Genomic DNA, 72,089 nt, shown 5'->3' on the forward strand with positions numbered 1-72,089 from the left:
TTAATAAGAAAATATTTTCTCTACATTTAGTATGAGCTCATAGATGATTTATAACCTGTTTGGCCAAGCTACAAAAATCAGCTTATTTTGAGATTTTTTTTTTTCAAAAGTACTTTTGGCGAGAAGCAGTTTGTGTTAGGCTAATTAATTTGAATAGCACTTCTGAGCAGCAATTAGTGTTTGGCCAAACTTTTAAAAAGTATTTTTAAGTATATTTTTCTCAAAAGTACTTTTCAAAAAAGTATTTCTCGGGAGAAACTATATTTTTCTGTTTCCACTTAAAAGCGCTTTTTTTCTTCTAAAAGCATAGCCAAACACTTCAACTTTGGAAATAAGTACTTTTAAAAAAAACGTTTTTGGCTTTGAAAAAATTTGACCAAATACGCTATTAGTTCAAAAGGCCTACCTCTTTTTTTTCTCAATGAGCTACTTGTTCATCCTTATCTCCTTATACCCGGCTCTTTTATGAACTCGTTTTATCAGTACACTAAAATTTTTAATTTTTTTTCTTATTTCTTGGCCAAGTTTTCATATATAAAATATAATATTAGAGAGGATTAGGGTATTTTTTAAAAATATTAGTAAGTGGATAATCACCTCATAAACGACCTCCTATTTCCAGCATTAACAATATTTTAATTAGTAATTCATTCACAATATTTTTAGGCAAAATACGTAAGTCCGAAAAATTAGATTTCATACTTTAACTTTATGGCCATTTAACTTCCCCCTAAACAATTTTAGGTCAATTATTTTTTCCTTACATGGACCTGAGGCATTTCAATACTAATCGGTGTATACTATGCACCATCTGATTAAGTCACGTCATTATAGAAGACTTGCCATTAAATAACAGGACCCATTTCCAAATAAATCCAACCTAAGAAAAGACCCGACACTGTCCCAAATATTTTCCCCAAAATTTCACTCGATCCCATTAGTTACCAACCCACACTAAAATTAGACTCCGCAAAAGGGTCTGATCCACCCAAAACCCTAGGATCGATACAACCAAAAACCTCAAATTATAACTGGATCTCTCGTCGTTTTCACTGTATGTTGTGTAGAGTTTGCCTAATTTAAACATAAAACTGAAGGACTATTGGCATTTCTCAAAAAAGTGTGACATTTTTTCAAAACTGATCGTTACCTTGGAAGCTTAGTTCTTTTTCATCACATTTTGAATTAGATACTGAAGTTGCTATCCCAAATTATACTTCATTGTTAAAAGGTTACCCTTCTTCATCATCGTTTTCTGTTTTGATTCTAGGGTTTTTTTTTTTGTTCTTAATTCCTTGTGAAATTTCAATGTAAATATTAGGGTAAGTGTTGTATTTTTAAGAAAAGACTCCTTACTGTTGTTGCATGTGTTATTATTTGCATGCTTTTATATCTGAAGCTTGTTTTTTACTGACTTCAGTTTGAAAAATATCGTTTGAACTCGTTACTCTAAGGTTATTCCATAAAGGGAAATTACATCAGCACACTATTAAGTATAAAGGTTGTATTATAACTGACTATTTTGATGTGGATATTGATAGATTTTCATATTTTGAATTTATGGATTATTGTAAAGAAATTGGTTATAACTGTAAGTCTTGTTCCATTTATGCGCGATCACCTAAATCTCAGAGGCGGATCCAAGATTTTAAAAGGATGGATGCATTACTACCTTTTGATCTTCTTTTTTGGTTTCTTACCCAACGTTTGTATCCCTTTTAGGCCCAACCAATTTGAATTCGTCTTTTGCTTGGATACATTCTACTGTCAAGACAATAACTTGACGAGTAAGCTATAGTCAGTACTAATATCACAAATAAACATCATTTCATTTATCATTATCCTTGAATAGTTTTCTTACATTGTAAAATGGTCAATAATAGCATCATAATATGTAGTTATAAATACCTTAACTCTATTTATTAAAACAAATAAACATTCAAATGGATGTTAAGACCCGAAATCCCAACCACAAGGTCGTGATGACGCCTAACATCCACTTGCTAGGCAAGCCGACGTCAACAATAAAATTAACCAATTTTAGCAATTTAAAACAGAATAATAATAATAATAATTAACGATCGGTAAAATCTAAAATACATAGGATAAATCCATAAATAACGCGGTCTATACTAATCCCAGAAATTCAGAGCCACAAGTACATGAGCGACTAGAATACTACAAATATGATTAGAAATGAAATACAATTGTCTGAAACTAGATAAACAGTAAAAGCATGATAGAAGGGGGACTTCAGGGACTACAAACGCCGAGTAGCTCTACCTCAAGTCTCCTGTAGAAGTGGTATCCAAGCGAACTCCTCTACGCACCACTAGGACCAACACCAGGATCTGCACAAGAAGTATAGAAATGTAGTATGAGTATAACCAGCCTCATGTACTCTATAAGTATCAAGCCTAACCTCGACGAAGTAGTGACGAGGCTATGACAAGACACTTACAATAAACTTGTATGGACAAAAAATAAAAGATGACAGAATATAAAAAAATTTGATAAACTCATAAGTACGGTACCCGAAGGTCAACTAACAGAGGGCCCTAGTGTCACGACCCAAATTATACTATAGGCTGTGATGGCGCCCAACGCCGTTGTTAGGCAAGACAACAATTAAATCAATATGTCAATAGTAAATCCAAAATGCATTTCAAAGCAATTAAAGAAATAGGGAGTGAAAATTCGTTCGTTTTCATAAAAAGTATAGATGTTATTATTTTAAATATTCGAATGTGGCCAAAATATAAACTAGAAAAATCATAGCGGAGTACAACCAAGAGCAAGATCTAAATACCCAAAACTCGGTGTCACAAGTACATGAGTATCTACTAGGAAGTACAATACAAATATAACATCTTTCTAGAATATAAAATAGACGAAATATAGTGAATGAACAAGATGGGGACTCCGTATGCGCCAAGATGACCACCAAATGTACATGTTTCAGTACCTACACAATTAGTGCAGAAGTATAGTATGAGTGCGTAAATCAACGCGTACTCAGTAAGCATCTAGCCTAACCTTGAAGAAGTAGTGATGAGGGGTCGACATCGACACTTACTAGTGGTCCAATAAATCAAGAATAATAAAAGTAAACAAGTAAGAAGCATGGCGAATAAACAGTGAAAACAGATATAGGTACATAATACGATCCTCAGCTGTAGAGTAAACACGAAGTCCTCAAATACCGGATACTGCCTAAAATGGAAGACATAATAGTCAACACTAAATAAAATATCACATCTCGAGTCAGGAAAACTTATAGGTAAACTGACTTCTTATTAAATATTACGCACGATTCTGCCGAGGCGAACGCCCCGATCCCTTAATAATCGAGTACATTGTCGAGGGTCAACCGGCTCGAACCATAGATGCGTCTCATAGTGCTATCAAGGTCGTACGACACGATCCATAATAGTACTACAGAGGTGTTAGCCCGATCCTATACGAATAGCGAAACTTGACAGGTCACTGGCCCCACTCACAAATATATATGTGAGTTATGAAATTTAAGAAACTTTTTGGATAATTTTGTACAACACGGGATAAATCCATTAATGAAAGTTTAAGTTCCACAACTAACCAAGTAGCTTGTCTAGTATTGAAGATAGCAAGGTTCGATACTCTATATGTCACGACCCCAATCTCCCACCGCATGATGTCGTTATGGTACCTAGTCTCTACGACTAGGTAAGCCTAACATGCATGGAGAACTAGCAGATATACTACTAATACTTCAAATTAAACCTTTACACTATTATAACAAACGCAACACTATAATAGCCAACACTTTTCCATTAACCCATATCCTTATACTGCCGCATGCGCATCATTATCACATCAGAATAACAACTCACAGCATAAGTTCCCATATGTTACAACTTGCCAATAATCAACAATATTGATATTTACACAACAATAGTCCATGGCTCAACTACAATGTGTACAAGAATATCAACAATAACAATGAATGTAATTTCTCAACAAGAAAGATATCTCAGCAATTAACACTTCGCCTCAATGTGATAACGGCTTTCACAACTTCAACATCAATAACTCAACAATGAGAAAGATAATGTGTAACCACGATACTAAATAAGAATAACTTACAATGGAATAGATAATATGTAATAATGACTTCAAATAAGGATAATCAACAATGAAAGAGATAACATGTAACAATGACTTCAAATAATGATAATCAGCCATGAAAGAGATAATATGTAACATAACTTCAAATAATGATAAATCAACAATGGAAGAGACAACATGTAACGACGACTTCAAATAAAGGTAAATCAACAATAGAAGAGATAACATATTACAATTAAGAGGCAACAAGTTCAACTAAAGCATAAGAGCAAACTATCAAGTAAGATGTAGAACAAGTATTAACAAAGTCATTTAAGGCATGTAAGAATAGACTAACACAAGTAAGAGTAGATTGACAATGAGAATTTAGAGCATGATATGACAATTCACTTAAAGCATGAAAGAGTTTAAGTAGCCTAAACCAATCAAATACCACATATAACCCGTGTACTCACTCGTCACCTTGTGTTCACGGATTTCCCATACTACAAATGACACAATCAATCCCAAATCCTAAGGTGTAGTTGCCCCACACAAAGTTCGGCAAGATACTTACCTCAACTTGGCCAACTCAACCCTCAGAAATAGCTTTTCCCCTAAAATTCGCCTCCACATGGCTCAAATCTAACCAAAATTGACTTAATATCATCAAACTATGCAAGGAAAAACAATTACAATAGATAAAGCTATGATCTTTACACTTTTTCCAAAAAGTCAACAAAAGTCAACATGCGGTCAAACATTTCATCTTCAAATTACTAAATTTCGGCAAAACAACAAAAATTAACCTACGGACGTACGAATTCAATTCTGGGAATACGCTCAAGTTCAAAATCACGATACGAGGCTATCGTAGCCATCAGAATACAGTTCCGGGATCGTTTTCACAAAAGTAAAAGTTTGGTCAACATTTCTAACTTAAGCTTCTAAGTCAAGAATCAAAGGGTCCAAATCAACCCGAAATCTTCCCGGAATGAAACTAATCAACCTCGTAAGTCATAAAACCATAAACACACATGTGTGAGACAACAAAAGCGGAAATGGGGTGCAATTACACAAAATAATCAGCCGGGTCGTTACATTTTTCCCCCTCTTAAAACAAATGTTTGTCATCGAACGTGCATAAGTACATACAATAAGTGATGAATAGATGAGGATAACGACTCCGCATGTCGTGCTCAGTCTCCTAGGTTGACTCCTCGACTGGATGATCCCTCCATTGAACCTTCACTGAAGCAATGTTCTTTGATCTCAACGTTCGGACCTTCCTGTCCAAGATAGCCATCGACTCCTCAATATAAGTGAAAGCCTTGTCCAATTGGGCTGAGCTGAAGTATAAAACATGAGATGGATCACCATAATACTTCTGAAGCATAGAAACATGGAACACTAGATGAACTGCAGATAAGCTAGGTGTCAATGCAAGCTTGTAGGCTACCTCACACATCCTCTCAAGGATCTCAAAGGGCCCGATATACCTAGGGCTCAACTTGCCCTTCTTTCGGAACCTCATCATTCCCTTCATGGGTGAAACCCTGAGCAAAACCCGCTCTACAACTATAAATTCTACATCACGAACATTCCAATCAGCATAACTCTTCTGTCTAGACTGATATATACGAAGCCGATCCTGAATCAACTTGACCTTCTCCAAGGCATCTCGAACCAAATTTGTGCCCAATAACTTAGCCTCTCCCGAATCAAACCAACCAACTGGGGAACGACATCATCTCCCATATAGGGCCTCATAAGGAGCCATCTGAATACTCGATTGGTAGTTATTTTTGTAGGCAAATTCCACAAACTGCAAGAACTTATCCCAAGAACCCCCCAAAATTCATAACACAGGCACGAATCATATCCTCTGATATTTGAATGGTGCACGCGGACTGTCCGTCCATCTGGGTGCAATGTTGTACTCAACTCAACATGTTTTCCTAACTCACGCTACATAGCTCTCCAAAAATGTGTTGTAAGCGGTGTACCTCGATCAGAGATAATGGATACCGGCACATCGTAGAGATAAACAATCTCGCGAATATAGATCTGAGCTTTCTGCTCTGAAGATTAAGTAGCCACCACCGGAATGAAATGAGCCGACTTGGTCAACCTATCTACAACACCCATACAGCGTCAAATTTCTATTGAGTCAGTAGGAGCCCAACAATGAAATCCACGGTGACAGGCTCCTACTTCCACTAGGGAATCTCAAGTCTCTGAAGCAAACTGCCTAGTCTCTGATGGTCGTACTTCACTTGCTAACAATTTATGTATCGAGCTACATACTCTACTATGTATTTCTTCATTCTCCTCCATCAATAGCCAGCCTAAAATCCTGATACATCTTAGCGGAACCCGGATAAATGGAGTACCGCGAACTGTAAGTCTCCTCAAGAATCAACTCACGCAACCCATCCACATTGGGAACATATAATTGGCCATGCATCCGCAACACCCTGTCATCTCCAATAGAAACCTCATTGGCATCGTCGTGCTGTACCGTGTCCTTAAGGACAAGCAAATGGGGTTCGTCATATTGACGCTCTCTGATGCAATCATATAAAGAAGATCGAGAAATCACGCAAGCAAGAACTGGGCTTCGAAACATCCAATCTAACAAACTGGTTGGCCAAGGCCTGAACATCCATGGCTAGTGGTCGCTCTGCTGCCGATAAATATGCTAAACTACACAAGCTCTCCACTTTTCGACTCAAGGAATCGACCACCACATTGTCCTTCCCAAGATGATATAGAATAGTGATATCATAGTATTTTAGTAATTCTAACCATTTTTGCTGCCGCAAATTAAGATCCTTCTGTTTGAATAGATGTTGAAGACTCTGGTGGTCGGTAGATACCTCACAAGGGACACCGTACAAATAGTGTCGCCAAATCTTCAATGCATGAATAATAGCTGCCAATTCCATGTCGTGGACAAGTTAATTCTTCTCATGGGTCTTCAGCTGCTGTGATGCGTAGGCAATCACCCTACCGTCTTGCATCAACATCGTGCCAATGCCAACACACGATGCATCATAGTACACAGCGTAAGACCCCGAACCCGTAGGCAACACCAACACCAGGGTTGTAGTCAAAGAAGTCTTGAGCTTTTGGAAGCTCACCTCATACTCCTCCGACCATCTGAAAAGAGCACCCTTTTATGTCAATCTAGTCATATGTGCAGCAATGGATGAGAAACCTTCCACGAAACGGCGATAATACCAAGCCAAACCAAGGAAACTCCAAATCTCAATAGTTGAAGACGGTCTGGGCTAACTCTGAATTGCCTCAATCTTTTTAGGATCTACCTTGATCCCCTCACTCGACACCACATGACCCAAAACATTCCACTGAATTAAGCCAAAATTTAGAGTTTGAGAATTTTGGATACAACTTCTTCTCTCTCAAGGTCTGAAGCACGATCCTCAAGTGTTGCTCATGATCTTCCCAGCGCGGGAGTACACCAAGATGTTGTCAATAAACACAATGATGAATGAATCAAGATATGGATGGAATACACTATTCATCAGGTGCATAAATGTCGTTGGGGCATTAGTCAGCCCAAAAGACATCACAAGGAACTCGTAGTGACCACACCGAGTCTGAAAGGCAGTTTTTGGAATATCCAGATCCCGAATCTTCAGTTGATGATAACCTGACCGCAAATCAATATTTGAGAACACTCTGGCACCCTATAGCTGATCAAATAAGTCATCAATGCGCGGCAATGGATACCGATTATTCACTATAACCTTGCTCAGCTGCCAATAATCAATACACATGCGCATAGAATGATCCTTTTTCTTCACAAACAAAACTGGAGCACCCCAAGGTGACACACTTGGCTGAATGAAACCCTTATTAAGCAACTTTTGCAACTGCTCTTTTAACTCCTTCTAATCCGCGAGGGCCATACGATATGGTGGAATAGAAATGGGTTGAGTGCTCGAAAATAAGTCAATACCAAAATTGATATCTCCATCAGGCGGCATGCCCGAAAGATCTACTGGAAATACATCTAGGAAGTCTCTCACTACCGGACCTGACTCAACGGTAGGAGTATCAACACCGGAACAAAATACATCTCTCTCTAAATCAAGAATCAAAGGGTCCAAATCAACCCAAAATCTTTCCGGAACAAAACTAATCAACCTCGTAAGTCATAAAACCATAAACACACATGTGTGAGGCATCAAAAGGGGAAATGGGGCGCAATTACACAAAGCAGACGGTCGGTTCGTTACATTCCCCCCCTCTTAAAACAAATGTTCATCCTCGAACATGCATATGGACTTACCTGAAGTGATGAATAGATGAGGATAACGACTCCGCATGTCGTGCTCGGTCTCCCAAATTGCCTCCTTGACCAGATGACCCATCCATTAAACCTTTACTGAAGTAATATTCTTTGATCTCAACTTCTGGATTTGCCTGTCCAAGATAGCCACCGGCTCCTTAATATAAGTCAAATCCTTGTCCAATTGGACTGATCTGAAGTCTAAAACATGAGACGGATCACTACAAAAATATCTTTCTACAAAAATCCTTGTCCATTCAAGGAGCATTTGCTCCAAGCTGGAAGAAGAAAAGTTACTACAAAAATATCTTTATCCTACCAGCCTGAAGCCTGACATTATAAGCCAAGAAAAAGTCCTAAATAGATTTCAAAAATCAGTGTTGAATCTATATTAGTGGAGATTAATATGAAGAGCAAGCCTATGGATGAAGAATTGTGATATTCAAGATGTGTGATAATAAAGTTATCAATTCCGAAAGTTATCTTTCCATATACCTCCGCGTGAGCCTTACATTTAAATAGTTTTGAAAAAAAAAATTCCTGAAATAGCAACACGCACTTTAGCCCACCTTATGACGCTATGTGGCTTCAAGTAATTCTCTTGCAAGAAACACGCACATAAGTCCCACCTTATGTCGCTGCATGCATATTAACCCCTATCCTTATACTGCCGCATGCGCATCATTATCACATCACAATAACAATTCATACCCCAAGTGCCCATATGTCACAACTTGGCAATAATCAACATTATCGATGTTTCTACAACAATAACCCATGGCTCAACCACAATGTGTACAAGAATATCAACAATAACAATGAATGTAATTTCTCAACAAGAAAGATATCTCAACAATTAACACTTCGCCTTAATGTGATAACGGCTTTCACAACTTCAACACCAATAACTCAACAATGAGAAAGATAATGTGTAATCACGATACTAAATAAGAATAACTCGCAATGGAATATATCACATGTAACAATGACTTCAAATAAGGACAATCAACAATGGAAGAGATAACATGTTACAATGAATTCAAATAATGTTAATCAACCATGAAAGAGATAACATGTAACAATAACTTCAAATAATGATAAATCAAAAATGGAAGAGACAACATATAACGATGACTTCAAATAATGGTAAATCAACAATGGAAGAATATGATATGACAATTCAATTAAAGCATGGAAAGAGTCTAAGTAGCCTAAACCGGTCAAATACCACATATAACCTGTGTACCCACTCGTCACCTTGCGTACACGGCTTTCACATAGCACAAATGACATAATCAATACCAAATCCTAAGGGTAGTTCCCCCACACAAAGCTAGGCAAGATACTTACGTCAACTAGGCCAACTCAACCCCCGAAAATAGCTTTCCCTTAAAATTCGCCTCCACACGGCTCAAATCTAACCAAAATTGACTTAATATCATCAAACAATGCAAGGGAAAACAATTACAATAGATAAATCTATGATCTTTACACTTTTCCCACAAAGTCAATCTACGGTCAAACTTTTCAACTTCAAATTGCCAAATTTCGGTGAAACAACACAAATAAACCTACGGACTTCCGAATTCAATTCGAGGCATATGGACAATTCTAAAATCACTATACGAAGCTATCGTAGCCATCAAAATATAGTTCCGATGTCGTTTTCACAAAATTCAAAGTTTGGTCAATATTTCTAATGTAAGCTTCTAAGTCAAGAATCAAGCCCAAATCAACGTGAAATCTTTCATGAACGAAACTAATCAACCTCGTAAGTCATAAAATCGTAAACACACATGTGTAAAGTATCAAAAGGGGAAACTGGGCGCAATTACATAAAATGACTGGCTGGGCCGTTACATTATATAAGTCCAGCCTCAGGCTAAATATGATAATTAAGGCATGTAAACATAGAAGGATAATTCAAATAATACAATTAAAGCATGGCGTGAGTCTAAATGATGGATATAATTTATTTATATATTTTTATATGTAAATATTAAATATTTTAAATAAAACATGAATAAATATACCATGTTCTCCCATATTTTCTAACATACTTTGCAGGAGGAAGAGCATATGAAAATTGAAGAAAATAAGCAAAAAAAGAGTGGGAATTGAGTAGTCAACCGGGAATGAAGAAGCAAATATAACACCCTAGTTGAAACAATGGAAATTGAAAATCATGGAGCAAATTACATAGTTGCAACTAGCAAACAATAGTTTAAACTATGGTTCTTCCTCTGCAGAATGAAACTCAATTGGCAAGGTCATAGTTGCACCTACAATTTTCATAGTTGCAACTATGGAGAACCTTAGGCAAGAAAACTCTATAAATAGAGTGTGAATTTTGAAGAGAAGACATTGAGTCTTACGGGAGAAAACTACTTTTTGGTCTCTCTATGTCTTTAGTATTTCCTACTAGTTGTCTTTCTTTTAGAAGAATAATATTTCTTCATAAGTTCTTTGTTCCTAAATTAGTATTTCTTACTTAGTAATGGAGTAACTTCTTTTGTTGGGATAGTTCATGAAGCTTGATATATATATTTATAATATTATCTCAGTTTAATACATCCTTGGCTTGAAACTTTCTTTTTATACTTTGTACTGTGCCGTAATAATAGTTTTAATTAATCATTATTATCACTTCTACAAAGTGTATCTCTAAGTTATTCTTATATTAATTTTGTAATTCTCACGAAGCAAAATTGATATATAATAACCAATGAATAATTAGTAGAGTGAGAGTAATTTTTAGTAATCTATTATTCCAACTTCGTAATCTTGCTTGCCTCAGTTTTAATTCTCACGTAGGAATTGTTGTAGGCAAGATTATTAATTTTTTTTTTAGTAAAAATATTCTCACGAAGTTTTTACTACCTCTTAGCACAATTCAAGCAAGAAAAATATTTTGGTTTAATCGTCACTAGTTTTAACTCAATTAATCACATAACCTCATAGAGTGCTATTAATTGACTACTTCTTAGTGAGTTAAATATAATTGTATTAGCAATAAGAAATTATTCCTAAGAGAAATACATGTAAAAATTGAGATTTTATTGTAATATATTATCAAGTGAATTCAATGATTCCCAACTCTTTTAAATTATAAATCTTCCGAAAGTTCTTGGTTTTTGTTTAAGTAATTAACAAGCTTTAAACCTCACTCACTTTTCATCAAACCGATTCTCTCAAATAGTAGTTGAAATATTAAAAGTCTGTAGCATAGATGTTCCAATCTCTGTGGGACGATATCATAAACTATACTAGAATTTGACAAAGCACGAGCAGGAAAATCCTATACACATTGGCCTCGTCACTAAATCTACCCGGTCCTAATCAGGAATTCTAGCATACGCACGGACACTCGTCACTTCATATGTGCGTAGCTCCTACATGTAGCACATAGCTAATATAATACCTATAGGGTAAATTCTCCCTCACAAGGTTAGGCGAGAGACTTACCTAGCTCTGAAATTCGATAATTGGCTCCAAAGCCTCTCTAACACCTCAAACCAATACCAAACGACCTGAAACTAGCCAAAGAACGTGCAAACCAATCAGAATGTACTCACACTCGTAATTTAATCAATTAGAAATAATTTTCATCTCTGTACGAAAAGTCAACCCCTGAGCCCACGTGCCCGGATTCCGAATTTTTTCGAAGATAAATATTACCCATAGCACCACGAACCCAAATATATAACTTATTCCCAATACCATGTCCAATTTCGTGGTCAATACTCAAAAATACTATTTCTCGGTTTTCTTCCAAAATTATAAAAATTCCACCAATTTTCATATTCAAATCCATATATAATCAATGCATTTAACTCACAATAGGTAGGAATCACTTACCTTGTAAAATATGATAACAATTCCCCTTCTGAACCGCCCCAAAATCGTCTCCAAATGAGATGAAAATGAGCAAGAACCTGATTTGTTAATTTATACACTGCCCAGGTGATGCCCATCGCAATCACGACCAAAGCCTCGCAATCACTAAGCAAAAATTTCCTGCTGACCAAAAATAGCCGTCACGATCGTTCCTGCCCCTCCGCGATCGCAAACCACGAACAACCCCTTCATCGCAAACACGGGACATCTTCGTGTTCGCGAAGACCAACTCACCCATCATGGCTTCAGCTGTTGCGCGAACGCGGGGCTCCACTCGCAAATGTGAAGAACAACTTCCCCTGCTTCAGATTACCCTTCGTGATCGCGAACCTTCGTCCGTAGTCACGATGCCTACCATCGGCCGTAAAACAAGGGAAAACTAGAAACCATCTGCTGTAAAATAAGGGAAATGGTCAGAAACACACCCGAGGCCCCCGGGACCCCGTCCAATCATTCCAAATAGTCCTAATACCTTATCAAAACTTATCCAAAGGCTCGAAACACGGCGAATAACCTCAAAATCACGAATCGTCGATCAAAATCCTTCTTTTAACTTTCAAATCTTCAAATTTCACCGAACACGTCCGGTTCACACTTGGACATACACGATCTTGAACAAACTTCACACATAAGTTCCAATCAATAAAATGAACCTATCCAAGGTGCCAGAGCACCGCCCGAAGTCCGATAACACCAAAGTCCACTCTAAGTCAAACTTAGCAAATTTTAAAACCTTCAAAATGCAAACATTTTATATTAAGCGTCATATCACTCCCGAAACATCCGATACTCAACCCGAACATATGCCCAAGTCCAAAATCACCTTACAAACCTAAGGAACCTTTAAATCTTGATTCTGATGTCGTTTACTCAAAAATCAAACCTTGGTCAATTCTTCCAACTTAAAGCTTCTGAATTGAGAATTATTCTTCCAAATCAACTCCGAACTTCCTGAAAATCAAAGCCCACTACATGCACAAGTCATAATACATAAAGTGAGACTACTCAATGTCTCAAACCACCGTATGACATGCTAGATCTCGAAACGACCGATCGGGTCATTATACCCAAAATAACATCATCGCATAATACTCATGTCATGTTACCACAATAGAACATTATAGCTATAAACATTACAACATATCATACTCCGTTGCGGCACGCAACCCGATCCTACATTAACATAATATCTGTTGCGGCATGCAAGCCGATCCCACATTAACGTAATATATGTTACAGCGTGCAACCCGATCCCAATATCATATCAATATATGTTGTGGCACGCAACCCGTTTTCAATATTAATTTATTTCAATACTATTGTGGGGCGCAACCCGTTCCCAATATCAACTCATTGATATGAACAACTCAACACAACCAAATTCCGTAATCTCGGCACAAAAAAGAAATAAAGAGTATAGAACATCAAGGAACTACTAGTTCAAATAGAGAATAACCAACACCTTATTTTTGCAAACCTCGACAATTTATTAATACCTGAATAGATAAAGGTCTCACACAATCGGATATAACATGATAAGGTGCACAAGTAATGTAAAGACAAATAATGAAAGTAAAGACATGAGGCAACAATTAATTACAGAAAGAAATATATAGCATGTAAGCATATATTTAGCGAGAAATGAATAAATCGAAACACGTAACAACTAAATGATAGGTAACAAATAAGTCATGAACAACAAGTAAGGACATGTAGCAATCAAATCATTTAATGAGATATAACATAAAATAAATGATGACATAAAAGTAAATAGCCCAATCTGCATGCTTGAACCCATAACAATGCATATGCACTCGTCACCCCGCATATATGCCATCCCCATACATAGTTCATGTAACAATTAGACCAAACAAGTCATAATTCCCTTAAGTCAAAGTTAACACGACACTTACCTTATTCTGCAATCAAATCAATAATCAACAACGGCTTTTCCTTCAGAACAAGCCTCCAAACCAACCGAATCTAGCCAAATATCATTCAAATAATCCAAAATAAGCTCTAGAAACTACCCATAAATAAAAAAGGTTCAATCTTTAGCTAAATTGAAAAAGTCAACAAAAGTCAACCTCGGGCTTGCTTGGTGACCAAATCCTGATTACTCATTCACCTCCGAGCCCGGTTGTGTGATTTGTTTCGAAATTCAAACTCAATTTGAGGTCTAAATCTCGATTTTACAAAATTCCTAGATTCTACCAAAAAACCCTAATTTCAACCATGCAATTCCTAGATTGGATGTTAAAAATTCATGAAAAGTAATGGGAATTGATTGGAAACTAGTTAAAGTTGCTTACCAATAATTTTGGGAAAGAAAGCTCTCAAGAAAATCGCCTCTAGAGTGTTTGGGGTTGAAAGATTGCGTAAAATGAGCTAGGCCCCGATTTCCCCTCTTTTACCCAGCTACAGATGTCACATTTGCGAACACTTGTTTCCAAATGTGATACCCGGTAAAGTCGCAAATGCGACATTTGGTTATCAAAAGCAAAGTGCCCTCCATCGCAAATGCGCCCCAATGCTTCGCAAATGAGAAGCTGACTTCCAGGATACTGCGTCGCAAATGCGTTCTCAGCTCAGTTTGCAAAAGAAAACTATTCATCGCAAAAGCGAAGTACCAGCCCCCAGCCCATTTTCGCGAATGCAATCATTTGACCGCAATGAGAGATCTACAGACTACACCAGCAACAGGTCTTGCACCGGCAATTCCAATTTCAACCGAAACTCGTCTGAAGCTCACCCTCCCCCTCCCCCTCCCCTAACCCACCCACCTCTGCTCCAAACCAAACATGCACATAAGTGAAATTACATCATAAAAACTTGCTCGCTACCTCAAATCATCAAATAACAAAAACCGATCATCAAAACTCAAGAATTTCAACTTAAAACTCAATTTTCACAATCTTTCACATAATGCGCCGATATGAATTAGGTCACCCAGGACCCCAACCAAACATGTGTACAATTCCAAAAATATCATACAAACTTATCGAAATCGTCAAAACATCGATTTGAGGTTGTTTACCAAAAATGTTGACAGTGGTCAACTCTGGCCTCATTTTGAAGTCAAAAATCATATTTTCTTCAAACGTTTACGTAAAAGCTTTCCAAAAAATGAAACGGACCATGAACACAAATTAATTAACATCAAATGAAGCTATGGGAGGTCTCAAAATATTGAAATTAAGGCTAGTACTCAAACCGACATATCGGGTCGTCACATTCTCAACCTCTAAAAGGAATATTTGTCCTCGAAAGGACATAGACAATTACCTGGACTGGTAAAAAGGTGGGGGTATCTACTCCGCATATCGGACTCGGACTCCCACGTAGTCTTCTTAATTGACTGGCATTTCTATTGCACTTTCACAGAAGAAAAACTCTTAGATCTCAACTTATGAACCTACCGATCTAGAATAGCCACCGGCTCTTCCTCATAAGTCATATTTTCATCAAGCTACACCGTGCTGAAGTCCAAAACTTTTGATCTATCCTCATGGTACTTCCGAAGCATGGAAATGTGAAATACCGGATGTAGACCTGCTAGTCTATGAGGCAATGCAATCCTATAAGCAACCTCCCTAACTCTCTCCAAGATCTCAAATGGGCCAATAAACCTCGGGCTCAACTTGCCCTTCTTCCCAAAACATATCACGCCCTTCATAGGCGACACCCAAAGAAGAACCTTCTCGCCCACCATGTAAGCCACATCTTGAACCTTCCGGTTCGCATAACTCTTCTGCCTGGACTGAGATGTACGAAGTCACTCCTGAATCACATTAACCTTTTCTAAAGCATTACTGACCAAATTAGTGCCCAATAATCTAGCCTCACCAGGCTCAAACCAACCAACCGGTGAACGACATCGTCTCCCATATAAGGCCTCGTACGGGGCCATTTGTATGCTCTATTGATAGCTGTTGTTGTACGCAAACTCTGCTAGAGGTAAAAATTGGTCCCACTGACTCCCACCCCACCCCACCCCCCAAAATCTATAGAGCATTCCCGAAACATATCCCCCCCAATATTTGAATAGTGCGCTCGGACTGTCCGTCCATCTGAGGATGAAATGCGGTACTCAGCTCAACCCACATTCCCCACTCATGATGCACTGCTCTCCAAAAATGCTATGTGAACTATGTGCCTCGGTCAAAAATGATGGAAATGGGCACGTCGTGCAGGCGGATAATCTTCCGGATGTAAATCTGAGCCAACCGCTCTGAAGAATATGAAGTCATCACTGGTATGAAGTGTGCAGACTTAGTCAACCGGTCCATAATAACCCAGACTGCATCATATTTCCTTAAGGTCTGCTGTAAGCCTACCACAAAATCTATAGTGATGCACTCCCACTTCCACTCTAGTATCTCCAATCTCTGAGTCAACCTACCCAGTTTTTTATGCTCATACTTCACCTGTTGACAATTCAAACACCGAGAGACATAAGCAACAATGTCTTTCTTCATTCTCCACCACCAATAGTGTTGTTTTAAGTAATGGTACATCTTCGTGACACATGGATGAATGGAATAGCGTGAATTGTGAGCCTCCTCAAGGATGAACTCTCTCAACCCATCAATATTTGGGACACAAATCCGTCATTCGAGTCGCATAACACTATCATCTCCAATCATAACCTCCTTAGCACTACCCCGCTGCACCATATCCTTTACCACCAATAATAGAGGATCATAAAACTGGTGAGCCCTAATACGCTCCAACAATGATGACTGTGCCATAACACAAGAAAGAACCCAGCTAGGCTCCGAAACATCTAACCTCACAAATTGATTGGCCAAGGCCGGAACATCCATATCTAGTGGCCTCTCCACTACCGGTAAAAATGCCAAACTGCCCATGCTCTCATCCTTCATACTCAATGCATCAACCACTATATTGGCCCTCTTCGGATGATATAATATGGTGATATCATAGTCTTTCAATAACTCCAACCATCTTCGCTGCCGCAAATTAAGGTCCTTCTTCTTGAATATGTGTTGGAGACTCTGATGGTCAGTATAAAACTCACATGGAATGCCGTATAGATAGTGCCTCCAAATTATGTACATGGTAATTCTTCTCATGAACCTTTAACTGCCGAGACGCTTAAGCAATCACCCAATTGTCTTGTATCAACACCTCACCAAGCCCATTACGTAATGCATCACAATACAGGGTATAAGATCCCAACTTGTAGGCAACATCAACACTAGGGTTGTAGTTAGTGCAGTCTTGAGCTTCTGAAAGCTCAACTCACACTCGTCAGTCTATCTGAAAATAGCACTCTTCTGGGTCAACTTGGTCAATGGGGCTGAAATAGATGAAAACCCCTCTATAAACCGACGATAATAGCCCACCAAACCTTTAAATCTCCAAATCTCTGTAGATGATGAAGGTCTATGCAAGTTCTGAACTGCCTCGATCTTCTTAGGATCCTTCTTAATGCCTTCGGCTGATACTACATGGCCCAAGAAGGCAACCGAGTCAATCAAGAACTCACACTTAGAAAAGTTGGCATATAACCGTCGATCCCTTAAAGTCTAAAGTACGATGCGGGGATGTTGCTCATACTCTTCTCGACTATGGGAGTAAACAAAAATATCATTAATGAAGACAATCATAGAGGAATCCAGATAGGGCTTGAACACCCGGTTCATCAAATCCTTAAAGGTTATTGGGGTATTAGTCAAGCCAAATAACATCACCAAGAACTCATAGTGACCATACCAACTCCAAAAAGTTGTCATAGATACATCTGATGCCCTAATCTTCACCTGATGGTATCCAGATCTCGAATTAATCTTGGAATACACCTTGGCACCCTGAAGTTGATCAAATAAGTCATCAATCCTCGATAGCGGATACTGTTCTTGATAGTGACTTTTCTTAGTTGCATGTAGTCAATACACATCCTCAGTGAGTCGTCCTTCTTCTTCACAAACAACACCAGTGCACCCCAAGGCGAGACACTCAATCTAATGAATCCCTTATCAAGCAAATCCTATAGTTGTTCCTTCAATTCCTTCAACTCAACTGGGGTTATACAGTATGGTGGAATAGAAATGGGCTGAGTGCACGAAACCGAGTCAATGCAAAAGTCAATATGTCTATCGGGTGGCATCCTCGGCAAATCTGTAGGAAACACCTCCGGGAATTCACACACAACCGAAATTGAATCCATGGAAGAAAACTCTACACTATAATCATGAATATAGGCCAAATATGCCAAATAACTCTTCTCCACCATATGCCAAGCCTTCACATATAAAATGACCCTGCTAGTAGAATGACCGGGAGTCCCTCTACACTCCAATAAAGGCAACCCCAATATGGATAATGTCACAGCCTTGGCATGACTATCTAAGATAACATGATAAGGTAATAACAAATTCATGCCCAAAATTACATCAAAATCTACCATATCAAGTAAATGAAGTTCAACCCTTGTCTCATAGCTCCTAGTGACCAAACAAGCACGATATATCCGATCTACTATAATAGAATCCCCAACAAGCGTAGACACATAAACATGAGCACTCAAATAATCACGAAACATATCCAAATATGAAGCAAAATAGGATGACGTATACGAATAAGTGGAACCCAGATCAAATAAAACTTATACATCTCTATGGAAAACTAGAACAATACTTGTGATGACCGCATTCGACGACTTCACCTCAGGTCTAGTTGGGAATGCATAGAAATGGGGCTGATCCCCACCACTCTGACCTCCACCTCTCGGATGGCCTCTAATTATCTGGCCTCCACCTCTAATGGCCTGACTACCACCTCGGGTTTCCTGACCCCAGCCTCTAGCTGGCTGAGCGGGTGATGGAGCAATCGGTGCTGGAATCATGGCACGAGTACCCTTCTTTGGTTTGCTGCTCCTCAATCTTGGACAGTACCTCCTGATATGACTTGTGTCACCGCACTCAAAGAAAGCCTATGGCTGTCATAACCGCTTAGTCTGAGAAGATCCCTGATTACCCGAATGACCATCATAGTAACTGTGTAATGGTGGTGCACTAATAGAAGCTGAAGGTGTACTGTATATTGGCTACTCAGAACGAGACCCATACGCACCGTGAGCACTTGAAGAACCATGAAACACCTGCAGTGCTGATGAAACGGTCTGGTAGGATGGCCTCTACCAAATGAACCCCTGCATCCAGATGAGGCACTACTGAAACCACCTAAATGATGAGGCCTCTTCTGAGATGTTGCCTTTTTTCCCTGACCACGAATCCTCTTGATCCGCCTAGCAATTTCTACAACCCGAGTAAAATAAATATTATCCTCAGTGTCTCTGGCCATCTACAACTTGATACCATAAGTAAGGCCATATATAAATATCCTCACCCTATACCTCTCAATAGGGATCAAGATAGCTCAATGGCGTGATAGATACACAAATCTGGTCTCATACAGGGTAACGGTCATGCAACCCTACTAGAGGTGATCAAAATAGTTGCGTAGATTCTCTCTCTAAGTAAAAGGGATGAACTTCTCCAAGAAAAGCTGTGAGAACTGAGCCCAAGTGAGAGAAGGTGAACCTACTGGCCTAACCCAAACATACTCCTACTACCATCTCTTCGCATAACCAGTCATGAAACACTACGAAGTCAACTCCATTAGATTCCACTATGCCCATGTTGCGCGATACCTCATAGTAACGGTCCAAGAGATCATATGGGTCCTCAGAAAGTGTACCACCAAAATGAATAGGAAATAGCTTGGTGAACCTGTCCAACCTCTCTGTCAAAATAATGGTTCCCTTCCCGGACTGTGTAGCAATGACAGGCAGAACTGCTCCGATAGCTGGAATTATCGGAGTTTGATATCTATACGACACCTACTTTGGGGAATGAGTAGTGGGAGTCTGGGCTCCTCCCCTGACTTGAGAGATGACTGGTGCTACAGGAAATCCACCGGCCTAGGCCACACTCTCCATAAGACCCACCAAGTGAACTAGAGTGTCTTGAAGTACGGGGAGAGAAATGAACCTCCCCTTCTTGCTCAATAACAGGTGCTGCTATGTGTGCTCTAGGCTGAGCTCTACCTCTGGCCTTACCTCAGCCCCGGCCTCTACCCTTGGTAGTGGCTACAACTGGGGGCTCCGGCTTCTGATTGGTTCTGGATGTTGTATGTGTACTCACCATCTGTGAGAGAACAAGAATAGAATGATTTCAAACTCAATGATAGAATAAATTGCACGATGGAGAAAGAAATAAGGTGAAATTTCTTAAAGCCCTATAGTCTCTGGAAGATAAGTACAGACGTCTCTGTACCGATCCTCCAAACGCTACTAAGCTTGTTCATGACTCGTGAGACCTAGGCAACCTAGTACTCTAATATCATCTTATCACGACCCGGAATACCTACCACGGGCTAAGATGGCGCCTAACATCCACTTGCTCGGCTAGCCGACGTCAACCATAGAATTAACCAATTTTAGCAATTTAAAACATAATAATAATAATAATAATAATAATAATAATAATAATAATAATAATAATAATAATAATAATAATAATAATAATAATAATAATAATAATAATAATAATAATAATAATAATAATAAGTAAAGATTGGTAAAATTTGAAACACATAGGATAAATCAATAATTAACGCGATCTACACTTTTCCTAGAAATTCGGAGTCAAGTGTACATGAGCGACTAGAAAACTACAAATATGGTCTGAAATGAAATACAATTTTCTGAAACTAGATAAACAGTAAAAAATATGATAGGAGGAGGACTTCAGGGACTGCGAACGCCGAGCAACTCTACCTCAAGTCTCCTGTAGAATTCGGATTCGAGCGAACTCATCTACGCACCGCTGGACCAGCACCGGGATCTGCATAAGAAGTGCAAAAGTATAGTATGACAACAACCAACCCCGAGTACTCTGTAAGTTTTGAGCCTAACCTCGACGAAGTAGTGATGAGGCTATGACAAGACACTCACAATAAACCTATACGGGCAATAAATAAAAACAACATAATATAAAGAAAACTAATAAACTCATAAGTACGAGACCCGAAGGTCAACTAACAGAGGGCCTCAGAATAATATCATCTCAAAATACTCATGTCACAGTACCGGAATAGAACATTACAGCTAAAAACATTACAACATAGCATACTCCGTTGTGGCACGCAACTCGATCCCACATTAACACAATATTTGCGCGGCATGCAACCTGAGACTACATTAACTCAATATTTATTGCGGCATGCAACCCGATCACAATATCATATCAATATCTTTTGCAACACGCAGCCCATATCAATATTTTTGCGGCATGCAACCTAACCCCACATTAACTCAATATTTATTGTGACATGCAACCCGATCCCAATATCATATCAATATCTTTTGCAACACGCATCCCGTTCCCAATATTAATTTATTTTAATATTGTTGTGGCACACAACCCGTTCCCAATATCAACTCATTAACATGAATAACTCAATACAGCCAAATTCTGTAATCTCAACACAAAAAGGAAATAAAGAGTAAAGAACATCAAGGAACTACTAGTTCAAATAGAGAATAACCAATACCTTATTTTTGCAAACACCAACAATTCATTAATACACGAATAGCTAAAGGTGTCACACAATTGGGTATAACACAATAAGATGCGACAAGTAACGTAAAGACAAAATAAGGCAAATAAAGACATTAGGCAATAAGATATACAATTAATTACAGGTAGAAACATATAGCAGATAAGTAGATATTGAGTGAGAAATGAATAAATCGAAACAGGTAACAATAAATGACAGATAACAAATAAGGCATGAACAACAAGTAAGGATACGTAGCAATCAAAGCACGTAATGAGATATAACATAAATAAATGATGACATAAAAGTAAACAGTCCAACCCGCATGCTTGAACCTATGACAACGCAGATGCACTCGTCACCTCTTGCTCCACCAGCAGGATGGAGGGAGTTTTCTAAGGAATTTCTACAGCAGTATTTGCCTATTAAGATCCGTCGAGCCAAACAAGATATACTCTTACATTTGAAACAAGGTAACATGAGTGTTCGGGAGTATAGCATGCAGTTTAACTCCTTGGCTAAGTATGCCCCTTCGGTTGTGGCGGAGATGAGTGATAGAGTACATTGATTTGTGGGTAGGTGGATTAGGACCACATTTAATTAATGAGTGTACCACTGCTTCTCTGAATCCAATACAGATATTGCTCATATTTAAGCATATGCATAGTACGTGGAGGATCGCAAGAGGCAACAGCGAGCCACTCGAGAGTATGACCAGGGCAAACATAAAAGAGCTCCATCTATCGGAGTTATAGGAGAGTCTCGAGGTGAGTTCAAACCTCTGTTTCCTCGGCACCCATCTCATCTGGTGGCTAATGCAATGTCATAGTCCCAAGGTCAGCATCATGATTGGATCACTCATTCTGATCAGGGTTAGAATTCTCGGGGACAGGGCTTATAACATAGTGGAGACCTTAGTAATATGAGGCCATCGGTGCCGCATTGTGGCCGATGTGGTAGGAATCATTATGGGCATTTCCACCAGGGTTCGAATTTATGTTATTCTTGTGGGCAACCCCAATCACATTATGTGTTTTGCCTAGTGAGACTTATGGGTTATGTGATGCCACCAATGGGATCTATAGAAGCTTCTTCATTTATGCATTGTCAAGATGACAGAATCTAGAGGTGGAGGTGGATCGTCTAGCCTGGGTGGACGACAGAACCACATTTATGCATTGTCAAGATGACAGAATCTAGAGTCATCACCAGATGTGGTCACACGTATACTATATGTATTCTCCATTAATGTGTATGCATCGATAGATTCAGGTTTCACTTTGTCGTACATTTCTCCATTTATTGCTGATAAATGTGGTAAGGAGCTTGAATTATTACATCAGCTATTTAAGGTGTCCACACCCGGAGGCGAGTCCGCGATAGTTAGGCCAATATATCAAGGTTGTGATGTGTTGAGATCATCATACCTTAGCTGATTTAAATGAATTAGAAATGGTAAAATTTGATGTTATTATGGGCATATATTGGCTGGCTTTTTGTTATGCTACTATGGATTGTTGGAAGAAGGTTGTTCGCTTTAACTTTCTAGGAGAGCCCATTATTGAATGGAAGGGTGATATTGCAGCACCAAAAGGGAAGTTTATTTCTTACGTTAAGGCTCGAAAGATGATCTCAAAAAGATGTATATTGTATGGGTACAAGATATAGAAGCAGAGCCTCCAAACCTTAGATCAGTTCCGATTGTTAATGAATTTCCCGATGTGTTTCCTGATGAGCTCTCGGGTATCCCTCCCGAGAGAGAGATTGAGTTTTCCATCAATGTACCATCCGATATGCAACTGATATCTATCCCTCCGTACAATATGTCTCATGCCGAGTTGAATGAATTAAAAACTCAATTGAAAGATTTTTTAGATAAGGGCTTTATCCGACCCAGTACTTCATCGTGGAGAGAGCCAGTGCCATTTGTTCGTAAGAAAAATGGTTCGTTGAGGATGTGCATCGATTATAGATGGCTGAATAAAGTAACCATTAAGAACAAGTATCCACTTCCGAGGATCAACAATTTATTTGATCAATTGCAAGGAGCTAAGTATTTTTCGAAGATCGATCTCAAATCCGGATATCATCAGATGAGGATCAAGAATGAAGATATTCCGAAGACAACCTTTCAGACTAGGTATGGCCGTTACGAGTTCCTTGCCATGTCTTTTGGCTTGACCAATGCATCAGCGGCTTTTATGGATCTGATGAATCGGGTGTTCAAGCTATTCATGGATATCTTTGTGATTGTCTTCATAGATGACATTTTGGTGTATTCAAGATCAGAAGTAGAGCATGCAAAGCATATGCGAATGGTTTTACACATGCTCTATGAACGTAAGTTGTACGCTAATTTTTCCAAATGCGAGTTCTGGTTGAAATCAGTGGCTTTTTCTTGGGCATATAGTATCGAACGAGGGTATCAAAGTCGATAGTCACAAGATTGAAGTAGTTAAGAATTGGACAAGGCTCACAACTCCTACGGAGGTGTGCAGCTTCTTGGAATTAGCCGGTTACTACCGAAGGTTTGTGGAGAATTTGTCATCCATAGTCCAATAACGAAGTTGACATATGAGGCAGCTAAATTCTGGTGGACTGATACTTGTGAAAAGAGATTCCAAGAGTTAAAGTACATGCTAACTTTGACACCAGTTTTAACTCTTCCTGAAGGACCCGAGGGCTACGTTATACATTGCGATTCCTCGAGAGTGAGATTGGGTAGTGTTCTGATACAACACAGTAGGGTTATTGCTTATGATTCAAGGCAACTAAGGAAATATGAGTAGAATATGTGACCCATGATCTGGAATTAGCAGCTGTCATTTTTGCTTTGAAAATATGGCATCATTATTTATATGGAGTACATGTTGACATATTTACGGATCATAAAAGCTTGCAATACATATTCAAGCAAAAAGAGTTGAACTTAAGGCATAGGAGATGGCTCTAATTATTAAAGGATTACGATGTTGATATTCTATATCACCCAGTGAAGGCAAACGTTGTGGCCGACACATTAAGTCCAAAGTCCATGGGCAGTTTACAACATGTGAAAGATTATAAATTAGGGATGACTAAAGACTTGCACCGATTAGCTACTTTAAGTATACGATTATTTGACACCGATGATGGAGGAGCCATAGTTCGAAACGCTGTCGAATCCTCGTTAGTGGCTGAAGATAAGCATGACAATTTGATGATCCAGTCCTGGTGAAAGTAAGAGAAAGCACTCCCTTTCAAAAGAAGCAATTGTTCAAGCTATCCGAGGATGGAGTCCATAAAAACAAGGATAGATTGTGTGTGCCCGATGTCGGGGTACTCCGAGGGAAGATCATGGCGGAAATTCACCAATCTCGGTACTCTGTTCACTTGGGGGTAAACCAAGATGTATCATAATCTTTGACAGCTATACTAGTGAAATGACATGAAGAGGATCATTGCTGAATACGTTGTACGGTGTCCGAATTGCCAACAAGTTAAGGTTGAACACTAGAAACCAGGAGGAGTATTTCAGAATATAGAAATTCCAACCAGGTAATGGGAGATGATCAACATGAACTTCATTACCGTGTTACCATGATCACGCCGAAGGTTTGATTCCATATAGGTTATCGAGGATCAACTCACCAAATATGCTCATTTCCTATTTGTTAAGACTACCTTCTCAGTTGAAGATTATGCTAAGTTATATATCAAAGAAATAGTTCGACTCCATGGGGTTCCAATTTAAATCATATCGGACAGAGGTGCCCAATTTTTGGCTAACTTCAGGAAATCATTCCAACAAGGATTGGGTACGAGGATCAAGCTAAGCACAATGTTTCACCCACAAACAAACGACCAAGTTGAATGCACTATTTAGACGCTCGAGGACATGTTATAAGCCTACATTTTGGACTTCAAAGGATGTTGGGAGGATCATCTACCACTCATCAAATTTTCCTATTGTAAGAACTACCATGTTAGCATTTGAATGGCATTGTATGAGGCCCTATACGGACAGAAGTGCACATCTCTTATCGGCTGGTTAAAAGTTGGTAAGACAAAGTTATTGGATCCTTAGTTGGTTCAACATGTTGTAGAAAAGGTGAAAATGATTCAAAATCGATTATTGACCACTCAAAGCTGGAAAAAATCTTACTCAGATAACCGACGACAAGATTTGGAGTTTGTTGTTGGAGACTGGGTATTCTTGAGGGTGTCTCCTTAGAAAGGCATGGTAAAGTTTGGTAAGAAAGGCAAACTCAGCCCAGGTATATCGGACCATATCAAATTATTCAGAAAGTCGGTCAAATGGCTAATAAGCTTAAATTGCCCCCAAAATTGGGAGCAGTACATTCGGTATTGCATGTGTCCATGCTTCGCAAGTGCTTGGGTGATCCTTCCCGGTTGCCTCTATTGAAGATATTCAAGTCACAAAGGGCCTATCTTACGAAGAAAGTCCGGTGGCTATCCAAGATCGTCAAGTTCGTAAGTAGCAGACCAAAGAGGTAGCTTCAGTTAAAGTACTTTGGAGGAACAATAGTATAGAAGAAATAAACTGGGAAGTTGTAGAAGATATGAAATCTAGATACCCCTATTTGTTACATACTACAGGAAGTAATAATAAAAATTCCATAACGGGCACAACCCAAAACAACTAAAGAAGTTTGCAAGGGGTGACTATGATTCAACATTCGAGGACGAATGTTCTAAATGAGGGAATGATGTTACACCCCATGTTTTCCCCCAATGATGAAGTTGGATATTAATGAGGTTTTGACACAACGGCGGCACGTCATAAGGACAAGAGGCAGTTTCATATGACCAAATTGCGACACATGTCCCACTGGGCGCAGTAGCCAGTGCGGGGTGACCCGTTTGGCATTTGGGGCGGTGAAATTTCCTAGACTTGGTATAAAAGGGCAAATGACTCTTCTCTCTTTAATTATAGGAGATATCACAAACTTTAGATCACCCAAAATTCTCTCTAATCCCTTTGAAAATTCCTAGACAATCTAAGGCTAAATCAAAGGTGAACTTAGTAGGATTTAGCTTGAATCTTGAGATCGTCATTGTAATATATGTTATCTTGTAACACTAATTCTTGGAGATTCATTGGAGGCGGAATTAGTCACCAAAAAAGTGTAAGAACCCAGGAAGCGTAGTTAGTTCTTCGACAAGGTATGTAAGGCAACTTTCTTTCTTGGCATGCTTGATGTAAGCATCTCTTTTTGAAGGATTCTATCTTGAAAAATTGGATTGTTCTAAGCCCTTCTTAATAATGTTGCTCTAGTTCTTGTACATTCATTGCTAGTAGCGTTTCTTTCCAGTTTGAGATATCCCCAGATAGTATCCCGAGGTCAGAAAATATGGTTCATTGTGAAGTTCAATCTTAAAGGCACGACAATTCGATGATCCAGTCCTGGTGAAAATAAGATAAAGCATTCCCTTTCAAAATAAGCAAATGTTCGAGCTAAGAGGGCGGAGTCCTTAGATACAAGGACCGATTATGTGTGCCCGATGTTGGGGGACCATGAGGGCAGATCATGGCGAAACTTCACCAATCTCGGTACTCTGTTTACCCGGGGGTCAACCAAGATGTATCATGATCTTCAAAAGCTATATTAGTGGAATGACATGAAGAGGAACGTTGTTGAATATGTTGCACAGTGTCCGAATTGCCAACAAGTTAAGGATGAACACCAGAAACTAGGAGGACTGCTTCAGAATATAGAAATTCCAGCCTGGTAATGGGAGATGATCAATATGGACTTTATTACTGGGATACCATGATCACGCCGAAGGTTTGATTCCATATGGGTTATCAAGGATCGACTCACCAAATCTGCTCATGTCCTACCTGTTAAGACTACCTTCTGGGCTAAATATTATGCTAAATTATATATCAAAGAAATAGTGTGACTCTATGGGGTTCCAATTTAAATCATATCAGACAGAGGTGCCCAATTTTTGGCTAACTTCTGGAAATCATTCCAACAAGAATTGGGTACGAAGATCGACCTTAGCATACGTTTCATCCACAAACAGACTGCCAGGCCGAACACACAATTCACACGTTCGAGGACATGTTACGAGCCTACATTTTGAACTTCAAAGAAAGTTGGAAGGATCATCTACCACTCATCGAATTTTCCTACAACAACAGCTACCATGCTAGCATTCGGATGGCACCGTATAAGGCCCTGTACGGATGGAAGTGCACATCTCTTATCGACTGGTTTAAAGTTGGTGCGATAAAGTTATTGGGTCCTAAGTTGGTTCAACATGTTGTAGAAAAGGTGAAAATGATTCGAAGTCGATTATTGATCACTCAAAGCAGGCAATAATCTTTTTTAGATAATCGACTATGAGATTTGGAGTTTGATGTGGGAGACTGGCTATTCTTGAGGGTATCTCCTATGAAAGGCGTGATAAGGTTTGGTAAGAAAGGCAAACTCATCCCAGGTATATCGGACCATATCAAATTATTCAGAAAGTTGGTCAAGTAGCTAATAAGCTTGAATTGCCCCCAAAATAGGGAGTAGTACATCCGGTATTCCATGTGTCCATGCTTCACAAGTTCTTGGGTGATACCTCCCATGATACCCCTATTGACGATATTCAAGTCATGGTGGGCCTATCTTACGAAGAAAGTCCGGTGTCTATCCTAGATCGTCAAGTTCATAAGTTGCGGACCAAAGAGGTAGCTTCAGTTAAAGTAATTTGGATGAACAATAGTATAGAAGAAATAACCTAGGAAGCTGAAGAAGATATGAAATCCAGGTACCCCCATTTGTTCCATACTACAGGATTTTACAATGAGACTACTATAACAAGCACAACCCAAAACGACTAGAAAAGTTTGCAAGGAGTGACTACGATTTAACATTCGATGACGAATGTTCCAAATGAGGGGATGATGTTACTCCCTACATTTTCCCCCGCCTATGATGTTGGAGATTAATGAGGTTTTGACGCAACCAATCAGTTGGAGGCACGTCATAAGGACAAGAGGCTGTTTCATTTGACCAAATTGTGCCAGTTGTCCCACCGGGCACAGTGGCCGGTGCGGGGTGACCCGTTTGGTATTTGGGGCGGTGGAATTTCCTAGACCTAGTATAAAAGGGCAAATGACTCTTCTCTCTTTTATTCTAGAAGATATCACCAACTTTAGATCACCCAAAATTCTCTCTAATCCCTTTGGAAATTCCTAGACAGTATAAGGTAAATCAAAAAAGTGAACTTAGCAGGATTTAGCGTGAAGAAGCTTGAGATCGTCAATGTAATATCTGTTATCTTGTAACACTAATTCTTGGAGATTCATTGGATGTAGAATTAGTCACGACAAAGTGTAAGAACCCAGGAAGCGTGGCTAGTTCTTCGACAAGGTATGTAAGGAAACTTTCTTTCTTGGCATGACTTGATGTAAGCGTCTCTTTTTGAAGGATTTCTATCTTGAAAAATTGGATTTTTCTAAGCCCTTCTAAATAACTTTGCTCCAGTTCTTGTAAATTCTTTGCTGGTAGCATTTCTTTCCAGTCTGAGATATCCCCAGATAGTATCCCGAGGTCGGAAAATGTTGTTCATTCTGAAGTTTAATCTTAGTGTTTTGTGAAGTTTATATATATATATATATATATATATATATATATATTCTACTTTATCTAGCCGCTCTATAGCCAGCCTAGTACGGCACCTATTGTGCAATCACTAATCAGTTGGGTATGATGATGTGTGATGTGAGGCTACCGAGTCCTCTTGATGCCGACTTCACCGAGTATATATATATACACATACATACATATATATTCTACTTTATCGAGCAGCTCTATAGCCAGCCCAGTACGGCACCTATTGTGCAACCACTGATCAGTTGGGTATGATGATGTGTGATGTGAGGCTACCGAGTCCTCTTGACGCCGACTTCACCGAGTTCTATTGAGGTCGGGTACAGTCGAGACCTCCTGAGGCCGAGTACAATCGAGTCCTCTACGAAGCCGGTTATGGAGTGATGTGATGTGAGATATTATTGAGCCCTTCTAGCCGGGTACGACTGATTCCTCTTGAGGCTGATTACACTGATTTCTGATAAGACCAGGTACAACCAAGACCTCTTGAGGCCGGGTACGATGTGATAAGAGCATGAAACATTACCGAGTCCTCTATGAGGACGAGTACGACATGAGACAATATGCCCCCAAAGAGTGGCTGAATACTATTATATTATATTATATTTAATGCACATCCCAATGAATGGCCTCGCTTTTACAATCTACATACATTTATAATTTATGGTTACCATAGTGTACGCTCTCGATTTCTTGTATCGGTGTTCATGTTAAAATTGTGTACTTATATCCCTTATGTTATGTTCTTGGTTTGCATATATTACCAGCTTTACATACTCAGTACCTCTTTCGTATTGACCTCATTTTCTTTAGGCATTGTGTTCATGCCCACAGGTATAGATAGACCCGGTAACGCACCTCCCCAATAGGGTGCACGGTTCCGCCGTTAATTATCTCACTCCACTTCTCTGGAGTAGCTATTCAGAAGTCAATAGGTACAAAAGAGTATGTTCCAGTCATTTTGGGTACGGTGTGGCCCTGTCCCGACCAAGTTATGTGTTATGGTACTCTTATAGGCTTGCAGACCAGTGTTCGGATGTATGTAAATATTTTAATGACTCTGTTAGCAACGATGGTGTGTATATAAAATGTAAATGCTTCTTTCACAGTCAGTTGTGAACCTTTTAAGTTTTGATATTATATTTGGCGGCCTTACTGGCCCAGATTTTATGTTGAAGGGGTCTAAGTATGGATGTTGGTTGGCACGGGACTTAGGGCAACGTGTTCCGTTAGCACCTCCTTAGGTTGTGGTGTGACACTGGAGCAACTGGTGGCTCCACAGGTGCTACTCTAGCTGTAGTGTGATCCCCACCTCGGCCCGGGCCTCTCGCAGCCCTGACCGGTGGCACTGGTGCCTGATCAGCTGAATGTGTCCTCACAATTTATGAGAGAATAAAAGAGCAAAGGTTCAGACTTCAGAATTAATAAATCCACACGACAAAGATGCAAGAAAATGAAGCTTCCTAATAGTTCGGTAGCTTTTCGAAGATAAGTATAGACGTCTTTGTACCGATCCGCAGGACTCTACTAAACATGCTCATGACTCATGAGACCTAGGCAACCTAGGGATCTAATACCAATTTGTCATGACCCAAACTCCCATTGGAGACATGATGGTACCTAACACTGCTTGCTAGGCAAGCCAACAATTTCACAATAACAATAAACTCAATAAAGAGAACGTAATAATCTCAACAACGGAAATATCATGAAATATCTGAGAAAGAACAATGATAACACTACTATAACTATCCCACTGATTTGGTGTCAACGAGTACAAGAGCACTACAAAATCTCAAAATACATGGCCAAGTCCTGAATACAAACTATCTGAACAATAGAACAGTGATATCAGAAATAAAAGGAAGATAACATCAAGGTCTGCGAATGACATAGCAGTTACCTCATAGCCTCTACAAGATGGTACCGGTGTGAACCCTAGTAATCACCGCACCCAGAAGTACCTGGATCTGCCTATGAAGTGTAGTATGAGTACAACCGACCCCAAGTACTCAATAAGTAACAAATAATTAGTGTCCAACACCAATAATCAATAATAACTCGGAATATAATGAAAACAGTAAAAGTAAATAACTCAACGATATCATGTTTAGCACGTTCACAAATACAGAAAAATTTAGGCATGCTTTCCAAGTATGACAGTCATGTCTAATCTTTCACCAAAATCACTAATACATAAATTTATCAAGGAAAACTGTGATTCTTCCAACTTCCAATAACAGAAAAGACATTTCAATTACCATTTAGCATGAGGAAAATGCATCTATATGCCTACATGTCAAGCCAATAACACCACAGTGAAACCATAAAGTATAATCACACTCAGCATGCTCACGGTGCCTGGCAGAAGTGCCCTTTACCATCACAACCACAACCACACTCAGCATTGTAAGGGTGTCTGGCACAAATACCCCTCACCAAAACACATATATAGCCATATGCCTGCGCTCATTGTGAAGAACAGACTCCAGAGGGGCTGATTTTTGCCCAAGCACTAATTAATATCACATATCCCAATTAATATCACATATCCCAATCGTGGGGTTTGGTGCATGTGTAGCCCCTAGTCAGTACCACTTAGCCCAATATAGGTCTGGCATACCCGTCACCTCAAAACCAATACCAAATCATCTTTATGGCCCATGCTCAGTCATCAACCGCTCAAGTCCTAGTCAACCAAATCTCTAAGTACTCAGTTCAACAGTGTTACACATATGAGGCATCAACAACATGTGAGAAACCAAAATTAAATGCACTGAGACTAAGATATCATACACTGATGTAGCATCATGACTGAGAGTATGTTTAAAATTAAGGCAAACAGCTCAAAATAATAAGAATAGCCCTAGCATGTCTCCAACAAATAAGCACATAGTCTAGACATGATTTCTAACATGAATCATAGCTAAAGTAATAACAAGTAGAGAAACACGGGTATAATGAGGCATGATAACAAACAAGTATCATAGTAGTCTAAAATCCACCCGGATCATGAATACCGGTGCACGCACACACACTCGTCACCTATCACGTGCGCCACCCCCTACACATCTCAAATATCATAGTTCTCAGGGATAATTACCCTCAAATCCAAATTTAGATATGTACTTACCTCAAAACGCGAGAATCAATACTCCAAAAAGTCCTTCCCACGAGAATCGACTTCCGAACGACTTGAATCTAGCCAAAACAACTTAATATCATCAATAAAAGACATAGGAAGCAATTCCAAATGATAAAGCTAAGATCTTTAATCAATTATGCAAAGTCAACCTCAGGCTCGCACCTCGAAACTCGATAAAACTCACAAATTCCGGATATCCATTCGAATAGGAGTCTAACCATACCAATTTCATCTAAGTCCGACTCCGAATCCGGGTTCAAATCCTTAAATTTCATTTAGAAAATGTTTTACTAAAATCCCCCATTTCTTCAATTTGATTCATCAAATAATCCCTAAATTCAAGGTTGGAATAATGGAATATAACCAAATCTGAGTCAAAATTACTTACCCAATCCAAATCATGAAAATCCCCTCCAAAATCGCCTAAATCTAAGTTCTAGATCTCAAAATGTGATAAAATAACCAAAACTCTCGAAAACAAAATATTTAAGATCTGCCCGGGCATACCCTTCGTGAACGCATCATGTGCCTCACATTCGCTAAGCACAAAATCATGATTGCCTCTGAAATCCCCTATGCGAACACGATGACTTGGCTGCGAACACGATACCTCTCGCGCGAACACGAAGTCCAAAAGCCTGATGCCCCCAGTCGGCCATCCCTCCTATGCGAACACGGTTCCCTACTCGCGATTGCGAAGACCACTGCCTCCCCAAGCTCTATGAGCACGAACCTACCTTCGTGAATGCTAAGAACATGCCTACCTCCAAAATGCCCTTCGCGAACATGACTCCCTAGTCGCTAACGCGGTGAAGGAAACCAGATATCAACCATCAACAGTCCAAAAGAAGAAATGGTCTGATACCCATCCAAAACACACTCGAGGCCCCCGGGACCCCGTCCAATCACACCAACCAATCCCGAATCATAGCACGAACTTACTCGAGACCTCAAATCACATAAGACAACATCAAAATCACGAATCGTACCTCAATTCAAGCCTAATAAACTTTCAACTTACAAAACTCATGCCGAACCATATCAAATCAACTCGAAATGATCTCGAATTTTGCATGCAAGTCCTAAATGACACAACATACCTATTCCAATTCTCGGAACCATAATCTAAACCTGATATTAACAAAGTCAACTACCGTCAAACCTATGAACCTTCTAAACCTTCAAATTTCCAACTTTTACCAAAAAGCACCAAATCAACCTACGAACCTCCAAATCCAAATTCGGACATACCCCTAAGTCCAAAATCACCATACGAAGCTATTGAAATCATCAAAATACCATTCTGGGGTAGTCTATACAAAAGTTAAACTCTAGTCAACTCTTACGAACTAAGCTTCTAACCTTGGGACTAAATGTCCCAATTCACTCCACAACCTCCCCGAAACCAAATCAACCATACCGGCAAGTCACGTGATCACAATTAAATATAAGTAAAGCATAAAATAGGAGAAACAAGGCTAAAATACTCATTACGACCGGTCGGGTCATTACAGATGGATCTGAAGGCTTCAACTTGAATTGGTGGTTTTGAATATTTCAACTTAAAGACTTGGCATACATAAGACTTCAACAAATTCGAAGACTTCAGCTTGGAGACTTTGTGGTTTTTAAGACTTTAACTTGAAGATTCAACTTAAAGACTTCAAATATTTGAAGAGTTCAACTTGAAGATTTAATAGATTCAAAGGTCTCAATTTGACTTGGCAAATTTGATGGCTTCAACTTAAAGAATTATCGGACTTGAAGACTTTAATTTGAAGATTTCGCAACCTGGTAAAGACTATAATTGTCTAGTTGAAACAACAATTCACTATATGGAGATTTTCTCTCATTGAACCATCAACGCTTGACAAGGGCTCAAAATTCTCAGTGAAAAGGATCAAGCCATACCGTAGTTCAAAACAAGTGAGTTTTTTTTTTTGCTCCCTTTTTAATACTTGACGGATTTGAAGACTTGGTGAGCTTGAAGATTTCAACTTGAAGACCTATCAGGCTTGAATACTTCAAATTGATGTTGTTGCAGATATGAACAAATCAACTTGACTTAGAATTGGAGACTTTAACTGGAAAATTTGACCTCTTACTAAAATACTATAATCATCACATCAGAGACATCAATTTGACATGGAAGGCGTGCCCCTATTGAGCCATCAATATCTGACAAGACAGAGATTTCAACGCAAGAATACTTGTACACATAATTTTTAAGTGTCAATCAAGTGAATTATACTCCATCATACTTCATTTGAATAATAACTTGGATAATATATATTTTTTGAACTCATATGACTGAACTTAGAATAAAACTCTAAGCTGCCTATGTATCTAGGTGAAAAAGATCAAGTCATAGCGTAGTTCAAAATGGGTAAGTTTTTTTAGTATCCTAACTTTTATCTAGGCCGTCTCTTTCGAGATTATCAACCTAACAGACATTTTTAGGGGGTTGTGTATACTTTATACTCTTGCAGGCTAGGAGTAACATGCAGTTGCATTAAGGAGCTTATTTGTTTTCTTCAAGGATAGTATCTCTTCATGAATTTACCATTGGTAGGGCAAGTCCACAAACCATCTGAGTAAACTATCTTGTAAGTGTCACTTGAGTATACCTCATGTACAACAAATGGTCCATCCCACTTAGTAGAGAATATGCCTCCAGATCGACGAGAGGTAATGATAGGCCTTCTCGCAACAAGAACTTGGTCACCTACTTGAAATGATCTAAGGCACACCCTTTTGTTAAAAGATCGAGACAAGCAAACTTGATAACATTGAAGTCTTTGTTGAGCTTCTAGTCTCTTATCATCAAGAGCTTCCAATTCTTCTTGAATGGCAAGCCGCAATGACGGTATTTGATGCTCAAGTGGAAGGACTGCTTCAACTCTATGCACAAGTGAATAAGGATTCGCTTGCATTGGTGTGCAATATGTGGTCCTATATGCCCAAAGAGATTCTTCCATTCTCTTATGCCAATCTCTTTTAGACTTAGAGATAACCTTTTCAACAAGTTACAGAGCGTCTTGTTAAATGCTTCAGTAAGTGCATTGGCAGCAGCATAATACGTGGAGGAATTGCATTGTTTGAAGCCAAAAAGATCACATATTTTATTAATGAACTTGTTATCAAAATGGCTCATCATTTTTCGTCAATATATATTGAGGAATGCGAAAATGATAGATAACATTGACTCGGATGAAGTTGTCCACATTTTCCTTCTTTACTTCCTTAAGAGAAACAGCTCCAGCCCACTTTGATAAGTAATCGGTTGCGGCCAAAATGTATAAATATCCACAAGAAGAATTTGGCGATGGACCAACAACATCCAAATCCCAAGCACCAAATGGCCAAGAGGCAATAGTTGGGGGTAATACTTCAGGTGGTTGATGTATGAAGTTAACATGGAATTGGAAAGATTTATACCTTCGAACGTAATCTAAATAATCTTTCACCAAGGTTGGCCAATAATACCCCATTCTTTTTTATGTGGAGGCCCAGATTGATGCGCTTCACATACTCCAGAATGTGCTTCTTGCAGGCTTGAAGGGATTCATCAGCCCCCAAACAATGTAAGAGCATTCCATCAAATGATTGTCTGTAGAGTGTATCTTTGTAATAAAGAAAGCAAGTGGCTCTCCTTCGAATTTATATCTTCCTTCGGGAATTTTCTAGAAATATTCCATAACAAAGATAATAAATTAATGGTTGTCGCCAATTTTTGGACCTCAAGAACGGTAGCAAGATGCTCAATTTTACTTTCTTCTTCAACTTCGTAGTCCTTTGGTGAAGGAACTACCCATCTTTGGCAAATAGCGACTTGTGTTTGATAAGGTAAAGCTAATGTAGAAGATAAGGCTGCAAATGCATCACCTCACTTATTTTCCTTTCTCAGCATATGTTGAATAGTTACCTCTCCAAGCCAACTTACCAATCTCTAGGAATATGTATGATATGGGGCCAACTCTGGCTTCTTGACCTCATAGCTACCTAAAAGCTGATTGATCACTAACTTGGAGTCTCCAAGAACTTGTGGTTACAATTGTTTCATATCCACGGCCATTGTAAGCCCAATAATGAGCGCCCGATATTTAGCAATATTATTGGAGCAACGTTGTGTCAAAGTGAAAGAATATGGCAAAATTTCCCCTTGAGAAGTGATAAACACCATTTTAGCGCCAGCTCCTTCACGATGTGCATCGCCATCAAAATATATCTTCTAAGGAGGTTGAATTTCGATGACCATTGCATCTTCATCAGGCAACACACCAGACAACTCCCAATCATATGGAATCGGAGCTAGGAAGTCTACTAATGCTTGTACTTTTACCGCCTTCTGAGGAACATACACAATTTCAAATTGTTAAAATTAGAGGTACTGCCTCTCTAACTAATAACTTAGGACAGGTTTAGATATGACAAACTTGATAGGATTCGCTCTTGAGACGAGTCACACAACATGAGCTTGGAAGTAATATTTCAACTTCTGAATAGAGAAAATAAGTGCCAAGCATAACTTCTCGATAGGTGAATACTTGAGCTCATTTGGTGTCATCATCCTACTCAAGTAATAAAGTGCAGTTTTTTTTTTGCCTTCATTGTTTCACTGAGCCAGAAGTGCTCCTACTGACCTTTCTTGTACTGAAACATATAATATTAATGGGTTTCTAGATATGGGGACTGCAAGTACTGGAGGCTTCATTAGATAGGAAATAATGTTTTCAAAAGCATTTCTACAAACTTGGTCTCTTTCAAAAGGAACCCTTTCTTCATGAGGTGACTAAACGGTTGGCATCTTCCAGCCAGATTCGAAATAAATTTTCTGAGATATATCAACTTACCTTGTAATATTTTTAATTCCTTAATATCCTTAGGCTCGTGCATTTTCAAGATAGCATTCCTCTTAGCTAGATTAATTTCGATACCTCGGCGTCGAACAATAAAACCAAGGAACTTCTGAGAAGTAACTCCAAAGTCGCACTTCAACGGATTCATTCTGAGTTGGTATCTCCGAATCCTTTCAAATACCATCCTCAAATTTTGTAAAGTGGTCATCTCTCTTCCTTTATTTTACTACAAAGTTGTCAACATAACACTCCACATTTTTAAGAACCATGACGTCAAAAATATTTTGCATGGCACGTTGATATGTAGCACAAGCATTTTTCAAATCAAAAGGCATTATCTTGTAGCAGTATATACCTTTAGGGGTTCTAAAGGCGGTAAGTTTTTCATCCTTCGGTGACATATGAATTTGATTACATCCAAATGAACCATCCATGAAAGGCATCGCCTCATATCCAGTCATTGCATCAATCATGAGCTCCGTGATGGGAAGAGAAAATTCATCTTTAGGGCAAGCGTTATTAAGGTCCCTAAAGTCGACACAAACTCGAATTTGGCAATTCTTCTTTCTTGTAGGGATGATGCTCAAAATACATGTAGGATACTTAACTTCATGAACAAAATCAGCCTCAATAAGACTATTAACTTTTCAATCAAGGAACCAGTTAAGGTCTAAAGCGACGTTGTGTTTGCTTCACGGGAACGAGCATCTCGTTTGACAGCAAAATAATGAACAACCACCTTGGGGTCTAAACCTGGCATCTCTTTATAACTCCAAGCAAATATGTCTTTGAATTCCTTAAGTAGCTCAATATATTTGCTTTTTTCATCAACAGTGAGAGAGGCACATACATATGATCTTCAACAACTCTGAGATTGACTTTTTTTAGTGCATCAAATGCTGTCTTCACCCCTTCTTCAAGCTCGGGCGGTGCATGTTTAGTGTCTTCATCTTCGTGAGGATTACCATCATTGAAAGATATGTGATGACATTTATGAATATCAAGCCATTTTTCCTTGACTTCCGTATGAGATGAAGCATTTTGTTCTTCATGAACTGTGATATGATATGTGATATGAAAGATAGCCTTTTATTTGAGGACCTTTCCGCATGAAACTACAAGTTGTGTCTATCGCCTCATTCTAGAAGGAATCAAACTCGAGCAAGTTGTGGTCAAAATCTCCTTTTTAGCGAAGATAGGTGCTTCGAAGCTTCTATTACTTCCATGATGCTTGTATTTCTTCTTCAATGGTTCCACCCTATTAAAGACTGAGGTCCTTGGTTTCGTAAGTCGATCAAATACAGAAGGCTTCTCATTAAATGTTGTAGACTCTTATTTAGCAGTAATGTCATTATAACTTGCCCTTTTTATGGAGATACATATTGGCGTGGGTTATTTGTAACCCAAACCTTCACGTGATTATTTCAAGGGTACCCTTTCTCCATCATAATCTTTTGAGTAGGGTAGAAGCTTTAGGTGAGAGCTTTCCCAACTTGGATGGTTCATTAGGGTCATATCCATCTTTTGCTAACCACTTGTAGGCATTTGGTCAAAGCCCTCATCTGTGGGATTTGCAGGAAGTGCTACATTAGAAGCGAATTGTGGTTTGAGGATTTAATAAACCATTTAAGAAACTTTGTAGATGACTTAATTGTATCAATTCTCTTGATAGAAAGGGTCAAGCCTCTTAAAACATTACCTTGTAGTTTAGAAGATGGATCTTCAACCTTTCTTACCTTTGGGACATAACTTGAAGATGACTCATTTATCTTGTTTTTATCATGAAGCACTTGATCTTTTTCAATCGTAATCTTTTCCTTACCAGTTGTGACATCAACCTTCTTTACAACATTTTTGGTCGACATCACATCATCAACCTTAACATCCTTTGAGACATAATTCTTTAAGTAGAATTTTGCATTGGCAAAGTATGATTCTGTCTCGGTAAAAGGTTTATCATTAGTAACTATCTTCTTTTCGACCCCATCTTCATAGTACTTCAAGCATTGATAGTAAGTGTATGAAACCACATTGTTCTCGTGTATCCATGTCCTTCCCATATGAGGTCTTTGCATTGATCACGTGCATCCATGCACTCAAATGCATATCTCCCATATTTATTTCCAATTTGATAGCCCATATAGCTCTTTGCCCCTATTGATTGAATCCTTGAATCATCAAACTACTTTCACATAGTTCATCCATCGGTATACCAAGCTCTTTGACAGTATGAATTGGGAGAATATGGATGACAGATCCATCATCAATCAAACGCCTATTCATTCTCTGCTCATGCACAAAGCCAACCATAACAGGGGACGATTATGTTGTGTTTCACCTAGCAAACGATCATCATTAGTGAATGTCATTTTTGCATCACAAGTGTTTGCTTCTTTGGAGAGATGCTCAGTGTGCTCTTCAGACGAGGGAGGTGGCAACAATGACGAATTTTCCTTCTTTGTCTCTTCTTCCTCTGCCTTACAACATAAGGCCTTGATATCATTACAGGAAATTTGTGTGCGCAACCAGCTTAGTGAGAAGTCTTTCAATGTCATTGGATGACGTAGACTTTGATAGTGATTCTCCTCCATTTTTGTTTTCTTCAAATTCTTCTTTACCATTTGCCTTTTGGGTTATTTCACCCCTTTTACCCTAGTCAATTGCTTGTTTGACTCCTTTCGTGAATTTGTCTTGAATCATCTCTGCCGAGTCATAAGAATCCAACCTTCGTTATCAGTTTAACCATCACGTGATTCACTTTCCTCTTGAGATCTTTCCTTCACTATTACTTTATTTACTACAGGGAAAAGCAATGATATGCTCACATCGATAGGTTCAAAGTCACCAAATTTAATCATCTTTGATGGTGATGTAGTTTGGATGCCCTCATATTTATGTACTTAAACAAAATTGCAAAGGACAATAGGATTGAGTGAACCAAAAGTGACAGAGACTTGATTAGAACTTTCCTTCTCATCCTCAAGCAAGATTATTCCTTCATGAGCCACGTCCATGACTTTCTCCTTGAAAATGAAGTACTTTTCAATAAGGTTGCCAATCAACTGATGGTACTTGTAATAATTTGAATCATTAGCCCTTCTAGCTTCGTCTGGCTGCTTCATTTCAGGTAACTCAATGAGTTTCAATTCAAGAAGTTTTTCAATAATTACTGGGACATTGGAGTCCAAAAATGGATACTCCTTCGCTTGCATTTCCTGCAAAGAACTTTTGGCCGATTTTATCTTGTAAGGATGTTGTCTTCACACTTTGCTTCTTACTCACTTTTGTACTGACCTTAAATGGCGAGGCATTAATATTCATTGATTCTTTGCTCTTAGACTTAGGCACAAACTTGCCCCCTTTCTTTATTTCTTGTTTATCCTTCCATTTGCGAGGTTCATAAACAAGCGCTCCTTGATTTCCACTTGAAGATATGCTTAACTCCATATCATGAGCACGTGTAGCCAATTCTTCAAACGACTTAGGCTTGTTACCTTGTAGGATGTAGCGAAGTCCATAATACATTCCTTGGATGCACATTTCTATTCAAGAAGATTTACCAAGTATGTCTTTGCAGTTAAGGTTTGCATTCCTCCATCGATTGATGAAATCAACGGCTAGTTCATCTTTCCATTGATGCGTTTTTGTAAGTTCAACCATACTCACAGTGCGCCCTATGCTATAGAAGCGATTGAGAAATTCATGTTCAAGTTGCTCCCAACTATCGATGCAACCGTCCTCGAGCTCAGTATACCAATCAAAAGCATTTCCTTTTAAGGAGCGAACGAACTGCTTAACAAGATAATCTTCATAGGTTCCAACATTATTACAAGTTTCAATGAAGTATACAATGTGTTACTTTGGACTTCCTTTACTATCGAATTGTTGAAATTTTGGAGGTTGGTAACCCGTAGGCATCTTCAAACTATCAATTATTGAAGTGTATGGCTTTACATATGCGAGAGAAGACTTGGCAACAACATTGTACTTGTCTTTGATGGTTCCCATAATGAAGTCTTTCAATTGATCAATGGGATTACCCCGTCACATGAAATCTGAAGTTCCTTAGGCGCCATCGTTTGCCTTGCAGATGAGTCTTCTTTATCTTGCATTATAGGGAGCTTCACAAGTGCATGACTTGATTCTCCCTCCATCATGCTTTTAACTCTATCTGTCAGCTTGACAATTTGATTATCTTGATCTTGCATATGCTTCGTTAACCCTTCAATTGCCTTTGTTAAATTTGCGAGTTTTTCTTTAACAGTTGAAGTGTTAGTCACCATTGCTTGGATAACTGTAGTGGATAGTGGAGCAAAGCATGGATTTTCTCTTACACCATACGTTGAATAAAAAACGTGCATGGAGTGATTGGAGCAGATCCGGTAATTAAGACATCATGCTCGTCTTGTGTGATGAGATTCTTAGATATAGATGGGCTAAGTAGAGCCAATGTCTTCTCAACTATTTCAGCAATGTTCGCTCCTTCTTCCAATTTAGTCGAAAAAGATCTTGCCCCCTTTGAGGATCGAAAATCAAAGATACGAATCGATGCAAATGTCCCAACAAGTTTGCTTTGTTCCTAGTGATAGGTCCTACACTTTCCATGGTAGCATCCAACAAGTTTTTCACATCAGAGGAAAACTTGGAATCCATAGCCTTAGCAATAGTGAATTTGAAGTTGATCTTCTTAGGAGCCATTTCAGTGTTCTTGAAATTTGGTAATTGAAGAGATGAGAGGTAGAGATTGTCCCACTAGGCATGCAACAACAACAAATTTTTGGGTCGAAAAAAATAAATAATCAAGATTAGAAAATTGCATAACAAATATAGTATTTGATTTCAATAAACAATCTCTATAGTATTCCTCTTATATTTCAAGAATATAAACTATCTTGATGAGCTTGAGTTTGTTTTGATTCAAGGGCTTATAAAGCTTGGTCTTGAATCTCCTTCACGAACTTGAATTTGGATTTGACGACGAGCAAGTAATTTGATCTTGAACGCCTTGGTATTTGATTTGTCTTCGTTCTTGATCTTGAACTTGAACTTGTAGTTTGTAGAGAAAATTGCAGTCTTTCATCCACGAGCTCTCTGCTTGCTTCTTGTTCTCAATTCTTATGTCTTCTAACTTTATGAATACCTTTTATTTATAGTTATAGGTGGTGTGACTCTAGTATTTGATTGGTCTGTTTGAACTGACCAATACCATCTAGACACTTAGCACAACTCTATTGGTTGTTGATTTGACTTGGTATGACACTCTTTCTTGACACATGGCATAATTTTATTGGCTCATCTATTTAGCTTGGATTGCCACATTACTTGACACGTGACATGAGCCTAGGCTTTAAGATGGACTAATAGCTATTTGGGTATCAGGCAAATAAAATGGGCTCATCATTTAACTTGTAGCCCAATTAAATGGACTAGCCCAACAAACACACACACACACACACACACACACACACACACATATATATATATATATATATATATGACTTAAATAATTAATCCAATTTACTAGCCACAATATTTGTCTGGACTATCGTTTTAATTTAATATAGTCCAAATTATTTTATGGATTTAATCCAATAAAATTTAATTGCTTACCATACTACTTTTTTTTGGGTGCAGATTTTATGTATTTTGATTGTAAATTTTTTATTAACTAATCTTTCAATATAGAATAACAGAAATGTTTAATTTTGGCAAAAACATATTGTAAAACCTCTACATGTAAATCAAAATTTTACTTGAACATTGCAGGTATACAGGCTCTTATAGTAAAAATTATACTAAACAGACATTCTATTATTAGTCTATTCTTCGCGTGTTATATTAAAGTGGAAAAAAACTTACTCGCACCCGGTGTATACACCAAGTCAATAATTAAATGACATTTGTAAACTTATTTAATTATAAACTAGTAGTATTTAACCATAGTTAACCCCATTTAATTTTTATATAATCTTAAATAGTAATCTTAAATGTTTTCTAGCTATTCTGTTGTTCCCCGGCAGATATCGTAAGGGAGCAAATCAAGGCTAACAAATTTCTCATTAACCACCCAAATTCTCCTTCTTTCTTCTTAAATAAATTTTTGCTGCAAATACACCCTCATTGATTTTTCCAGGATCTTATAAAGCCAAAAATATACTAGCTTCCACCTTTCCACACTAACTTATAGTAGATCATTCAACTTTTCTTTAACATAAAAATTAGCTATAAAATCACAAGACTAATCACTGTTAAAGGCATTCAACAAGGCAGCCTACAAGATAATTGTTCTACTTAGCTCTAACACGTAGAAATTAAGTTAAATACAAGAAAACTTAGCTTTCGGAGGCCTATAAGGTTATTCAAGATATCTAAGAGCTCCTTTATAAATACCATCATATTATATCATCGTCCCTCCGGATAAGTTTCATAAGCTTAACCAAAGACTTGAAAATCCAAAATCGAAAAAACACGAAGAGTAATGACAACATTCAGCCTTACTCATTAAAAAAGGTAATAATAACAAAAGCATTTATTTTTCTTACATGACAACACACTACTAGAAATCCGGTAAAAACCGACCAAAAAAACCGACCAACGTTGGTCGGTAATGGCAAAAAACCGACCAAAACGCGACCATTTATATGTGGACGGTATTTTTGTGGTCGGAAAGGAATACCGACCAAAGTTGGTCGGAAATTACCGACCAACTTTGGTCGGTCAATTAAATTCAAAAAAAAAAAAAATATTGCCAAAAAAAACGACCAAAGTTGGTCGGTATTTTAATTATGTAATAAAAAGATTCACCATCTGGGAATCGAACCGGGGTCTATACTGTGGCAGGATACTAACTACCACTAGACCATTGGTATATTTTGTTTTAAGACTGTCTTTTATTTGATTTATACTCTTTAATTGTATTTTTGCACGAAAATAACCGACCAAAGTTGGTCGGTTTTATTAAAAAGTAAAATTACCAACCAAAGTTGGTCGGTTTTTTTAAATGAACCGCCGAATTAACCGACCAATTTTTGTCGGTTTTTTTAATATTAATTTTTATTTATTTTAATTGAAAAACCGACCAAAGTTGGTCTGTTTCTTGAAACATAAATTTTGCGGGACTCAAAAATAGTTTTCCGCATTTTTGCGCCAAAGAAAACCGACCAAAGTTGGTCGGTTTCGTAAAAAAAAATTAAATTTTTTTTTTTTGAAAAACCGACCAACTTTGGTCGGTTTTTTGGTCGATTTTTTGACCGACCAAAGTTGGTCGGTCGACCTTGGTCGGTTTTTGCCGAATTTCTAGTAGTGACATCCAATCATTATTCATTGAAATGATTCCTTAGTTCACAATTGTATTTAAAATGCTACTACTATTTAAAAATTAGAGCAACCAAGTTCACTAGCATCTCCTTCTCAAAAGTCTCAAAATACTAATATCAAAGAATTCCATTGTCAAAACTAGCATCTCCAATCTAATGGCTCCTACTCTTTGCCAAAACTGTAAATGCAGCAATAAATCTCATTAACGGCAGTCGAGTCATAGCACTTCAATTGTAATTTGGTCCTGGTTTCCACGTACTTGTAGATGATAGCTACACCAAAAAAAAATTAAAATAGTGAAAAGTTTCAAATATAATTGCACCATTCATACAGGATTAATTCATGTACAAGAAAGTATTATTAAATTACCTGTGTAGTTTTATCAACACCTTCCAACAAGGTTAAAAAAGAGACATTTGATTCGATCATATCCAAATCAAAAGCATCATCCTTACAAAAAAGAAAGTTCAAGATAAGTTGATAATATGAAACAGTTATTTAATATAAGAAACACTGTATGAATAATCCTAAAAGAAAACTAACGTGAAAATTTGCTTATGATAAAGGAAATATTACTTGAGGAGTGTATGCATTGTCCTCAAACAATTTTTTTATTGGTGGTGCAACCACTTTTTGAGATTTCTCTGTAACAAAAACAACTAATTAGATGGATCAAAAATAAAAATAAAGTAAAGAGTTGCATAATTCTTACGGATTCTCCCCTGAGTAGTTGGTTGAGTTGCTTTTCTTTTTTTGGGTTTATCCTAATGGTTAGGAATACGTTCTTTGTGAACACCTGGTGCTCTTACATAAAGAGGGTCCAATACCTTCTCTTCTATGTTTTGCTTACCATTTTTGGTGAAAATATGGATATCAGAACCGTCCAACTTGCCTAGATAGTCATCTATCTCAATTGAAGCATTTTCGAGATGTTTTTGTAGAATTTCCCGACATTCCACATTAGATTTGCTAAGATAAGCAAGATTATAACAACTCTGCATCACATTGTTAGTGTAAACAATCTTAGATTCTGAATTTCCATTGATAGAACCACTCTTACTTGGCAATATTTTTATTCTTTTCCTCACATCTTTGGTCCATCTCTTCAAAATGTATTTCTCAGGGATTTGAGACACTTTCTTTGAAGTTAATATCAATAAACAGTGTGCACATAGAATACCCATAGATTCAAACTTCTTGCAAGTGCATGTCACATGTAAAGTTGTAAAATCTAACTCAACAAACCAACTCTTGCTTGAATTATGCATTCTTACTTCATACCTGGACATTTTACCATCATCGTATATTTGTGCCTCGATAAAACATGCCCCGGTTCCTTTCAAAAAACTCTTTCTCAAATATATTGTAAATCTTGTGCGTGTAGATTGCAGAAACCTGAGTTAAAATTGGACTACCTTTAACAGCAAGTGTAGGCTTACCTTGTTTACAATTGAAGCCTTCATGTTCTTTATTCAACCGCCACTTATTTACTACATTACTTATTTACTACATTTTTCTCATAGTTAATCACAAATATGTGCAAATAAGTGCTCAATCTCCAAGCCCATTCAACACATGATTAGTACTTTCACTTCGAGATGTGGCTTTTAGTCAAGCACTAAACACATCATTATTAAAAGTCGTAGACCACATTTTTCGAATATTGTAAAGATTATTCAACCACTCGTGTTCTTCTACGTTGTATGTTGTAAGCATCATCTCCCATATTTGTTCAAATTCAGTAACAGAATCACATTCAGACATACACTTATTAAAAAGTTTGCAAAAACCTTTATCATTCTTCAGTGAGCCTAAATGAGATAGGGCATTCTGAGATATGTGCCATTGACACAATCTATGTCTAGTGCCAGACATCACCTCTCTAATGGAAATTTCCATTCCTCGAGCTTGATCAATTATAATAGTTTGTGGGGCAATACCTCCTATTGACTTTAAAAATATAGAGAATAACCATTTGAAAGATTCAGCAGACTCATAAGACAAAAAAGCACAACTAAAAATAATATTTTGCCAATGATGGTTGATTCTAATAAATGGTACACAAATCATACGATACTTGTTTGTCTGATATTGGTATCAAAAGAAACAACATCACCAAAAAAACCATAGTCAATTCTGGACCGACCATCTCTCCAAACAATGTTAGCTATACGCCCTTCAGAATCAAGTTGGACGTCCCAATAAAAGAGTGTCTAACTTGCTTGTCTATGATTAAATTCATTAACAACACTTTGAGCATCCCCAGCTTCCACCTTAGATTTCATCAATTGGTGTATAAAATTACAACAATCTTTCTTTGAATATCCCAAAATATTAGCCCCATCGGCTTCTTCTACCAAGTAAGAATACGTTGTTGTTGGCTTTATTCCAGCATTAACCATATTTTCATTTACTAGGCCTTTGGTTTTAGTTATCAAACGTGCAGATCTTAGTAAATGCCTCTTTTTTGGTGAAGCTATCTCATGATTATGCTCTTTAATTTATGGGACCCACTTGATCGGGCCCAATCTTCACTTATTCTTATCTCATTTTTGGGATGAGCTTTGCTCATTTTTCATTCTCTTTCCAGACTCACACTCTCCAAACCCTCCCAAACAGCTCCCCAAAGGCTCCAAACAAATTTCAAAGGAATACACTATAATCAAACATCAAAAGTTAGCCTAAGTGAAGAAGAGAGTCTCTATGGTATCGTGATGTGATTAAGGGTAGTTATAAGATAATGGAAGCTTTGGTTCGAGTTTTTCCAGATTATTTAAGGTATGTATAATACCCTATTTCTTGGAATTAATCTTATCTATATGTTGATTAAGTTATTGGATGAAGATTATAAGATAACACTTGAAAGGGGAAGAGTTGTTGTTATCTTTTGTTGGGTTGTTTTAAGGCTATATATATGTTGTTATGGCTAAAATTTCAAATTATATATACTGCCTAAGGTATGTAAATCATGTTCTTGATTGTGCTTAAGGTTAATCATGTGTTGTTTGAGTTGTTTGAGTTAAAATCTTCAAGATAGTAATTGACATGGCATAAGAAATCGTTATCTTTTTGGTGGGCTGTGTTGAGGCTATATATAGGGTTGGTTGTGGCTGGAAGTTGTTATAAATAGTTTGATTATGTTGTGGCTGCTGTTGTTAAGCTTATCTATGTGCTAATTCAGTGGATTGAAGAAGATAACATAAAAAACAAGAGGTTGATGATAAAGGTTAAGGTGTTAGGCGTGTGGACTATTTTTGAAGATTATTCTTATGATATTTTGGGATGAAAATGATATGGTAAGCATAAGTATGATGTTATACAAGTTGTAGGCAGATTCATGGAAAAGGAATTAGATTAAATTATATTTTGTTAATTGTAAATCGAGCTTGCCGCTCAAAATGGTTGTTGAAGTAATAAGAGAGTTTATTGTGAATTATATTATTGTTGTTTGGGCTGTTTGTTTGGTCACTTTTAGTAACTTATGGGATATAGTAAAAACAGGGGAGGTGTTGTCCTTTTTTTTTTGTAGAATATTGATTTTAAAATATGAGAGTTACAATGCTTATATGATGACGACGAAGTCGGGTTACTCATTGTAGACGTAAGAAGATCATATTGAGCTTGGTTGACGATTGGAGAGAAGATTGCAAAGGTATGTTAAGGCTAAACCTATCCTTCATTTTGGCATGATCCCGTAACTACATATGGTTGACGATTTTGGCATGCATGTACTAATAGACAACTGGATAGACCTTCCTAGTAGACAAAGTCAAACATCAGCTTGGTTGGTAAGCTCCACTTCCTCGGAGTTACCAGGTCGATACCTTGGAGTCCATTTTACATATACAGGTTTGATGAGTAGGTCGAGGCCCTGTCCCGACCATGATACAATTCAGTTATTCCTAGAGGCATGTAGACGAGTCCTGTACATTGTTTATATCAGTATTATGGCTTTACCAACCATATGTAGATGTTTAGTTTGTTATTGTTGGTTGCAGATGTTATTTTCAGATGATTCAGAATATGGCCTCATCGGCCTAAGCTGAGGGTTACCCTCCATAGTTCACAGTTCCAGAGTGGTACGCTCGGGCCGAGTATCGAACCGGGTGCCGGCCACGCCTCTTCAGGTTTGGGGTGTGACAAACTTGGTATCAGAGCAGTTCTATCCTAGGGAATCTACAAGCCGTGTCTAGTAGAGTCTTGTTTATGGGTGTGTTGTGCACCACACTTATAAGTAGGAGGCTACAAGGCATTCAGGACTTTTACTCTTTCTTCTTACTCTAGATCGTGTGGTAGAGCTTAGTTGTAAGATTCAAACTCCTAACTTTTATTTTATTAATACAACGATACCTATATCCAAAAAGACAGTTGGTAAGAGATCGAATGTGGTTGTGGAAGAGTTGAGTCAGAGGAACTCGATTTTGCATCAGACTTATAATGAGTAAATGTATGGTCTTCAGCAGATCATGTGTGTATTAAGACGTGTAAGCTCCTTGATAAAGAGCCCTAAGGCAAGAATATTTATCCACCCATATGGTAAAAATAAATAAGAGAATTATAAGGTAGATACAAGTTTCAACACCTAAAAGAAGCAATGTGAAGAAGGATACTAGGTACTCAGTTAGTGAAGATTATCAATATTTACAATTCAGGCAGATAAATATAAGCATTCTGAGTTACTTTCAACAGTAACAGAGATATATATAATTGACCACACCTATCTCAATTATGCCATATGGGAGCTAACATATATAGTTTAAGAGAAGGATGGGATATCAGAATCCAGTTGGGGTTAGAGTAACCCAAAATTATGGATGAATTGTTATCATTAGCTAACATTTCTGAAGGATAGTGCAAAATATGGTAATAGTTCTCCTTACGAGACGTCTAAATGGTGCACTCTAGAATTGAATTGTCAGATATGAATACTGGAATATTCAGAAATTTCAGAAGATAGGCAGTGAAATTCTAGAAGGGATAAATATTTACCTTAGTATGACTCTCGTCTCTAGGGAAAAAAAAAAGAGAATGTTAGGCATTCCGAAGAGCCAGTGAGATAAAGCAAGGGGAGTTATAAGTGAAAGAATGCTTTGTTGAAGTTTTCATAATAGAGTGATAGACAGAAATATTAGCAAAAGAATAAGAAGAGAGTATATAAAGAATTATGAGTAAGATGTGATTAATGAGTGATATCAATAAATCAAAATATGACAGGATGATAGAGTGTATAGTCAAGTGAAGGAAAAGACAAGAGGTGACAGGCCTTGAGGCAATAAAAGAGTATAAGCCATAAAGTCATATCCCCATTTTGAGAAATGAGTTGGTGACCCCAACGTGATTACCAGAAGGAAATGTTAGACCCCCAAAGTAATAGAAATCAGTATGGGTTGGTGAACAAGATAAACTGAACATGAATTAGGGACCGAAGGATTTGATAATAGTCGACATCGTGAGAATTTCAGCGATCACGTTCCGGCGATAATAGAATGGACAACAGAAGAATAACATTTAAAGGCCATTCAGGAAGACGCTTCCTAAAGCAAGCATTGTGAGCAAAGTTAAGCTTAAGGGACTAAGTGTGCCAGTTACACTAGGCGTCACCCTCGTGCGTAAAATTCAGTTATCCTTGGTACAGAAGGGTTACCGCAAGATGAGTAAGATGTCAGTGAAAATGTGAAAAGATGCTAAAGATGATGAGGTGAAAGGAATGAGATTGCATTTATTCAGATCCTACAGATATGATATGAATCCAGAACATTATGCAAGCATGACGCTGGGGAGAACCAATAAGGTTTCCGCACCCTATGTTATTGATAAATAAGGGCGAGAAACACTTAATACATAAGGAGCCAATGCCATAGGTAAGTTAAGACAAAGGACATAACCCAAGAGGGGTTACGTGGAATATAGATATGAGAATGGACCAACAAGTAGTCTGTAGTTGATTCAGGAAGAGCCTAGTTATGGCTAGACAAGAGGTCAGGGATAAATAAATAGATCATGCAAGATAGACGTAGTGAACCCGAACATAGTGAATTCAGTCTTGTAGATATGACGTTGTAACCCTTGAGAAAATATTCAGATAGGAGTTGTAGTAATTAAAGGTACCGTATATGTGTTATGGAAATAAGAGAGAGTGCCACTAAGGGGACAATCAAAATTTGAGTTCAGAAGTAACCCTACGAGCACAAGGGAACGAAGGTATATAACTAAGGATATTTGTAGGCGAGTAAGAACATCGAGAATTCCTTTGGGTATACAATATAACAAGCTCGTAACTTTACAAGAGCCAGAAGGTCTCCGTAAGTACTATAAAGAAAGACCAGCTGGGGAAATAAGGAAGAAGGCTTCCACCTAAGCATAGTGACATAAATAAGAAATAGTCTTGTAACAATAGTTTCACTACAACATTATATGTACTCCATAAGAAAGTGGCATCTATTGTGGCTAATGAATGGGAAGAAGAAAAAAAATCAAAAGCTGATATTTGAGATCATATGAGTTACAGGAAATTCCAGTAATTATGGGCAATGAGATAAGCCATGTATTCATGCAACAAGTGGCAGAACGACCAGGAAAAGTAATTGCTTATATTTATAGGCAACTGAGAAGGCACGAAAGAAAATCTATGGTGCTAGCAAGTTAAAGGAAGGTTGCAAGTAGTATAAATAGATATGTGTAGGTCGCAAGCTAAAGTATGGTAGAGTGACAAGGTTTTAGGTAGATGGGAGTAAGGATAAGAAAAGATGAGTGAGAAGGTGACAAGAATAGGTAAGGCATCGGGATTAAGCCTATCAAAATAAGAGAGTTGATGGTTTCCGTAAGTTATAGAAAGCTCAGTATAGCTTGAATTGACTCGGAGGAGTCTAAGACTAAGAGCAATTAGAAGAGATGAAATGCTTCCCTGGTAGTATAATAAGGGTGTAATTGTGATATATAAGAGGATGACATTTAGGCCTTTGATTGAGTAACAATTTTGAGAAAAGGGATTTCATAAGTTGCACGGGATTAGAACCCATATGATGAATCACGTTGGGATGCTATGAAATACGGTTATTGAAGTATAGTATCATCCCTAGGAGGATCAGGCAAATCACTTCAAATGTCCCCCGATGAGACGTGAGCCTTAGTGACAATGTATTATGTAAGAAGTTTCAAGTTATCAGTGGTAGATTATGGATTAAAATTAAGGTGAATCAACAATGGATGGATAAAATTTATAAAGTATGAGATGAGATTAGGCCGTCATTCTTAAGATGAACAGTAATGAGGAAGAACTAAAGGACTTAAATTTATAAATATTGGATAAGCAGCGAGAGAGTAACCTGGAATTGGGTGGCAGACCTAGGTAGTAATAAACCGATGTAAGTGTTATTGTATAGCATGACCTACCTAGTTGTAGTAAAGACATAAGGACAGATAACCAAGGATAGGAAACAAAATATAGCAATAGTGGTACATTTAACAAAGTACCAAGCGAAGGACTTCAATATACATATAGATGCCCAAAGGGACAGCTTGCCGTAGTCCTGTATATGTTCACAAAGTGAGGCCTAGAGATTGGTTAAAAACTGGAGGAAAATGAGAGAAGAGTCTCATGACCTACCTAGTTGTAGTAAAGACATAAGGACAGATAACCAAGGATAGGAAAAAAAATATAGCAATAGTGGTACATTTAACAAAGTACCAAGCGAAGGACTTCAATATACATATAGATGCCCAAAGGGACAGCTTGCCGTAGTCCTGTATATGTTCACAAAGTGAGGCCTAGAGATTGGTTAAAAACTAGAGGAAAATGAGAGAAGAGTCTCATAGGCACACATACAAGGACAAAGTCGTACAGACTGCATGATAGAAGGTAGCAATAGTTACGAGATTGGAAGAATTCTGACCATGAGTCGTGGCGTGAGAAAGAGGCCTAAAGGGGGAATGCCCTAGCCTTTGGATTTATTCATAGAACAGTTGCCTAGATGGCAAAGGACAATATTAAAGTAGGTTATAAGAATGATAAGCGCATCAGTCAACATTCGAGGATGAATGTTTCAAAGGAGGGAATGATGTTACACCCCATATTTTTGTACGTGAAAGTACATCGTAAGTCAATTAATTTTGAAAGCATATAAAGTAATTTAATGATGTTACATCATATTTTTGCAAGCCTTTAAGAGTTATCATTTGGGGGGAAATGTTTATTAGGGACATGTTGTTACAGCCCGTACTTCAGACATCACTGCCATTATAGGATTATCTAAAGTAAACTCAAAAATGACGAAATCCTTCTACAAGGATAAGAAAGGTTTACCGAAGTCTTAAGTAAGTTAAGATGAATATGAGACTTTCTAATTATGATTTAAATGTATTTAAAGTCATGATATGAATACATATGATGTTTGGATATGGAATATAAAGTTTGGGAAAAATCAAATTTAAGTTGCGAAAACATCGAGTTAAGATTTGCCTTGTAACGAGCCGTTTTGAGAAATTAATTCGTAAGATTTATGATGTCATTTTGGGACATATATCATATCAAAATGAAGGTATATGAATTTAGTTTCCAACGTTCTACACCATTTATTCATACGATATCAGAGTAAAGAAATATGGATTTTTAAAGTAGGGTCGCCAAGTCACGTCGCCACACTTTAGAGAAACTGACAGGTTTATAGGCCAGGTTGCGAGGTAGTTTTCTCTCAATATATTGAGAGTTACAGGTAGATATTTATATTTAATTAAATTCTCATGTGTCTAGTTTCTAACGCTTCAAACCGTTCATCAATACGACATCATTGTAGAGAGATATTTACGTTTTCGCGAGACTGCGCAGGAGGCCCCTATGGGACCCACTTGATCGGGGCCAAATCTTCACTTATTCTTATCTCGTTTTTTGGGATGAGCTTTGCTCATTTTTCATTCTCCTTCCAGACTCACACTCTCCAAACCCTCCCAAACAGCTCCCCAAAGGCTCCAAACAAATTCCAAAGGAATACACCATAATCAAACATCAAAAGTTAGCCTAAGTGAAGAAGTGAGTCTCTATGGTATCGTGATATGATTAAGGGTGGTTGTAAGATAATGGAAGCTTTGGTTCGAGTTTTTCCAGATTATTTAAGGTATTTATAACACCCTATTTCTTGAGATTAATCTTATCTATGTGTTGATTAAGTTATTGGATGAAGGTTACAAGATAATACTTGAAAGGGAAAGAGTTGTTGTTATCTTTTGTTGGGTTATTTTAAGGCTATATATATGTTGTTATGGCTGAAATTTCAAGTTGTATCTACTGCCTAAGGTATGTAAATCATGTTCTTGGTTGTGCTTAAGGTTAATCATGTGTTGTTTGAGTTGTTTGAGTTAAAATCTTCAAGATAGTAATTGACATGGCATAAGGAATCGTTATCTTTTTTGTGGGTTGTGTTGAGGCTATATATAGAGTTGGTTGTGGCTGAAAATTATTATAAATAGTTTGATTATGTTGTGTCTGTTGTTGTTAAGCTTATATATGTGCTAATTCAGTGGATTGAAAAAGATAACATGAAAAACAAGAGGTTGACGATAAAGGTTAAGGCGCTAGGCGTGTGGACTATTTTTGAAGATTATTCTTATAATGTTTTTGGATGAAAATGATATGGTAAGCATAAGTATGATGTTATACAAGTTGTAGGCAGATTCATGAAAAAGAAATTGGATTAAATTATATTTTATTAATTGTAAATCGAGCTTGCCGCTCAAAATAGTTGTTGAAGTAATAAGAGAGTTTATTGTAAATTATATTGTTGTTGTTTGAGTTGTTTGGTGACTTTTAGTAACTTATGAGATGTAGTAAAAACAGGGGAGGTGCTGTCCTTTTTTTTTGTAGAATATTAGTTTTGAAATATGAGAGTTACAATGCTTATATGATGACGACGAAGTCGGGTTACTCATTGTAGACGTAAGAAGATCATGTTGAGGTTGGTTGATGATTGGAGAGAAGATTGCAAATGTATGTTAAGGCTAAACCTTTCCTTCATTTTGGCATGATCCCGTAACTACATATGTTTTACAACGAGGCATAAAGAGAAGTACGTATTCATGAATGTATTCACATTATCCTAGTCTCAGAAGTTACAGTATTCTCCCTTATCGAGACTTTATATTCAGTTAAGTATTATTTTCTTCCAGTCAAGAGAGAAGGGGGTATATATATATATATATATATATATATATATATATATATATATATATATATATATATATATATATATATATATATATATATATAGTATTACAGTATTTTTATCACCATCCAGTTATAATCTATGGGTAGGCCCTTATTAGGCAACCTCTGATCAGATGGTAAGTTATATACCGAGCCTACTGTGGTCGAGCGTCTATGAGCGAGCCCAGAATGACCGAGATACAGAGCCTAGTATGAGCGAGCCTACTACGGCAGAGCAGTTACACATACCGAGCCTTATAGGGCCAGACAACTATTTTACTTACTATATTGAGAGAGATGAGTCAGTATCAGTAGGTAAACATATCTTCAAATTATATTTGACTCCCAAGTACTTTCAGTTATTATATTATCAGTTTAGTTTCAGATTTTAGTTATCTTATTGTCTTACATACTCGGTACATTATTTCGTACTGACGTCCTTTTTGCTGGGGACGCTGCATTTCATGCCTGTAGGTACTAATAGACAACTGGATAGACCTTCCTAGAAGACAAAGTCAAACATCAGCTTGGTTAGTAAGCTCCACTTCCTCGGAGTTACCAGGTCGATACCTTGGAGTCCATTTTATATATACAGGTTTGATGAGTAGGTCGAGGCCCTGTCCCGACCATGATACAATTTAGTTATTCCTAGAGGCCTGTAAACGAGTCCTGTACATTTTTTATATCAGTATTATGGCTTTACCAGCCATATGTAGATGTTTAGTTTGTTATTGTTGGTTGCAGACGTTATTTTCAGATGATCCAGAATATGGTCTCATCGGCCTAAGCTGAGGGTTACCCTCCATAGTTTACAATTCCAGAGTGGTACGCTCGGGCCGAGTATGGCACCGGATGCCGGCCACGCCTCTTCGGGTTTGGGGCGTGATAGTTTTTCTCATCATCTTCTTCATCAATTTTAATATCTTCGACTAATACTTCTTCATGACTCTTAAGGATGTTTGTCTTCTCAAAAGTTGACATTCTGATATTCCAAAAGAATAATCTAAGTATTTGTAAGACATTTAAGCACCAAAAAGAAGAAAATTTATTCAATCGCATGAAAAAAGCATTCTGCGGCAATATATTTTAAAAGAAGTATGAAGTTAACTAACCTGCTAATAGTCGATCATTTATACTTATAGCTCTTAGTTTGAACTCCTAACATAAGTACCTTTTCCTCTTCAATGGAGAAATATGCTGACTCATTTATGGTCCTAACAGAATTATATTTTTCGATCTTCAATGGAGAAATAAAAGAACAGGAAACTCGCAAGATGCAGGAAGAAACTGAAGCGAGAAATAAAATAAAGACGGCAACCTTAAAAGTTTAACGTCAGTTATTAGGACTGTTTATTACCTTTTCTTAATTTAAAAAAAAAAACTCTAGTAGATATTGTAGTTTATCTCCTATGGTTAACTTAACTAGATTTGGTGTATACATCGGGTGTGAGTAAGTTTTTCCCCTAATACAATGCACCTCATATGTGATGTTTCTCCAAAAAGTTAATGTCAAAATAGCGTAGGCCGGCTAATGTTTACATTGATAATTGAAAAATAGCGATGTTTGCAAAGTTATTAAAAAGTAGTCACTATTTAATGCGAAGCTAAAATTTGGACAAAAATACCCTATCTGAAAAACGAAAAGTTCCAGCATATATGCTTGATTATAGAACTATATAAACTTCCATCACATTATGAATTCCAGCAGATTATGCTGGAATCTCATATGTAAAAAATTCAAACTCTAGTATATTTGTTAGAATTTTTTGAAATTTTAAGGGTAATTTTGTTAAGATTTTATTTTCACGTGAAAAAGCAGCTAAACTTCAATTAATTTTAAAAGTATAACTAATTTTTAATTAGCAGTTCAGGCTATTTCTGATTTTTTTTTTTTCAAAATTAATCTGACCTCATAAGTATGGAAGAAAAATCAAGATGACTAATAGCATGTTTCTCAACTTGAGGTGTATGGCCAAGTTTTTTTGGGAAAAGTGCTTTTGGGAAGAAGCAGAAGCAGTAGAGAAGCAGAAAAAAGTAACTTCTTCCCAGAAGCAGAAGCAGATGCAGATGCTGTTTTGACTTTTATTCTTACAAAAAATATTCTTAACAAAATATGGTATATATCAAAATAACCTTACTTATTTTAAACCTAATACTTAGAATTGGAGATTATATTATTGAACTCTCCTAATGTATAATTATTTCTTTTTATTTTTAGGATAGCTTTCTAATATATGGTAACTTTTGAGAAGGATACTTTTATATTTATTAAATGATTTTTTGACATATTTAAATCATCTTGAAAAAATTAAAGTACTTTTTAATTTTATTTTCATGTTTTACTTAAATAAAATAAAAAAACTTATAATAAAATTTTGAGATTATTTATTTATTCATATAATATTAATTATTAAGTAAATCTTTTCATGTCGTTATTCGTAATTTGATACTTAAAAGCACTTTTTGAAAAGTTTGGTCAAACACAAATTATTGCTCAAAAGTACTTTTCAGGTTTATTAGCCAAACACAAACTGTTTTTTTTTTCAAAAGTACTTTTTGGAAGAACACTTCTGAAAAAAACACTTCTTAAAATAAACAGATTTTTTTCATCTTGGCCAAACAGACAATAAGATAGTTTTAGAAAAATAATATAAGTATAAATTTCTTAAAATAACCGGCGAAAGAACCAGTGATGCCCCTAAAATATACTGATGGAGTGACGGTATGAAAAGGATCTTCGTGGTGTAAAAAAAGATTTTATGCGCCTAAAAGTCTCTATATAACATTAATGGATAATCTTAAAAAATGGAAAATAATCTTGTATAAAATGTCAAAATATTTTTGTAGAAATAATTTCAGGGAAAAAAAATTAGTGTACTTAATTCACTGCATAAGTCAAATCCTTCGCCAAAGAACCCGTTTGGATATGCTTGTTTTAAATAACTTTTATTAAGCCAAAAATTATAATTCTATCTTTTAGCTTTTTGATTATTTTTGTCACTTTAACTTAAAAAAATATCAAAATAGTACAAAACGACTTACAAACTATTTTGGTCTAAAAGCAATTAAAATAAGTGGATGAAGAGGAATAAAGAAAACCTAACCATTTATTTTGTTGTTTTACCAATCACCAGCGGCAAAAGCAAATAAAAAATTTGATCAATCCTCACACCCAGTGTAAAAGTTCTCTCGAAGATGGAAGAACATTTGAAAATGGTTATAGACGAAGACGATGAACAAGACTCTAAAGAGACTGTTTTCCATAGATATTTTCTGCGTGAATGGAAGCTTCTGGAATCACTCCTCGACGATATCATCTCAAATGGCCGTGTCTCCAACATCTCTTCTGTGCATAAAATTCGATCTATCGTACTATCTCTCTTTCTGTTACGTATTATCAGTTCAAAGCTATATTTGTAATCGAAAATATGTGTAAAATATTACTACTCTATTGTTATGCAGATGGACAAATACCAGGAGCAAGGTCAATTACTGGAACCTTACCTTGAGCGCATAATTTCGCCGCTCATGTCCATTGTACGTTCAAAAGCTGGTGCTGCCTCCGAAGAAATTCTCGAAATAACCAAGCCTATATGTATCGTAATTTATACATTGGTGACGGTTTGCGGATACAAGGCTGTTGTCAAGTTCTTCCCACATCAAGTCTCTGACCTGGAGCTTGCAGTATCTCTCTTAGAGAAATGTCATAATGCGCAAGCCATAACGTCGTTGCGACACGAAAGTACTGGAGAAATGGAGGCGAAATGTGTGATACTGTTGTGGCTTTACATTCTCGTATTGATTCCGTTTGATATATCTTCTGTGGATAATAATTACACTGGAGGCGATGAACTACCTCAGCTTGTATTAAGAATTCTAGTACTTTCGAAAGAGTACCTCGAAAGTTCGGGTCCTATGCGAACCATAGCTGGTTTGTTGCTCTCCAGGCTTCTAACGCGTCCAGATATGACAAAGGCTTTTACCAGGTCCAACTGCCTAAATCCTTGCCGTTTGTAGCAGTTAATGATTTGAAATCTCTCCCTCCGTCTATTTTATGTGATGTTGTTTAACTGAACACAAAATTTAAGGAAGGAAAAAAGATTTTTGAAACTTGTGGTCTAAAATAAGGCATAGGTTTAAGTGTAGCTATAACTTAAATGGTAAGCGTAAAGTTAAATTGTTTTAAGTATATAATATACTCCATCGTTCTTTTTGGAACAGACTAAAATTGAAGTGAATCACATAGATTGGGACCAAGTGAGTAATAAAGAAGAAAAAGAACACATAAAAGTGGATGAATTGTCTGGTCATTCTCATGTATGGACATTCATGTTTGTGATGCAAATGACAATATACCTGTTGGAATATCATTTTCTACATTTCGCTTTGCTTGTTATGTGACATGTAGTTCACTGACTATGCCTCATTAATGAGTTATTTTAACAGTTTCAACTTCTTTTACACCATATGTTTGACATACATATTTGCTTCCCTATAATATGTTTTCAGCTTTATGGATTGGGCACATGAAGTTATGTCCTGTCTTTCAAATGATGTTGTTAATCACTTCCAGCTATTGGGTGCAGTTGAAGCACTAGCTGCTATTTTCAAGGTTAGCTCTTGTTCTTTATGCCCTATTTTGGAACATTTCCTTGGTCTCTTTTATGTATGATTGCTAATCTGTAGAACCTTGGTTCCTACTTTAGAACTTGGATATTTGTTTGAAACTCAAATTTGAATGAACTGAATTCATCTTCATGCCTTGCCCTTCAAACCATGAACTACTTATAGCTGCTCTTCCAGGAGCAATATCTTTTGGTAATTATCTTAGACGGAGAATGCGGTGACAATCAATTTTGAAAGAAATGGACAGGTGTGGGAAATCAATTTGGATTTTGTAAAGTAAATGCCAAGTTTAAGTCTCAGTATCTTGGAAACATCTTTGATGTCATAATATCGGAGACCGGTCACTCAATGAATGGAAGAGACAGTCAGACAGATCGATCATCAAACAAAGTCTAACATCTTTAATAACGTAGAGAGTTTTTTATGGTTGTACTCACTCTGGAGCGGTACAATTGTGCAACATGTTATGTAATCCGTTTTTTATTTATCTTATGGTCTTGTTTTAATATGTGTATTTCTAAGTACAGTATTGGTTCCTCCTAATGCAGAATGGAAGCCCTAAAGTGTTGCTTGGTGTGGTTCCTGGTGTTTGGAATGACATATCAGCTCTGATGAAGTCCAATACTGCAGCTCGGAGTCCTTTGCTTCGCAAGTATCTTGTGAAGCTATCTCAACGGATTGGGATGATCTGTCTCCCTCCGCGTCATCTGTCATGGAAATATGTGGTAAGAATAAGATTGCTATTAATGCAAAAGATGCAGTGTAAATGGTTCTTACAAGTTACAAAGTGATGGTTGCTCTGCTTCAAAATATTTTTGTGCACTTAAATACATAACTACGTTCAGTATCATTATTAGGAACCAGTTGCCCTACCTTCATTCTAAGAGTAAAATCTTTGATGCTTTATGGGGAATAGGGAGGTGGGTGTCTTTGTAGTTTTCCATCAGGGATCATCCTTTTTCTTTATATTTCCCCACTGATCTTAGTGGGACTTGAACATTTTCCTCCTTTCTTGATCTTCTCCATCCTTGTCAATATTTCTCTTTCTTTTGAAAAAATTACAATGCTGTGGTGTTTATCAAAGTTGAGCAACCTGTTTATCAGCTCTTTTTCTCTTTGTTCATTTACATATTCGTCTCTGTTTCTCATTCCTGCGCATTTTGGTATTCCGCTGGAAATACTTTAGTATGATGAACTCACCATAGAATGTGAGAAGAAATAGTTAGCATTAATACTTGCTTTGTCATGTAGGGTAGAACCAGCACGCTTGGAGGGCATATTACTGTCGATAGATTCAAGGAGGACCAATACAATGATGCCAGAAACAATAATCTTTCGAATTTCTATCAAGACCCGAACTGTCAGGAAGAAGACAACATGGATGTCCCTGTTATAGTAGAAGAGATTATTGAATTACTGCTGTCAGGATTGCGTGACACGGTATGTCTAAAGGGTGAACTTCCATCATATACTTATTCTGATTGTCCTACTTGATCTTAGGTATTTGGTGCAAGACCCTAGACTAATTCAAGTTGATAACAGTTTCTTTGGATGCTTTTTCGTTTTAAATCCTCCTTCGGCTCCTTCTCATTGAGTAAGCACAAACAAATTCCACAATTCTTTCATGGAGCAACAACAAACCTAGTGAAATCCCACAAGTGGTGTGTGGGGAGGATAGTGTGTACGCAGTCCTTACCCCTACCTAGATAAAGTAGAGAGGTTGTTTCCGGTAGACCCTCGACTCAGAAAAGATACAAAGGTATAGAGGGAAAAAAAAGGCTCAGGAAAGGTAAAGAACAGGGAATAACAATAAGCAGCAATACCAGCAAAGCAATCAGAAAACCAAAGCACAACAAACAACAAGTAGTAACAAAGTCTGAGAACAAAAAATACAAGGCTCGCACTAAAACGATCACTAAAACTACTCATAAGAATGAAGAAGACGCTCGGCTACCTAACCTTCTACCATAATTCTCGACCTCCACACCTTCCTATCAAGGGTCATGTCCTCGTTGAGCTGGAGCAACACCATGTCTTGCCTAATCACCTCTCCCCAATACTTCTTTGGCCTACCCCTACCTCTCCTTAGGCCAACCTCTCACACCTCCTAACTGGGGCATCAGCGCCTCTTCTATTCACATGTCCGAACCATCTAAGTCTCGCTTCCCGCATCTTGTCCTCCACCGGAGCCACTCCCACCTTGTCCCGAATAACTTCATTCCTAAAAAATACGCCGAGACATAAGTTGTCATTTGCTTATGACTTTAGGAGATTCTTAGTTGACTATCCGCTTATGTTCTTCTTGTCTTTTATTTTGAGCTAGTGCATTTGAAAACTTGATATTGATGCTAAGGTTCTCGGCGTATTTGTTTTTTTGTGTGTGTTCGGCTTGATAAAAGTGTCATTTGCTTATGACTTTAGGAGATTCTTAGCATCAGTTACATTGTGGAACAGAGACAGGAACATTTATTTACTTCCTTTCAGGCTAACTGATCTCCTTTCTCATCCATCTGTAGTTACTAGGTTAAAATCAGGCATATATCTTCTCATGCAGTAGAATAATCTGATACTATTTCAGTAATAGTTGCAAGGTCTTTCTTTCATTTACACATTTACACATTTTCACTATTTGTTATTTGTTGCAACTTTCGCATCTTATAGATTTTATCACCATACTACAGGGCACCGTTGTGCGTTGGTCTGCTGCAAAGGGTATTGGCCGTGTTACTTCACGGTTAACTTACTTGCTTTCAGATGAAGTCCTTTCATCCGTTCTGGAGCACTTTTCGCCTAGCGAGGTATGTTACTACAGTTGTTTCTAGCCAATTGACTTTTCCCCATATCTGAATGCATAATATTAATTAAGGAGACTTATATCTGGTAATGCTAATAGCTCCTCATGCATTTCATATTTCTTGATTGTTCATTTGGTGTGCACTTCTTATTTTTTGATTCTTCATTAGGTTTAGGTTATGCTCATGTATTCTAGTGTTGCAGGGTGACGGCTCATGGCATGGTGGTTGTTTGGCGCTGGCTGAATTGGCACGTAGGGGATTGCTGTTACCTATCAGTTTTCACAAAGTTGTTCCTGTTGTGATGAAGGTTGTCTTTACTGAAGTTCCCAATTTTAATCTGTTGTACTTTTGATCTCTCTTTAACTCCATATGTTGGCCCTGGTGATTGAGCAATTACTTTTCTCTAAAGAGTATGAATGCTTGTGGTACATAACTTGCTTCATCACTATACATCTTTTTCCTTCCTTCATTACCTTCCAGGAAAAGTATAGGTTAAGAAGGAAAGCAACCCATGGTCGACTATGATCTACTGCATGTTGCTTGATTGCTCCTCCAAGTTGAAGCTCTCTTTAGCAACTCTAATAGGCCACCTGGAATTCTGTATGTAATACACCTTAGTATTCAAGTGAAACATCTTAACAAGAATCCTAATCAAAAATAATTCTCTCTCCTACTCTTCTGTTGCAGAAGGCATTCTTTTTTCTTGCAGAAATACAATAGATAACACCTTCTGCCTACTTCCATATGTGAGAGAGGGGGGAGGGGGAGAGAGAGAGAGAGAGAGAAATTGGGAAGGAGGAGGGGAGAGAAAGGGTCTCTGTTTACCATGATGAGCATGCTTATCAGGCAATCAGATGGATCCAAATTGAATTAATCTTATTTAGTTGTCATTATCGACATTCACGTCATTGTCCGTGTTTCTATCCTGTACTTACCAGCATATAATCCTCACCTTGGGAACACAAGTCTTTTACATTTTCTATGTTATCATCTAATCATTAGCATCCGGAACACATTATCGTGCTCTTTTGATGTTTACTAAGGACTCTGCATGAAATATGGATATGCCGGGTGGACTTGTTTCGGTTGGGATGAGTTGCTGAAACATATCCAATCTAGACTACCGGTTCAAGATAATGGATTGCACTGGACTTAGATTATCCACTTATTTAACTCTCTCCTTGTTGAAGCTGGATTGTTGTCACCTTAGATAAGGGATAGTTTGTGTGGCAGGCTTTACATTATGACGTTCGAAGGGGTCCAAATAGCATTGGATCCCATGTACGTGATGCTGCTGCTTATGTTTGTTGGGCATTTGGCCGTGCATATTACCATGCAGATATGAAAAGCATACTTGAAAAGCTTGCCCCACACCTTCTCACTCTGGCCTGCTATGACCGCGAGGTACCAAAAACACAGGGCTCATTCCTTACCCAGGCAAGGTGCTTCTTCCTCCAATTGAAATGTTGAAACATTGATATTACTTCCCAGGTTAATTGTAGAAGAGCAGCAGCTGCTGCTTTTCAAGAGAATGTTGGACGACAAGGAAATTATCCTCATGGTATAGATATTGTGAATGCAGCTGATTACTTTGTGCTTTCTTCACGTACAAACTCGTATCTTCACGTTGCTGTCTGCATTGCTCAATATGATGGCTATCTTTATCTTTTTGTTGATGAGCTTCTGAACAGCAAAATCTGTCATTGGGTATGTTACTTTCTTGGTTGCTAGATTTTACTCAGACAAAGCACCTCTTTTGTAGAATGTTTATGGTGTGCTTGAGTGTGCCTTTTATCTGCGATATGCGGAGATGCATAATATAAGTCGGCAACCAAAGATATGATGCATCTAACTGATTCCTTGCCAAAGCTTCTTTTTGAGGTTTTAGCAAAAGAATACTTTTACATGTTTGGTCAGAGCATGGAACTGAGAGAAGATAGAAATAATTTGATTAGAAATGTTATAGGAATTTGTGTACAAAATACAAATAACTTTTTTTTCCCAGCTCCTGGTACTCTAAAGAGGATTGAAGGTATAAAATTTTGGTGATGTGTCAGCGAATTGACACTGTTCAGAAGAGATAATGATAGCGGAGTGGTTGATAAAAATATTCCGAATCGAGAAACTAAAGGTGTGCCCTAATTTTGGCAAACTGTAGGATCATTTAGCACAAATGTACATTTCACCTTCTTTCTGTAATTTCTCTGATTTCCTTTTCCAATTGAACTTAAGACATGCATTCATAGCAGTCTAAATCCGAGAACTAAGACATACATTCATAGCAGTCTAAATCCTGCAATCACAGCTGGCTGCTATGCTTAACTTCTTTGTTTATGCACTAGTTCTCGCATCTGTTTGTACTTACTTACTGTTGGTGGGTCCTGTTAATTGGTTACCTTACTTTTGAAATGTAGGACAAAAGTTTGAGAGAGCTTGCCGCAGATGCCCTTTCTTATCTTACTAAGTATGATCCTGGATATTTTGCTAGTACCATTCTGGGAAAGTTATTGCCTTGCACATTGTCTTCTGATTTGTGCATGCGTCACGGTGCAACTTTAGCTGTTGGGGAAGTTATATTGGCTCTACATGAGTGTGACTATGTTCTTTCCCCGGGTTGGTGTCTCCCTTTCAGCTTCAAGCTTTTAGTTGATTAGATCAAAGTTCAAGCTGGTTGGCGCTGGTTTAAAGTTTAGAGGTCTTCAATGCATTTTGTGCTTTACATTGTTCTTAATAAATATTAGCTTTCCCGAGTCTCACTTGATGAGTTAAATAGTTCTGCAATTTGCTGGAGAAACAAGATTTGCTATTAAACCATAATTTGAAAACTAGAACAATACTGCAGTAAAAAGCAACTTAAGTATAATCATATGAGACTATAGTGACAACCTTTACTCAATTTGTGCATGTAGATACCACATACTTTTGGTGTTGTATGTTCATACTGGTATTGAACATGATTTTTCTATGGTTGAGAAATGAAATCATGAATTCAAAGTGGAAATATTTGTGTCTAGTTTCTTAGGATAGCTGTTTGCTCCCTATGAGCGCTTAGTGTTTTTGTTGACCCATTTCTGTAGTGATTTCTTTGCATAACTAAAATAATCCCTCCATCCAAATTGAATGCCTGGGGGGTGATAGCATAAGTATATTATGTGGTGATAGCTGACTTTTGGTTATAGAGAAGTGAGCTACTACTTGGAGAAATGTAAAGGTGCACCATGGTATATTTCTGAATTATGTTATACGCGGAAGTGATGTATAAGAAGAGCATCAGAAGTGTTCTGAAACTAAGAGCAACAGAAGATCTTTCAGTTTTCAGAAATTGGATTATTGCGGGAAAGCAAAGATGAACTGGATTTTGAATTTGGGAAGGAGGATTACATTCTAAGATGTGCAGTACTAATTTTACTTAGTTTTTGCACCAATTTTAATTGTCCATCCATCAAGTAGGCCTTGACATCCAACTTGTGTCGTACAGAATATCACCATGTGGGTGCCTTTAACTTTTTTAATTACCACGAGTCCTTTTTAAATTACTGAAGAGAAAATCATCTGGTCAAGAGTTACAACACAGTCAATTTCTGTGTTTACTATGTATAGCTAAATGTGGTCCCTCTATTTTTTCATTACAGATCTGCAGGATCAAGTTGCTGGTGTGGTTCCTGCAATTGAGAAAGCACGGCTATATTGTGGAAAGGGGGGGAGAAGTAATGCGTTCTGCTGTTTCCCATATCATTGAGTGCATTTCATTGGCTTGTCTCCAATTGAGAGATAAAATAAAGCGGATTCTGCTTGATACACTCCATGAGAATTTGAGACATCCGAATTCTCAGATACAGGTTTATCTTGTGAATTTGTCAGTTTCCTGCTGATTAGCTTCCTTTGAAAATATACCCCGATTTACTTGTATGTTTGCAGGGTGCTGCTGCTGCAGCCTTAAAGAGCTTTCTTCCTGCTTATTTTGTGGCTTTGGAAAGCAAAAGCTTCAATGCCATCACATCAAAATACCTTGAGAAATTGGCTGATCCTAATGTGGCTGCTAGACGAGGATCTGCACTTGCGCTTGGTGTTTTGCCATTTGAGTTTCTAGGCGAAGGATGGAAGGATATACTCCGGAAGCTTTGTGCTGCTTGTGAAATTGAGGTAAAGAAGTGCGCATCTGTTTATATGTTGCTGATGAGGAAGTAAAGGGCGTTTTATCTTGAATGATGGAACACCTTATGCTATACAGGATAACCCTGAAGAAAGAGATGCTGAAGCACGGGTAAATGCTGTCAAAGGACTAGTATTAGTGTGTGAAACTTTAACCCAGACACGAGATTATTCTCATCTATTGTCTGCAGAAGAATGCATATCTCTATATGTTTTCATCAAAAATGAGGTTATGCAGACTTTATTTAAAGCTTTGGATGATTACTCTGTAGATAACAGAGGTGATGTTGGTTCGTGGGTTCGTGAAGCTGCCATAAACGGCCTTGAGAGGTGCACTTATCTTCTATGCAACAGAGAATTCAAGCGCTTCCTAAGCAAGTCAGTACAAATGGAACTTGGATCACTTTCTCAGTTGAATGAAAAAGATATTACTAACCAGATGAAATTTCTATTTGATGAAAATGTGGCAACCTGTTTAGTTGGAGGCGTTGTTAAACAAGCAGTGGAGAGGATGGATAAATTGAGAGAGTTAGCTGCAAAAGTTCTTCAAAGAATTTTGTATAATAAATCAATTTTTGTACCATTCATACCCCATCGAGAGAGACTAGAGCAAATATTTCCTGACGATGCTGATTTAAAATGGGGGGTAGGTTAAAATCAGTTGTCCCCTGTTAGTTTCTATGTAAGTTTTGGTATCTTACAAATAAGTCTTTCTGTGCCATCCTGCAGGTAGCTACTTTCTCATATCCTCATTTTCTTCAGTTACTTGGTATCAACTGCTATAGAAAATATGTGATATCGGGGTTGGTTACTTCCATTGGTGGCTTGCAAGATTCATTGACGAAGGCATCATTCAGTGCTTTGCTTGAATTTCTTCAGTCAACAGATGAAAATGTAAATGGTACTAGAGAGTACAATCTTTCTAATGACATTCTTTGGGTTCTCCAGACGTACAAAAGGTGTGAGAGAGTCATAATACCCACTTTGAAGGTAAATTCAATTGGAGATTCCATTACTGCAAATGGTGATTGCCGACCTTTCCTTAAATTGTAGACCAGTATGTGTTTATCTTTCTAGAGTTATCATGTAATGATTTATGTAGGCTATTGAAGATGCTTGTGATCATAAAATTTTATTGCAGCAATCTGGGAAATTCTTATTTGACTTGTCTATGCAGTATCCTTAGCATGTATCCATCTTCCTTTTTATTGGTTAGAACCATTTTTCGTAAAAAGAGAATGGAACCTTTTTGTATTTTACGGATGCACAAAAATATCATGGCATATTTAAGACCACAAGACAATGAGACATTATAAACCCCTTTAAAAACCCTTATGCAACAGATATGGAATAGGTTTTCTAACACCCTTCGGCACGTGTAACCTGGTTCTAGAGGGTTTACATGTGGCAGAAGACTTCTTTCTTCTGCTCTCTTTTTTTCTGACTGAAGAGTGATTTGGAGCATAGAGGTAGGCTTAAGAGGCTGAAGTGTGGGCCTAGAAGGCTTAATAGGCTTGCTTAGACATTGATGTGTCACTTTTTTGTTTCAGACTATCGAGATTCTATTCAGCAAAAAGATATTCTTAAACATGAAGGTTAGTCTACTTTCATCTAATATCTAATCATTCATGTATTCGGTATCTTTCCTTTGTTCTGACGTATACTGTGGTTATTCTGCAAAATCAGGTTATGCTTGATGTTGTTTGCTTTGGCCTTGTACAGGCTCAAACTGCGGTGTTTTGTGCTGGCGTTTTAGAAGTTCTTAGTACAGAGTTGAAAGAATCAAAAGTCTCTAATCTGAAAACTGGAATTCAAGTGCTTGGATACATTTCATCAACATCGGATCCCATCAATATCCAGGCATTTGATCATTTACTTACTTTCCTCACTCACCCATATCCACAGGTATCAAAAAGCAGCTGCATAAGAGAAACTTTAAAAACAAGTGAATAGATATATTGTTCACATGTACCCTCCGTATATATCCCTCGATGGGTCGAATTTTTTTATTTTAAAAACGGGTCATTCATATTATCTGATGGCTTTCCGTTTAATGAGGGGTATTTTCATAAAGTTGGGTAACGGTGAGGGTTTATGTGGCCCTATAGTATAACAGAGGGTACATGTGAATAATATACCAGAGTAGAGGGTTATATTTGTACCTTTGCCCATAAATCAATAATATGCCACAATGAAGTGGATTTCTTAACAATTGTTTTCAACTATTTCTGCAGATAAGGAAAGCCAGTGCTGAAGAAGTTTATAATGTGCTACAAAACGACACTCTTGTGCCAGAAGACAAACTAGAGAAAGCACTTGAGGTTATCTCTGAAACTTGCTGGGTAGGTGATGTTGAAGAAGCAAAACGGAAGAGATTAGAGCTATATGCCATATGCAACATAGATGCTGGCACATTATCAGAAGAAAATGGTGGAACATCGCGTAAAGTTGTGGAACAGGCACCTACTTGTGATGAATATGCATCATACTCTTCACTTGTTGGATCGACTGGGTTTTAGTTTCCTTGTTTTTCAGTTGGGAAAAGGTGTAATCACTTAGAGGTCGATGTAGTCCATGGTATCTTGGAAGCCAATTCTAACCTATGGATAAAAGAAGATCTCCGCCATATGCAAATTGAAAGAGATTGAAGCACCTGCTACTGTTACCAGAAAGGAAAACAAAAAAAGCACCGGCTACTGTTAAATCAGTACCAAGAGTAATAGGATGATGATTTACATCTAACAGTATAGTGACCTGTCTAAGGAAATGGACAATTATTCTTTTTATTTGTTTATTTAAATGGACAGTTTTTCTAAGCTCAGAAATTCTTCCACAAATGAGAATTGCCAGAAAAAGGAAATGACAACAAAAATTGGAAAATCAACTCAAACTGTTACTCCAAGTCTACATAAGCAGGGTGTATTTGTTTGGACTTTGGTTTGTAAATGGTCTGAGCCCTCTGTTACTTATAATCTGGACTGTTGATCATTAATTCACAATTAAATTAAAATAATCGTCAATCCTAGGTATCCGTTAATACTCAACCCAAAACGACGATTGCATCAAGTAGTTGATAATTAATGATAATGTTGCATTAAAATAGGTTAAAAGACGACGTTTAATGTGTTGCGAAACGGTTTACGTACTAAATACTAGTAAATTTTTCAATAGCATATTTTACCAAATACCAAATATCAAAACCAAAATATGGACCTTTTCAATTTCAGAGTGGCTTTTACCAGATTATGCATTCCCCGAAGCAAAGATGGTTTCACTGTCTGTGCCACTTGGTACTCGAGGAGTATTAAATAGAAAATATCATATAAGATATGGAAGTTGCATAATATTTATGAACAATAGATAAATCAATTGGATAGAAAGACGAGAGAACGGACTCAGGGAAACAGGACAAAGAAGAGACCCAGGTGCTCCCTTCAATTCTCCCAAACTTATAGATGAACAGATTAGAGGTAAAGTAGACAGCAATAAACCACATAATATTCCGTAGGATGTAGGAACTTATTGCGCTTGGCATCTTGTCGCATTATATATATATATATATATATATATATATATATATATATATATATATATATATATATATGATGATGATGATGATGATGATTGATGAGATATGACGCTGGAATGCCCATTTTGAGATATGATCTTTCTTTCCCCCTTTTTAATCAAAAGCTATAAAAAAATAACAACCTAGACATTAAAAAGATAGCTTATTACATAAAAAATTACGTAAAAAAAGTTACTTATATTACGTAAGTAATTTGGAGAATGCCCCCGCAACTATATTTCTATCCAAATATCAAAGCCGAACAACATAGAGGCTAAAGTTGTCAAATTTAGCTCCTAAGATATCCCAACTTGCTGTATCTGATAAATTGTTTTGGTTCATAATTACTGGGGGAATTATTTTAGGCATGGTCCACAATCCACATTATATAAAATTTGAGCTATTCTCATTGCACGTGCGAGCCAAATTAATCCATAAATAGTTTATCGTTATATATATATATATATATATATATATATATATATATATATATATATATATATATATATATATATATATATATATATATATCAATAGTTCTGTTTTTTTTTTGGTTAGTATGTTTGATAGTCAAGATACATAACAGAAACTTCCGGTTCATCTACCGTGTAAATTAATCAAATCATGCAATAATAAATGAAAATAAATTAATGTTAAACGAATTAGGTTATGACTCATCAAGGCCTCGCTCATTTTGGCCACGTTAAAATTCCGTATTGATTTGGTTCATTTTAGCCCGCCCAAACATATCCCCGGCATGCCCATATCACACCCCTATCCCCGAAATAAACATTTGCACCACCAGTATGTTGCAGATGTCGAATATATAGAGAGTGATTAAATCACAACTACTATATCTAAATGTAGCTAATAAATAGTAAATGAGACAATAATAAAAAGAACACTAGAAATTAACGAGGTTCGGCAAAATTTGATATTTGCCTAGTCCTCGGACACAATCAATTCAAACTTTATTTCACTCCCAAAATACAAATAAAATACTACAAGAGAGAAAGAAGATTCAAATGTCTTAGGAGATAAGAAGGCAAGTGAGAGATATTTTCAAATGAACAAAACCCTTGTTATTTATAGAAGGGAAATGGTCTTAATAATGCCATGCATGACATCATATTAAGTGTGAACATGCAATGTAAATGCATGAAAAATGCATATACCATTTTTTTCCTAAAAGGAGGCTTCAAATCACACTAGTTCACATTAATCTTGTCAAATTCAATAAATCTCCACCTTGGCAAGATCCCACTTTTTTAATTTTCTCTTACTGATAAATTTTGATTGTGTCTTCAACTTCAATCTTCAAAGTTCAACAATGTTGATCAAGTTCAAACAATGTTGAAACTTGATCGCAGTCACTACTTTTGTTAGCATATCGGCAGGGTTGTCTTAGTCCGAATTTTCTGCACCATGACTCCACCATCTTCTATAATATCTCGTAAGTGATATCGAACATCAATGTGCTTCGTCCTTGCATGATAAACTTGGTTCTTTGCTAATTGGATAGCACTCTGACTATCACAAAATAGTGTGATGCTTTCTTGACCAATACCAAGCTCTCTAAGCAACCCTTGAAGCCAAATTGCCTCCTTTACAGCCTTTGTAATTGCCATGTACTCTGCCTCAGTAGTAGACAAAGCAATCGTTACCTGCAAAGTAGACTTCCAACTAACTGGTGCATTTGCAAAAGTGAAAACATAACCAGTAGTTGATCTACGCTTGTCCAAATCACCCGCATAATCCGAGTCACAATATCCAACCAGATACTGACTATCTTCCTGCTCAAAAATCAATCCAATATCTACAGTATTACGAATATACCATAGAATCCATTTCACAGCTTGCCAATGCTCATTTCCTGGATCATGCATATACTTGCTTACAATTCTGATAGCATGTGAAATATCAGGTCTTG

General features: G+C 37.5%; 2 protein-coding genes and 1 pseudogene across 2 annotated transcripts; 1 reads left to right on the forward strand and 2 right to left on the reverse strand.

Moving 5' to 3' along the window:
• Positions 1 to 35,181: 35,181 nt before the first annotated feature.
• On the reverse strand, positions 35,182 to 35,625 carry LOC138908104 (uncharacterized). Its single transcript, XM_070198744.1, has one exon. The coding sequence runs from the start codon at positions 35,623 to 35,625 to the stop codon at positions 35,182 to 35,184; it is 444 nt and encodes a 147-aa protein (XP_070054845.1).
• Positions 35,626 to 35,787: 162 nt separating this feature from the next.
• LOC138908107 (uncharacterized) lies at positions 35,788 to 36,138 on the reverse strand. The gene has a single exon (XM_070198749.1). The coding sequence runs from the start codon at positions 36,136 to 36,138 to the stop codon at positions 35,788 to 35,790; it is 351 nt and encodes a 116-aa protein (XP_070054850.1).
• Positions 36,139 to 58,113: 21,975 nt separating this feature from the next.
• On the forward strand, positions 58,114 to 69,416 carry LOC104090792 (tubulin-folding cofactor D-like; annotated as a pseudogene).
• The last annotated feature ends 2,673 nt before the right edge of the window (positions 69,417 to 72,089 follow it).

The sequence above is a fragment of the Nicotiana tomentosiformis genome, chromosome 1 (genome assembly GCF_000390325.3).
Source record: "Nicotiana tomentosiformis chromosome 1, ASM39032v3, whole genome shotgun sequence".
In the NCBI taxonomy this organism is placed as follows: domain Eukaryota; kingdom Viridiplantae; phylum Streptophyta; class Magnoliopsida; order Solanales; family Solanaceae; genus Nicotiana; species Nicotiana tomentosiformis.

Excerpts from the sequence above, each read along its gene's own strand:
- LOC138908104 (XM_070198744.1), bottom strand. The coding sequence starts at position 35,625 with ATGGAAGAATCTCTTTGGGCATATAGGACCACATATTGCACACCAATG.
- LOC138908107 (XM_070198749.1), bottom strand. The coding sequence starts at position 36,138 with ATGGGGTATTATTGGCCAACCTTGGTGAAAGATTATTTAGATTACGTT.